The sequence below is a fragment of the Triticum urartu genome, chromosome 4A, assembly GCF_056163025.1.
Source record: "Triticum urartu cultivar PI428250 chromosome 4A, HENAU_Tu73, whole genome shotgun sequence".
NCBI classification, from domain to species: Eukaryota; Viridiplantae; Streptophyta; class Magnoliopsida; order Poales; family Poaceae; genus Triticum; species Triticum urartu.
Genome location: NC_141876.1, coordinates 385,622,811 through 385,694,899, shown reverse-complemented (window position 1 = coordinate 385,694,899; position 72,089 = coordinate 385,622,811). Strand labels below are relative to the sequence as shown.

The following is a 72,089-nucleotide window of genomic DNA, read 5'->3' as shown; positions in this document are numbered from 1 at the left end:
CCGGCTGCGCTTTTCTCTTTCACGCAGCGCCTATGCGGGAGGGCCACCGACCCCTTCTTCCTCGCTGCCATACGTAGTGTGGGCAGATCCGCCCTCCCGCTGCACGCCTTTCCACATCCTGATGACCCTAAGGTATAAGTTTCTTTGAAACCGTCATTGGTCTAGCTACATGTTGATCTTTTTCGATTTTTAGTCGAATCTAGGTCTTGGTTCAAAGAGGAAAGAAGGGTGCGGTGGGGTGGAGCATGAATCTAGGACGTGGTTCAATGAGGAAAGGAGGGAGGGAAAGTAGTATAGACTAGCTATCCAGCCACTTTGTTGGTCGAAAAGGGAAAAATGGGGTAACCCAGTACACACATCTGTAAGGAACCCAACTCTTTGTTGAAAAGGGAAAGAAACTGGGGTGTCGGCTAGTTTGTGCAGGACTAGATTTGCTGCCCTCACATTGAAAAAAGTTTCAAAGAGAACAAATATGGCACCAACACAGATATGCTGCTTGGCTACATACTCTGCATCACCCATTTATACATGTGGACGCACATGGTGCTGGCATGTCCCATGACCCATCCACATGATTGTGCAGTGTGTTTTGAGATGTTGTGCTACTTGTATTGGTACTGTTTTAAATAAATGCTGAATTGAAGCTATTGTATTTTAAGCAATGCCACTCTCAGAGTTAACTACTGAACTATTTTAAGAGAATTTCTCTATTAATATGAATCAATGCAACCATTTTAGAAATGCTACTGTCCTATACTTTGTTTTCCATCAAGATAAGGTAGATGTTTCTTTTTGTGGCCTCATGTTTCATCCTCCTTTATTGGCAGTAATTGTTTCCTTTTTTGCCTCTGTTAAATCAGGGATATCTATTCAACTTGTTGCTATAGCAAACTTAAATGTCTCACCGATGACTTTATTGATTTCAAAGTAACTGCACAAAACGAGATTGGATTTCCTATTCATGTTGGCAGATTTGTACGTGATCTTGTGTGCGTCATGACAGGTTGGTACTTGCCTTCATCCACATGATCATGCAGTGTGTTTTGAGATGCTGTGCTACTTGTATTGGTACTGTTTTAAATAAATGTTTAATTGAAGCTATTGTATTGCTGTCTTTTCCCATTAAGTAGTGAACAAAAATGGGACCAACCCAGACATTATGCTTGTTGCTTTGTTACAACAAACTCTTCATCACCCCCTTTATAAGTAGATGGAAGCACATGTTGTTGTTGCGCCCACTCTCCCCTGGAATTGTTTATGCTTTTTGTTAATCTAATTCCACTTGTAAAATTAAGCAATGCCACTCTCAGAATTTACTATTGAATCTTATTTCAAAACTGCAACACTTGTTAGGGATTGGGGGGATTACCATTTTTATGGCCGCATGTTTCATCCTCCTTTATTGGCCAGTAATTGATTCATTTTGCCTCTATTAAAACAGGGATATCTATTCAACTTGTTGCTATTGCGACATTTTGCTTCACTTAATTTTGGTGGAACTGCACAAAATGAGACCGGATTTCCATACATGTGTTGAGATCTCTTTTAGATCCACCTCAGGCGTTGTTTCAAATCTTGGTCTTGAAAGGTCAGTACCTACTTTCCTCAGAATTAACTACTGAATCTTAGTTCAAAACTGCAACACTTGTTATGGATCGGCAGGAGTACTATTTCTGTTAGGGATCGGCCGGAGTACATGTTTAAGAAATGTATTGTTCATATAATGTCTCTGTTATTATATATCAGTTACAGTGTTTTACAAATGGTACTATCTTGCTTTGTAGTTCTTTCTACATGTTTAACCAAGGTATTGTTAAGATAATGTCTCTGTTAAAATGAATCAGTCGCATTGTTTTAGGAATGATACTTTTCTGCTTTGTCGTTCTTTATACATGTTGACACAAGGCACTGTTAAGATAATGTCTTAGTTAATATGAATGAATCACACTGATTGAGAATTGCTACTCTCCTGTTTTGTTTCCCATTAAGATAAGGTAGATCAGTAGATGTTTTTCTTCTGGGAGTACAAGTCATCAACCATTATTTCTCAGTAATTGTTTCCCTTATACCTTTTGTTGCTTACATGGATATCAAAATTAAAGCTCGGTTTTATTCCGACTTTGATTTTAGTTGAACTGCACAAAAGGAGCCAATGTGTCTAAGGCAAACTGTTGCATTAGTGGGTCCAGTTGGTCTTACCACTTTGTAGAAAGAAGCAGTCACTCTTTGCGCTACATTACACAAGGAATGATCGAGAAGCTTTACAGAGTATTAGTAGACGCTGGTGACATGACTAGTCTGCAGAGATGGCTGCTTTACTTGTGGTTCGGAGGAACACTGGGCAAACAAGTGCCCAAACAAGTACCAAGAAGCCAGGACAGGACTCCAACGCTGTCAATGTCACTCTATGCAACAATGATGGGGCATCTGGCTATGGTAATCTATTTACCGTACCTTCAGTTTGGTAGTCCACCGATTGGTGGGGTGACACTGGGGCCAATATTCATGTGTGTGCTGATATGTCTTTCTTTCCTGGCAGCATATAAATACGAAATCCACAGGGATGCTCAGCTTGATTTTAGTGGAATTGCACAAAATGTTCAAATGGTTCGTGTCCTCCATAATAATATTTCATCATGCACAATACATCGAATGGTTCTCTAATCATTCGTCGTCACCTTGATCCACCGGACTATCAAATGACAAACTGATGACAAACCCTGCCCGTTCCACAATCATAGGCATTACATATTTTGAATGGGAAAAGCTTGTCAAAATTGACATTAGTTTAATATATTGGAATTGGAAAACCTTGTCAATTTTTGCTAATTGATGTTAGCCAGAATACATGCATATGGTATTTTTGAGTGGGATGCCCTTTGCTGTGAGCAACGCCGATCATTTTTTCCTATTCCTATCTTCTGTTCAGAAGTAAATATTTACTCTGCTGAGATGCATAGTCACATGAATGTTGACTTATGTAAGATATTTTAAGAGTTTGTTCTGAATATTGTCTTTGTAATGCCAGGCCTTGTGTTTGATTGCAAAGTTGTGCTTGGAATGTTGTGGCATGCGGCATCACGAGCTATTCACCATGCCTCCTGAGAATAATGCTTCATATTGTTTTGCATGTCGATCTAATGACAGTGATTTGCTTGTTAGGAAGATCATCCTCTTCTTTTGTTTCCATGCTTAAGAAGCTCATTGTCTTATGTTGCATTCATAGCCTATACGACAAGTCTGGTAGGTTAAATGTGAAACCATATGTTCTTCCGACCAACTCATCATCTTAGGCCGTGATTGGATCGTTGTTTTCCAACCAAAACCGCTTGTAAAACTGATACTTGTAAATAAAAGCAGATGGTCTCGGGCGAAGCGCTTGGTTGGTCGATTTCGACTAGTAAAATATACACCGGTCTCTCAAATTATACGCGTAACCCGCCGGTTTTACTTACAGACCTCGGGCCCTCGGTTTCATTACGCTTGTATTTTACGCGTTGTTTCCGATGATGAGTAAATTACACTTGTATCTTAATATAGTTGTGAAATAAACCAGAGCTCCCAAGCGCGGCCTTACCTTTTCATGTCGTCTCAGTCTCTCGAAGGTGCCCATAGGTGTCCGATGATCCTGGCTTCCTGAATGAGCAGCGGGCACTGTATCAGACCATCCGTAGGGCCCGCGAGGCCCTCTCCGTCGTCCTTCGAGTTGTTGCGCTCGCTGTGGCGCCGAGCATTATTAACATGGTCAATGAACATGAGCATTCATGAGATGACTTTATTTTGACTGGTTGACAGTAGGGACCCACTAGAGCCATAGCCGTACGTGCGCAAGTGCCTTCTTATTATGTACAACTATATTTTTTTTGCTTCCTCCTGGTTTCCTGACATCACGGTCCCACACCATTATCAACCTATGTAGTCAATAAACGAGAAAATTGCACAAGGTGCGGCCGACAGCTGGGACCAAGCAGCTCGAGCAGTATTTGTGTTTTTGAGGCGTGAGCACTGCAGAGTTTTTCTTGGCGATTTTTTCCTTGTTGTTTAGAGGAGAGCAGGGTATTAACTGGGTGGGCTGTGGCCCGTCTAGCCCAGGACAGATATCCAACCCAGATATTAATTTTTTTCAAGATGAAAATGGCTAGCCCAGCTATACATTTTTTTGAGGAATACCCAGGCAAGGTCAACTTATTATTCTCCGCCCCGTCGGGCTGCAAATCTTTTCTAGGAGGGATGCATTAGGCTTAATAGGAAAATGGGCTTTAAAAATAATAAATGGGATGTAATTATAAAAACTGGGCAGTAACTATAAAAAATGCACCAAGCATGGAATTATTTATAAAATATTATTTATGGATTTTGAAAATCTTAATTTTTAATTGTTGCGTGCGCAATGTTGTGTTAGATATTTACGTAATACAAATTTATATTTAACCTGACTAGAAATTTCGGGATAAAAATATTTCAAATCCCATCAAAATGTGGGAAATTTTATTGAGTTCTGTCTTGAACGGTTGGTTGAAATTATTAATCGTTGTCCTAGCTAGAAAATGGGTTGTACTGTTAACAAACCGTAAATGGGTTGTAGTAAATTCCATTAGAATTCAAAAATGGGGTGTACATTCTTACAAATCGCAAATGGGCTATAAGTTCCCTCCCACACACTTGTGGGCCTACTAAGTTTACGCGTCCCCTAAAAAAGAAGTTGACGCGTATGGAAGGCTTTGTGAAGTTATTATAGTCAACACACGGTTCTAGCAGCAGTGGCCTTTGGATGTCCATCCAATGGATGTCGTGTTTCTTCTTCAATCTCAGATATTCTAGCTTCACCCGCCCAAACAATGATTCCTCCCCCTGACATCTGGGGCACATCGTTTCGGAAGATGACCTGTGGGCCTACTAAGTTGACGGTACCAAGGGCTTTGTCAACTTAGTCAATATGAACGATTCTAGCTGCAGTGACCGTACGATGTCCATCCAACGACCGTAGTGCTTATTCAACCTCGGGTCTTCTTGCTCCAGCCACCCAAAGCAGCGCTGGTCGTGCCGCGTGCTCCTGCCTCCCGTGGCCGGCTGTGATGCCGCTGAGGCCTCACCGCCCCCTACTACTCCCACCGCTGGCCAGGCCATCCCTCTACTCACCCAAACCCCCTGTTATTCCACGGCGATGGCAGCCGAACCAGTGAACCCTCGTACTCCTCTCCGCACGGGCTTCCACTGCCACGTCTTCCCCGGCTCCGCGTCGTCCCCTTCCTAGGCCTCGCCGTTGTCCACCGCCCTGGTGCTCTCGGCGCGGCGTGGTCAATGTCGTCAAGGAACGGCTTCCATCAGACGTGGACTATACATGGAGAGGCTGACAGCTGGGTCCACGACGGCAGCAAGAAAGTTCCTCCTTATTACGCAGAAAATAATGATTCCTCCACCTGGCAGCAGGGACCCACCGGACGGGCCACTGTATTTCGCGAAAAATAGTTTGCCCCCTAACTGCTGGGACCCACCGAATGGGCCACCGTAATGCGCGAAAAAATGTTCCTCCCGCTGTCAGCTTGGACCCACCGGAAGTGCCTCCTTATTACGCACAAAAAATGAATACACCCACTGCTGGTTTGGGACCCACCTCGGTGGGAGACTGACTTGTGGGCCTACTAAGTTGACGGGGACGGAGTGCTTTGTCAACTTAGTCAATATGAACGATTCTAGCTCCAGTGACCGTACGATGTCCATCCAATGGCCATAGTGCTTCTTCAACCTCTGGTCTTGTTGCTCTAGCCTCCCAAAGCAGCGTCAGTCATGCCGCATCCTCCTGCCTCCCGTGGCCGGCTGTGCTGCCGCGGAGGCCTCACCGCCCCTACTATTCCCACTGCTGGCTAGGCCCTGCGGCGACTGCAGCGTCACACCGCAGCCGAACCAGTGAACCCTCGTACTGCTCTCCGCGCAGGCTTCCACTGCCGCGTCTTCCCCGGCTCCGCGTCGTCCCCTTCCTAGGCCTCGCTGTCATCCACCGCCCTGGTGCTTTCGGTGCGGCGTGGTCAACGTGGTCAAGGAACGGCTTCCATCGGATGTGGACTATACGTGGAGAGGCTGACAGTTGGGTCCATGGCCGCAGCAAGGAAGTGCCTCCTTATTACACGCAAAATAATTACTCCTCCACCTGACAGCGGGGACCCACTAATACGTCTCCAACGTATCTATAAGTTTTGATTGCTCCATGCTATATTATCTACTGTTTTGGACATTATTGGGCTTTATTATCCACTTTTATATTATTTTTGGGACTAACCTATTTACCGGAGGCCAAGCCCAGAATTGCTGCTTTTTGCCTGTTTTAGGGTTTCAAAGAAAAGGAATATCAAACGGAGTCCAAACGGAATGAAACCTTCGGGAATGTGATTTTCTCAACGAACAAGACCCGGGAGACTTGGACCCTACGTCAAGAAAGAAAAGAGGAGGCCACGAGGTAGGGGGCGCGCCTACGCCCCCCCCCCCCAGGCGCGCCCTCCACCCTCGTGGGCCCCCTATTGCTCCACCGACGTACTCCTTCCTCCTATATATACCTACGTACCACCAAACGATCAGATACGGAGCCAAAAACCTAATTCCACTGCCGCAACTTTCTGTATCCTAGATGGCTTCTTCTCTATTTTTGGATCTCAATACAATGTTCTCACCCTCTCTTGTGGAGATTTATTCGACGTAATCTTCTTTTTGCGGTGTGTTTGTTGAGGCCGAAGAATTGTGGGTTTATGATCAAGTCTATCTATGAATAATATTTGAATCTTCTCTAAATTCTTTTATGTATGATTGGTTATCTTTGCAAGTCTCTTTGAATTATCAGTTTGGTTTGGCCTAATAGATTGATCTTTCTTGCAATGGGAGAAGTGCTTAGCTTTGGGTTCAATCTTGCGGTGTCCTTTCCCAGTGACAGTAGGGGCAGCAAGGCATATATTGTATTGTTGCCATCGAGGATAACAAGATGGGGTTCTCTTCATATTGCATGAGTCTATCCCTCTACATCATGTCATCTTGCTTAAGGCGTTACTCTGTTTTTAACTTAATACTCTAGATGCATGCTGGATAGCGGTCGATGAGTGGAGTAATAGTAGTAGATGCAGGCAGGAGTCGGTCTACTTGTCTCGGACGTGATGCCTATATACATGATCATACCTAGATATTCTCATAACTATGCTCAATTCTGTCAATTGCTCAACAATAATTTGTTCACCCACCATAGAATACTTATGCTGTGGAGAGAAGCCACTAGTGAAACTTATGCCCCCCGGGTCTATCTTTATCATATTAATCTCCTACTACTTAGTTATTTGCTTTGCTATTTACTTTTCCTTTATTTTACATTGCATCTTTATCATAAAAATACCAAAAATATCATCTTATCATATCTATCGGAAATCACTCTCGTAAGTGGCCTTATAGGGATTGACAACCCCTATTTGCGTTGGTTGCGAGGATTTATTTGTTTTGTGCAGGTACGACGGACTCGCGTGTAGCCTCCTACTGGATTCATACCTTGGTTCTCAAAAACTGAGGGAAATACTTACGCTACTTTGATGCATCATCCCTTCCTCTTCGGGGAAAACCAATGCAGTGCTCAAGAGGTAGCAAGAAGGATTTCTGGCGCCGTTGCCGGGGAGGTCTACACAAAAGTCAACATACCAAGTACCCATCACATACCCTTATCTCCTACATTAGATTATTTGCCATTTTCCTCTCGTTTTCCTCTCCCCCCAACTTCACCCTTGCCGTTTTATTTGCTCTCTCTCTCTCTATCCTCCCCCTCTTTCTCTATTTGCCCACTTGCTTTTTGTTTGCTTGTGTGTTAGTTTGCTTGCTCGTCACGATGGCTCAAGATAATACTAAATTGTGTGACTTCACCAATACCAACAACAATGATTTTATTAGCACTCCGATTGTTCCTCTTACCGATGCTGAATCTTGTGAAATTAAGACTGCTTTGCTGAATCTTGTCATGAAAGATCCGTTTTCCGGTCTTCCTAGTGAAGATGCCGCTACCCATATAAATAGCTTTGTTGATTTGTGTGACATGCAAAAGAAGAAAGATGTGGACAATGATATTGTTAAATTGAAGCTATTTCCTTTTTCGCGTAGAGATCGTGCTAAAGCTTGGTTTTCGTCTTTGCCTAAAAATAGTATTGATTCATGGAACAAGTGCAAAGATGCTTTTATCTCAAAGTATTTTCCTCCCACTAAGATCATCTCTCTTAGAAACAATATTACGAATTTTAAGCAACTTGATCATGAACATGTTGCACAAGCTTGGGAGAGAATGAAATTAATGATACGTAATTGCCCTACTCATGTTTTAATTCTGTGGATGATTATACAAAATTTTTATGCCGGATTGAATTTTGCTTCTAGAAATCTTTGAGATTCGGCCGCGGGAGGCACTTCTATGGAAATCACTTTAGGTGAAGCTACTAAACTCCTACATAATATTATGGTTAATTATTCTCAATGGCACACTGAAAGATCTACTAATAAAAAGGTGCATGTGATAGAAGAAATTAATGTTTTGAGTGGAAAGATGGATGAACTTATGAAATTATTTGCTAATAAGAATGTTTCTTCTGATCCTGATGATATGCCCTTGTCTGCTTTGATTTAGAATAATAATGAATCTATGGATGTGAATTTTGTTGGTAGGAACAATTTTGGTAACAACGCGTATAGAGGAAATTTTAATCCTAGGCCTTATCCTAGTAATCCCTCTAATAATTATGGTAATTGCTACAATAATTATTATGGAAATTGTAATAAGACTCCCTCTGATTTTGAATCTAATATTAAAGAATTTATTACTTTGCAAAAGAATTTTAATGCTATGATTGAAGAAAAATTGCTTAAGATTGATGATTTGGCTAGGAACGTTGATAGAATTGCTCTTGATGTTGATTCTTTGAAACTTAGATCTATTCCACCTAAGCATGATATCAATGAGTCTCTCAAAGCCATGAGAATTTCCATTGATGAGTGCAAAGAAAGAACCGCTAGGACGCGTGCTAAGAAAGATGCCTTTATAAGAGCGTGTTCTTCTAGTTCCTATGAAAATAAAGATGAAGATCTAAAAGTTATTAATGTGTCCCCTATTAAATCTTTGTTTTGCAATATGAATCTTGATAATGATGGGACTGAATATGATCCACCTTTATCTAGAAGGTGTTCCATGAATTCAGAATTTGTTGATCTTGATGCTAAATTTGATAAAAGTAGGATTGAAGAAATTAAAACCCTAGATGTTGCTAAACCCACTATTATGGATTTCGAGGAATTTAACTATGAAAATTGCTCTTTGATTGATTGTATTTCCTTGTTGCAATCCGTGCTAAATTCTCCTCATGCTTATAGTCAAAATAAAGCGTTTACTAAACATATCGTTGATGCCTTGATGCAATCTTATGAAGAAAAACTTGAATTGGAAGTTTCTATCCCTAGAAAACTTTATGATGAGTGGGAACCAACTGTTAAAATTAAAATTAAAGATCATGAATGCTATGCTTTATGTGATTTGGGTGCTAGTTTTTCCACGATTCCAAAGACTTTGTGTGATTTGTTAGGTTTCCGTGATTTTGATGATTGCTCTCTAAACTTGCACCTTGCGGGTTCCACTATTAAGAAACCTATGGGAAGAATTAATGATGTTATTATTTTTGTAAATAGGAATTATGTGCCCGTAGATTTTATTGTTCTTGACATAGATTGCAATCCTTCATGTCCTATTATTCTTGGTAGACCTTTCCTTAGAACGATTGGTGCAATTATTGATATGAAGGAAGGAAATATTAGATTCCAATTTCCATTAAGAAAAGACATGGAACACTTTCCTAGAAAGAAAATTAGATTACCTTATGAACCTATTATGAGAGCCACTTATGGATTGCCTACCAAAGATGGAAATACCTAGATCTATTCTTGTTTGTTATGCCTAGCTAGGGGCATTAAAACGATAGCGCTTGTTGGGAGGCAACCCAATTTTATTTTTATTACTTGCTTTTTGCTCCTGTTTAGTAATAAATAATTTATCTATACTCTGTTTTGTTTGTGTTTTTTATGTTTAATTAGTGTTTGTGCCAAGTAGAACCGTTGGGAAGACTTGGGAAAAGTCTTGTTGAACTTGCTGTAAAAAACAGAAACTTTAGCGCTCACCAGAACTGCTGTCATTTTTATTTGGAAAGTGCTATTTAGTTAATCCTTTTTGAAGATGATTAATATATAAATTCCTCACGTCCAGAAATTTATTTTAGAATTTTTGGGGTTCCAGATCTTGCGCTAGCTACAGATTACTACAGACTGTTCTGTTTTTGACAGATTCTGCTTTTCGTGTGTTGTTTGCTTACTTTGATGATTCTATGGCTAGTAAAATAGTTTATAAACCATAGAGAAGTTGGAATACAGTAGGTATAACACCAATATAAATAAAGAATGAGTTAATTACAGTACCTTATAGTGGTCTTTTATTTTCTTTCGCTAACGGGGCTCACGAGATTTTCTACTTTAAGTTTTGTGTTGTGAAGTTTTCAAGTTTTGGGTAAAGATTTGATGCATTATGGAACAAGGAGTGGCAAGAGCATAAGCTTGGGGATTCCCATGGCACCCCCAAGATAATCTAACGACACCTAAAAGCCAAATCTTGGGGATGCCCCGGAAGGCATCCCCTCTTTCGTCTACTTCTATCGGTAACTTTACTTGGAGCTATATTTTTATTCGCCACATGATATTGTTTTGCTTGGAGCGTCTTGTATTATTTGAGTATTTGCTTGTTACTTTACCACAATCATCCTTGCTGTACACACCTTTTGAGAGAGCCATACATGATTTGGAATTTGTTAGAATACTCTATGTGCTTCGCTTATATCTTTTGAGTTATATAGTTTTGCTCTAGTACTTCACTTATATCTTTTAGAGCACGGTGGTGGATTTGTTTTATAGAAACTATTCATCTCTCATGCTTAACTTAGATTATTTTGAGAGTCTTAATAGCATGGTAATTTCCTTAAAATCCTAATATGCTTGGTATACAAGATTAATAATAAAACTTTCTTATGAGTGTGTTGAATACTATGATAAGTTTGATCTTGATAATTGTTTGAGATATAAAGATGATGATATTAAAGTTGTGCTAGTTGAGTAGTTGTGAATTTGAGAAATACTTGTGTTGAAGTTTGTGATTCCCGTAGCATGCACGTATGGTGAACCGTTATGTGATGAAGTCGGAGCATGATTTATTTTTTGATTGTCTTCCTTATGAGTGGCGGTCAGGGACGAGCGATGGTCTTTTCCTACCAATCTACCCCCCTAGGAGCATGCACGTAATACTTTCCTTTGATAACTTGTAGATTTTTGCAATAAGTATATGAGTTCTTTATGACTAATGTTGAGTCCATGGATTATACGCACTCTCACTCTGCCACCTTTGCTAGCCTCTTTAATACCGCGCACCTTTCGCCTGTATCATACACCCACCATATACCTTCCTCAAAACAGCCACCATACCTACCTATTATGGCATTTCCATAGCCATTCCGAGATATATTGCCATGCAACTTTCCACCGTTCCGTTTATTATGACACACTCCATCATTGTCGTATTGCTTAGCATGATCATGTAGTTGACATCGTATTTGTGGCAAAGCCACCATTCATAATTCTTTCATACATGTCACTCATGCATCATTGCATATCCCGGTACACCGCCGAGGCATTCACATAGAGTCATATTTTATTCTAAGTATCGAGTTGTAATTGTTGATTTGTAAGAAAAATAAAAGTGTGATGATCGTCATTATTAGAGCATTGTCCCAGTGAGGAAAGGATGATGGAGACTATGATTCCCCCACAAGTCGGGATGAGACTCCGGATGAAAAATAAATAAAAGAGGCCAAAGAAGCCCAAATAAAAAAAGAAAATAGGCCATAAAAAGGCCAAAAAAATGAGAGAAAAAGAGAGAAGGGACAATGTTACTATCCTTTTACCACACTTGTGGTTCAAAGTAGCACCATGATCTTCATATAGAGAGTCTCTCATGTTATCACTTTCATATACTAGTGGGAATCTTTCATTATAGAACTTGGCTTGTATATTACAATGATGGGTTTCCACAAATTGCCCTAGGTCTTCATGAGCAAGCAAGTTGGATGCACACCCACTTAGTTTCTTTTTGAGCTTTCATATACTTATAGCTCTAGTGCATCCATTGCATGGCAATCCCTACTCACTCACATTGATATCTATTGATGGGCATCTCCATAGCCCGTTGATACGCCTAGTTGATGTGAGACTATCTTCTCCTTTTTGTCTTCTCCACAACCACCACTCTATTCCACCTATAGTGCTATATCCATGGCTCACGCTCATGTATTTCGTGAAGATTGAAAAAGTTTTGAGAATGTCAAAAGTACGAAACAATTGCTTGGCTTGTCATCAGGGTTGTGCATGATTTAAATATTTTGTGTGGTGAAGATAGAGCATAGCCAGACTATATGATTTTGTAGGGATAACTTTCTTTAGCCATGTTATTTTGAGAAGACATAATTGCTTTGTTAGTATGCTTGAAGTATTATTATTTTTTATGTCAATATGAACTTTTGTCTTGAATCTTTCGGATCTGAATATTCATACCACAATTAAGAAGAATTAAATTAAAATTATGCCAAGTAGCATTCCGCATCAAAAATTCTGTTTTTATCATTTACCTACTCAAGGACGACCAGGAATTAAGCTTGGGGATGCTTGATACGTCTCCAACGTATCTATAACTTTTCATTGATCCATGCTATATTATCTACTGTTTTGGACATTATTGGGCTTTATTATCCACTTATATATTATTTTGGGACTAACCTATTAACCGGAGGCCCAACCCATAATTGCTGTTTTTTGGCCTATTTTAGGGTTTCGAAGAAAAGGAATATCAAACGGAGTCCAAACGGAATGAAACCTTCGGGAACGTGATTTTCTCAACAAACAAGACCCGGGTGTAACGCCCGGGTAATCAAGCTACAGTAAAACACTCCTAATTATGCCATGTCATCTGCGATTACTGTTACTAATCTCGGGTTAATTCGAAACCGCTTCCAATTCAAATTCAAATTAATGTCAAACGGCACAGGTTTCAAAATATTAAACTAAAATGTTCGGAGTGTGCAGTTCAATGCCAGGGTAGTTATAGTAAAGCTAACACATTTAAATAAAATGCCTAAATACTTTTAAATGAATTAAACTGAAAAGAAATAATAAAAGAAAATACAAAAGGGGGAAAACAAAAAAACAAAGAAAAGGAAAAGTGCCCCTGGCCCGACTGGGCCAACCGGCCCAGCTGGCCACTTCCGCCGGCCCGGTCGAACCGGCCCAACCGGCCACCCCTTATCCCCACGACCGAACCCTAACCCCACCCCGTCGCCCCACTCGCACCCCCCCACTCCTCTCCCCCTCTCCCGATCCGATCTGGGGGCGGGATCGAACCCCCCCAGCGCCCGAGGCCGCTGCCACTGACGCCGCCCCGACGGCCGCGCCCCGCCACCCGGTGCTGCCCGACGCCGCTTGCCGTTGCCCGCCGACGCCGTTGCTCGTCGCCTCCCCGACCCCGTCGCTGGTGCCGTCCCAGGCCGCCGTCACCGCTCCCCGGAACCACCGCGCGCCACGACTCCATCGTCGCCCGTCATCCCCGGCTCCTCCTTGACCCCCAGTGCCCCAGACCCTGCTCCGCGTTGTGAGCCCCCCCTTCTCCTTCCCTCCCCTGCTCGACGCGCCACCGCGCGAGCTCATGCGCCCCAGCACCCACGCTCACCATGGCCCCCGCGCCCGCTAGCCGCGTCAGGTGCCCCCCAGCGCCTCGCGCCCCGGTCCTCCTCCTCCCCGTGCCCGCGCGCCGCGCTCGCCCGCAGCTCTGCTGCATTTGCTTCTGCTGCCACACGAGCTCCCGCTGACGGCCACCATGGCCCTTGCCGCCCCCAGCCGCGCCTGTACCCCTCCTCGACGCTGTTCAAGCCGCCCCGGTCGCCGCCGTCGACCGCCGTCACGCGCCTGGCCCCAGGCCGCGCCACGCCCGTGCCCCCTGCTGGCATCTCCGAGGCCACGGCCTTGCCCCACCGTGCCGGGCTACGGCCTCGCCGACGCCCCTGTTGCCCCGTGCCCTCGCACGAGCGCACGCCCGTTAACCGCGCCCGATAGGCCCCCTGGGCCTATGACAACGGGCCCCGCCCCAGAACAAAAAAAATGCTGAATAAAAATAAAAATAATAATAAATAATTAAAATAATTAATTATTTAATTAATTAATGAAGTTAATTAATCCTGTTAATTAATCTAATCAATTAGTTAGGTTAATTAAACCCTAATTAACATAAACAGTATATGACAGGTGGGTCCCACTGGACCCACTGGTCAGGTTGACCAAGTCAACTCTGTTGACTGCTGATGTCAGCATGACATCATGCTGATGTCATTAATCTGTTTTTCGAATTAATTTAAATAATTAATTAAATTCCAGAATTAATAAAATCTTTAGAAAATCATATCTTTTAATCCGTAATTCGGATTAAAATATTTTCAACATGAAAGTTGCTCAGAACGACGAGACGAATTCGGATATGCAGCCCGTTCGCCCGCCACGCGTCCCTAGCATAGTGAACCTGCAACATTTCACCTCCGGTTCATCTGTTCGAAAACGCGAAACACCGGGGATACTTTCCGGATGTTATCCCCCTTCACCGGTATCACCTAATACCGCGTTAGGGCACCTCTAACGTCGTTACTTGTCATGTCATGCATCACTATGCATATGCTTGCTTATATATTTATTGTTCATCCCCCCTCTTCTCTTGATAGACGCCGAGACCGACGCCGCTGCTACCCAGTACGACTACGGAGTTGACGATCCCTCTCTCTTGCCAGAGCAACCAGGCAAGCCCCCCCCTTTGATCACCAGATATCGCCTACTCTTCTCTATACTGCTTGCATTAGAGTAGTGTAGCATGTTACTGCTTCCCGTTAATCCTATACTGATGCATAGCCTGTCCTTGCTACTAAAGTTGTTACCCTTACCTGCAATCCTAATGCTTAGTATAGGATGCCAGTTTATCATCTGTGGCCCTACATTCTTGTCCGTCTGCCATGCTATATTATCGGGCCGTGATCACTCGGGAGGTGATCACGGGTATATACTATATACTTTATACAGGATACATGCGGTGGCTAAAGACGGGTCGGCTTGAGGAGCACCCGCGAGTGGATCTTTGAGGCGGAGCGACAGGGCATGTTCCGACCACCTAGGAGAGAGGTGGGCCTGGCCCTGGTCGGCGTTCGCGGATACTTAACACGCTTAACGAGATCTGGGTATTTGATCTGAGTCCGGCCATTTGGCCTATACGCACTAACCATCTACGCGGGAGTAGTTATGGGTATCCCGGCGTCGTGGTATCAGCCGAAGCCTTCGTGACGTCAGCGACTGAGTGGCGCGCGCCGGATTGGACTGGAACGCCACTAGGCTAGGTCTGCTTTCGGCCGCGTACGCAACGTGCAGGTGTGCTAAGGGCGATGGGCCCAGACCCCTGTGCGCATAGGTTTAGACCGACGTGCTGACCTCTCTGTTGTGCCTAGGTGGGGCTGCGACGTGTTGATCTTCCGAGGCCGGGCATGACCCAGGAAAGTGTGTCCGGCCAAATGGGATTGACCGTGTTGGGGAATGTGGTGCACCCCTGCAGGGAAGTTAATCTATTCGAATAGCCGTGATCTTCGGTAACAGGACGACTTGGAGTTGTACCTTGACCTTATGACAACTAGAACCGGATACTTAATAAAACACACCCTTCCAAGTGCCAGATACAACCGGTGGTCGCTCTCTCACAGGGCGACGAGGGGAGGATCATCGGTTAGGATTATGCTATGCGATGATACTTGGAGGACTTTAGTCTACTCTCTTCTACATGCTGCAAGACGGAGGCTGCCAGAAGCGTAGTCTTCGAAAGGACTAGCTATCCCCCTCTTATTCCGGCTTTCTGTAGTCCAGTCCACATATAATAGCCTTATTCCAGTTGATACCAATGCATATATATGTAGTGTAGCTCCTTGCTTGCGAGTACTTTGGATGAGTACTCACGGTTGCTTTCTCCCTCGTTTCCCCCTTTTCCTTCTTCCTGGTTGTCGCAACCAGATGTTGGAGCCCAGGAGCCAGACGCCACCATCGACGATGACTCTTACTACACCGGAGGTGCCTACTACTACGTGCTACCCGTTGACGACGACCAGGAGTAGTTAGGAGGATCCCAGGCAGGAGGCCTGCGCCTCTTTCGATCTGTCCCAGTTTGTGCTAGCCTTCTTAAGGCAAACTTGTTTAACTTATGTCTGTGCTCAGATATTGTTGCTTCCGCTGACTCGTCTATGATCGAGCTCTTGTATTCGAGCCCTCGAGGCCCCTAGCTTGTAATATGATGCTTGTATGACTTATTTTATTTGTAGAGTTGTGTTGTGATATCTTCCCGTGAGTCCCTGATCTTGATCGTACACGTTTGCGTGTATGATTAGTGTACGATTGAATCGGGGACGTCACAAGTTGGTATCAGAGCCGACTGCCTGTAGGAATTCCCCTTCCACACTCCTTGGCCGAAGTCGAGTCTAGACATTGCAAAAACTTTTACTAACTTGGCTATGTGCCTTACGGGCCCACGTCGCCATCGGGTGGTACTAGGATCTTTTACTCCTCGACCTTTACTCTGGGACTCTGAACTCTCTCCTACTTGGGTTAAACGATTTTACTAACTCTAACACTAGGATCCCGTGACCACGTTCACCCCAAAGTTGGATAAGCCCTAGTTATTCTTTAGAGTAGTACTTGAACATTATCCACATTGTCATTTGACTCCTGTGAAAACATCTTTGTTTTCAGATGGAACCCACGAGGCAGGTCGTGCGCCACACGACGGCCATTGGTGCCTCAGGATCACCTGCTGTGTTGGTTGAGATGATGACCTATCTGGGTTATCGCTGGCACCCTGAGTACACCGTCTATGAGGAGTATCAGGACTTCAACCAGGAGCAGTACCGTGCCATCGTCCACCTCTACTCTCGGCAGTATGACTCCACTACCGTGCTGCACACTGCTCATGGTGTTGGAGTGACTATCGATATGGCGGTCCACGATGCTGCTTATGCTGCTCTGACACGTCTCCGTGGAGAGTATCAGGAGTTGGATACCTCCCCTTCAGGCACATTGCTATCGCATCCGATGTTGGTGCGGAGGGTTACTACACTGCTGCCTACTCCACTGTCACCCGAGAGCCCTTCTACCATCAGAACCTGGTTCTGCATGCTGATGGGCTGGATCGAGCTAACCGAGCTCTTCGCCACGAGTTGTACACCACTCGTCAGCACCTCTACCATGCTCTGACGATGTTGCACCCCTTCGTCGGATCTGGGGAGCTATCGCGTTCTGCTATCTACCTAGCTAGGACCGTGATGCCCCAGGGTGTCGGTTGGCCAGAGGTGGGAGGCTACTCTCCCGCCCTTGGTCCTCTCCTGCCACTTGAGCGTCAGGTTCTGCACCAGAGTACCCGCGGACCGCAGGTTGCCGACGTGGTGTACCCGATGCCACACTACCAGCTTTCAGGCTACAGCTACCTCCACAGTACCGCGTGGGACTGATATAGACTTGCTTGTTAGTGTTAGATGCATTCGTCGCGAGCCTGCGTGCCGCCTATGATGTCTTAGTCTATGTACCAAACTCTGTGTAACGAACTCCATGCATGATCTCTTTTGTAAGATATGCCGACTACTATGTAGTATCTATCGTGCTGCTTTCGTTGTGCATGTTTCATCATGAATGATTCTCGTCTTTGCAAATTTCTCAATACTGAACTACCCCTGTTATATATTAGCAGGATGGTTAGACCAGGTGGTCGTGGTCATGGTCGTGGTGGCAACGCCCCACCACCGCCTGAGTACATGACTGGTATGATCCAACAGCTTGAGATGAATCGCCAGTTCATGGAGAATATGATGGCTCAGTTTTCTCGCCCCAATATGAACCAGCAGCCAACCCCAGTAACTCTGCAGGATTTCATGCGCCTGAACCCAACTGTGTACCGTAGCTTAACTCAGCCTCTGGATGCTGATGACTGGCTCCGTGACATCACCTATGAGATGGAGTCTGCTGATGTAGCCCCTGCCAACTATGTCACCTTTGCTTCCTTCTTCCTGAAAGGACCCGCAGCTCAATGGTGGGATAGCCACAGGCGTACTCTGCCAGCTGGAACAATCATCACCTGGCCAGACTTCCAAGCTGCCTTCCGTGCTCGCTTCATTCCTCAGGGAGTTATGGACCGGAAGAAGCGTGAGTTCCGCAACCTCACCCAAGGCAACAGAACTGTGGAAGCTTATCAGCGGGAGTTTCTGGACTTGTCCCGCTATGCTGAAGAGGACATTGCAACTGATGCACGCAGACATGAGAAGTTCCGGGATGGCCTTCAAGCTGACATCAAGCTCGCACTTCTAGTGCATGACTTTGCTGATTTCGCCACTCTGGTGAACAAAGCCATCAATGTCGAAACTAGTCTGCAGGAATACCAGAGCTCTCACAAGCGCAGCCGTGACACGGGCTCATCTTCGGGCCCGTCCTTACAGAAGCGCAAGATATGGATTCCCAATAGCATGTACCAGCCGAATGCACCTGCCCCAAGGTAGTCCTATGCTGCACCTCGTCTGCCTACGGCTCCAACTAGGCAGCCAAGGCTTCCAGCTCCACCACCCCAAGCTCCTGTTCCTACTCCCGAGAATGGTTTGTGCTTCAGGTGTGGACTACCAGGGCACCGTGCTAGGGAATGCAACCAGAAACAGAATCAACTGGCCCTTCCAGCAACTGGCCGTGGAAACAACCAGCCCCGCAACATCAATGCCAAGTCTTATGGTCACGTTCATGCCAACCATGTTGATCTGAACGAAGCCCAAGACCAGCCTGCTACCGTGATGGGTACACTCCTCGTAAACTCAGTACCTGCATCTGTTTTATTCGATTCAGGAGCATCGCATTCATTCATGTCAGAAGATTTTGCATACAAGCATGACGTTAAATGTGAGGAGATGAACACTTCGGTATTGGTAAAAACCCCCGTGGGACAATGTCAAACCTCACTGGTTGGCATCGATGTCCCTGTGGAAATCGAAGGGCTGGAATTCTATGCCTCTCCCATTATCCTGAAGTTGTCTAACATTGACCTCATTCTGGGAATGGATTGGTTGAAAGCGCATACTGCTTCTATAGTTTGCGCCACTAAGGTCGTCCATCTGCTACACCCTTCTGACGAAATAATAGCTTACCAAGTTCATCTAGTTCAGAACACCGAGGCACGACTTTATGCCTTGAATGCATTGAATGCTGCACCACTCAAGGGCATTGAAAACATTCCCGCCGTTCGTGAATTCCAAGATGTCTTCCTAGAAGAACTTCCAGGGATTCCCCCTGCTAGAGCTGTCGAATTCATCATCGACTTGAAACCCGGCACCACCCCTATAGCTAAACGACCCTACAAGATACCGCCGCATGAGCTCATTGAGCTTAAGGAGGAAATCGACAAATCTCTTGTCAATGGTTTCATTCGCCCAAGTTGCTCTCCTTGGGGAGCACCTTCTCTCTTTGTTAAGAAAAAGGATGGGACAAACCGATTAGTCCAAGATTACCGTCCTATAAACCAAGCTACCATTCAGAACAAAAATCCGCTTCCTCGGATCAATGATCTTTATGATCAACTCGCTGGCTCATCAGTGTTCTCCAAACTCGACTTGAGGTTGGGTTACCACCAGATCCGTGTTCGTGAAGAGGACATCCCAAAACCCGCCTTCGTGACTCGGTATGGGTCATATGAGTACACCGTCATGTCATTCGGCTTAACGAATGCTCCCGCCACCTTCTCTCGTCTGATGAATTATATATTCATGGATTACCTCGACAAGTTCGTCGTGGTTTATCTGGACGATATCCTTGTATTTTCCAAGAACGAGGAAGAACATGCTGGACATCTGCGTCTTGTGCTAGAGAAGCTTCGAGAACATCAACTGTATGCTAAGTATTCCAAGTGTGAATTCTGGCTCCCCGAAGTAACCTATCTTGGGCATGTCATCTCCAAGGATGGTATTACCGTCAACCCTGAACGAGTTCAAGCTATTCTCGATTGGACTCCTCCGAAGAACGTCAAGCAAGTCCGAAGTTTTCTCGGTCTCGCCAGCTATTGCCGTCGATTCGTCGAGAACTTCTCCAAGATTGCCAGGCCCCTGACTAATCTGTTGCATAAGGGTGTCAAGTTCGACTGGACAGACAAGTGTCAGGAAAGTTTCCAGGCGCTCAAAGACAAGTTGACTTCTGCCCCCGTACTTGCTCCACCTGATACTAAGAAGGACTTCGTCATTTACTGCGACGCTTCCCGTCAAGGATTAGGCTGTGTCCTAATGCAAGAGCGCAGAGTGATTGCTTATGCCTCTCATCAACTTGCCCTCACGAAGAAAACTACCCGGTTCACGACCTCGAGCTTGCTGCTGTCATTCATGCACTGAAGCAGTGGCGACATTACCTTCTCGGTAATCGTTGCGAGAACTTCACCGACCATCAAAGTCTGAAGTATCTGTTTACTCAGCCAGATTTGAACCTACGCCAGCAAAGATGGATGGAGACTATTGCAGACTTTGACATGGGTATATCCTATACCCCCGGCAAGGCTAATGTAATGGCTAATGCCTTGAGCCGCAAGTCTTACTGTAACCACCTCCAGGTTCACAAAGTTCACCCATCGCTTGTTGAAGAATTTAGAGGGCTGAACCTCCATATTGTTCCTCCGGGATCACTCGCTCCCCCTCCCGAAGATTTCCCCAAACGGAACCTCCATGTTGTTTCCAAGGGTTCTCTCAATACCCTGGTTGCGAAACCAGATCTTGTGGACACCATCAAATGGATACAGAAATGTGACGATGAAGTCCTCAAGATTAAGCGCGACCTAAAAAAAGGAAAGCCCTCATTCTTCAAGATCGCCGACGATGGCGCCTTGTATTTCAAAGGCCGCCTAGTGGTACCATGTTCGAAGAAAAACCTGGATAAGACTAAAAGGGTTATGCAAGAAGCTCATGATACGCCTCTGTCCATCCATCCTGGTAGTACAAAGATGTACCAGGATATTCGTCAAAGATTCTGGTGGTCTAATATGAAGCAGGACATTGCTCGTTATGTTGCTGAGTGTGACGTTTGTCGCCGAATCAAAGCAGAGCATCAAAGGCCTGCTGGAACTCTGCAACCTATCTCTATTCCTGAATGGAAATGGGACCATGTTGAAATGGACTTCGTCACTGGATTTCCCAAATCGCAGAAAGGTAATGATGCTATTCTTGTCGTCATTGACCGGCTTTCCAAAGTTGCCCATTTCCTGGCGGTCAAAGAGACAATCACTGCTAGTCAGCTTGCTACTCTCTACATGGCTAGAATTGTTTCACTTCACGGTATCCCACTGGTTATCAGTTCAGACCGTGGCAGCTTATTCACTTCAAGGTTTTGGGCAAGTTTCCAAGAAGCTATGGGGACTCATCTGTCGTTCAGTACTGCGTTCCATCCTGAGTCGCAAGGACAGGTTGAACGTGTCAACCAAGTTCTCGAAGACATGCTTCGAGCTTGTGTAATCTCATTCGACAAGAAATGGGAGGAATCTCTTCCATATGCTTAGTTCTCTTATAATAATAGCTATCAAGCTAGTCTGAAGATGTCCCCCTTCGAAGTGCTATATGGACGAAAGTGTCGAACCCCTCTGAACTGGTCAGAAACTGGGGAGCGTCCACTCTTCGGTCCGGATATTATCCAACAGGCCGAAGAACAAGTTCGCATTATTCGCGAGAATCTCAAGACTGCTCAGTCACGTCAGAAAAGTCAGTATGACCGTCATCACCAAGACATGGTCTATCAACCTAACGAAAAGGCTTATCTTCGAGTTACACCAATGAAGGGTGCTCACCGCTTCGGGATCAAGGGCAAGCTAGCTCCTCGCTATATCGGTCCATTCACTATTCTCGAAAGGCATGGAAAAGTGGCATATCAAGTGGAGCTTCCGCCGAACCTTTCTCAGGTTCACGATGTGTTCCATGCGTCACAACTCCACCGTTGCTTCAAGGATCCAATCCGAGCGGTGGATCATGAAGTGCTCGAATTGCAACAGGACCTCTCTTATAAAGAGCATCCGGTCCGCATTCTTGACCAAGCTGAACGCCGCACACGTCAGAAGGTGATCAAATTCCTCAAAGTCCAGTGGTCGAATCACTCTGAAGACGAAGCCACTTGGGAACGCGAGGACCGCCTGCGCGATGAATACCCCACACTGTTTCTTTCTACCTCCTAAATCTCGAGACGAGATTTCTTGTAGTGGAGGAGTTTTGTAACGCCCGGGTAATCAAGCTACAGTAAAACTCTCCTAATGATGCCATGTCATCTGCGATTACTGTTACTAATCTCGGGTTAATTCGAAACCGCGTCAAATTCAAATTCAAACTAATGTCAAACGGCAAAGGTTTCGAAATATTAAACTAAAATGTTCGGAGTGTGCAGTTAAATGCCAGGGTAGTTATAGTAAAGCTAACACATTTTTATAAAATGCCTAAATACTTTTAAATGAATTAAACAGAAAAGAAATAATAAAAGAAAATACAAAAGGGGGAAAACAAAAAAACAAAGAAAAGGAAAAGTGCCCCTGGCCTGACTGGGCCAACCGGCCCAGCTGGCCACTTCCGCCGGCCCGGTCGAACCGGCCCAACCGGCCACCCCTTATCACCACGACCGAACCCTAACCCCACCCCGTCGCCCCACTAGCACCCCCACTCCTCTCCCCCTCTCCCGATCCGATCTGGGGGCGGGATCGAACCCCCCCAGCGCCCGAGGCCGCTGCCACTGACGCCGCCCCGACGGCCGCGCCCCGCCACCCGGTGCTGCCCGACGCCGCTTGCCGTTGCCCGCCGACGCCGTTGCTCGTCGCCTCCCCGACCCCGTCGCTGGTGCCGTCCCAGGCCGCCGTCACGTCTCGCCGGAACCACCGCGCGCCACGACTCCGTCGTCGCCCGTCATCCCCGACTCCTCCTCGACCCCCACTGCCCCAGACCCTACTCCGCGCCGTGAGCCCCCCCTTCTCCTTCCCTCCCCTGCTCGACGCGCCACCGCGCGAGCTCGTGCTCCCCAGCACCCACGCTCACCATGGCCCCCGCGCCCGCTGGCCGTGTCAGGCGCCCCCCAGCGCCTCGCGCCCCGGTCCTCCTCCTCCCCGTGCCCACGCGCCGCGCTCGCCCGCGGCTCTGCTGCATCTGCTTCTGCCGCCGCACGAGCTCCCGCTCACGGCCACCATGGCCCTTGCCGCCCCCAGCCGCGCCTGTACCCCTCCTCGACGCCGTTCAAGCCGCCCCGGTCGCCGCCGTCGACCGCCGTCGCGCGCCTGGCCCCAGGCCGCGCCGCGCCCGTGCGCCCTGCTGGCCTCTCCGAGGCCACGGCCTTGCACCACCGTGCCGGGCTACAGCCTCGCCAACGCCCCTGTTGCCCCGTGCCCTCGCACGGGCGCACGCCCGTTAACCGCGCCCGATAGGCCCCCTAGGCCTATGACAACGGGCCCCGCCCCAGAACAAAAAAAATGCTGAATAAAAATAAAAATAATAATAAATAATTAAAATAATTAATTATTTATTTAATTAATTAAGTTAATTAATCCTGTTAATTAATCTAATCAATTAGTTAGGTTAATTAAACCCTAATTAACATAAACAGTATATGACAGGTGGGTCCCACTGGACCCACTGGTCAGGTTGACCAAGTCAACTCTGTTGACTGCTGATGTCAGCATGACATCATGCTGATGTCATTAATCTGTTTTTCGAATTAATTTAAATAATTAATTAAATTCCAGAAATTAATAAAATCTTTAGAAAATCATATCTTTTAATCCGTAATTCGGATTAAAATATTTTCAACATGAAAGTTGCTCAGAACGACGAGACGAATTCGGATACGCAGCCCGTTCGCCCGCCACGCGTCCCTAGCATAGTGAACCTGCAACATTTCACCTCCGGTTCATCTGTCCGAAAACGCGAAACACCGGGGATACTTTCCGGATGTTATCCCCCTTCACCGGTATCACCTAATACCGCGTTAGGGCACCTCTAACGTCGTTACTTGTCATGTCATGCATCACTATGCATATGCTTGCTTATATATTTATTGTTTCTCCCCCCTCTTTTCTCGATAGACGCCGAGACCGACGCCGCTGCTACCCAGTACGACTACGGAGTTGACGATCCCTCTCTCTTGCCAGAGCAACCAGGCAAGCCCCCGCCCCTTTGATCACCAGATATCGCCTACTCTTCTCTATACTGCTTGCATTACAGTAGTGTAGCATGTTACTGCTTCCCGTTAATCCTATACTGATGCATAGCCTGTCCTTGCTACTACCGTTGTTACCCTTACCTGCAATCCTAATGCTTAGTATAGGATGCCAGTTTATCATCTGTGGCCCTACATTCTTGTCCGTCTGCCATGCTATATTATCGGGCCGTGATCACTCGGGAGGTGATCATGGGTATATACTATATACTTTATACAGGATACATGTGGTGGCTAAAGACGGGTCGGCTTGAGGAGCACCCGCGAGTGGATCTTTGAGGCGGAGCGACAGGGCAGGTTCCGACCACCTAGGAGAGAGGTGGGCCTGGCCCTGGTCGGCGTTCGCGGAAACTTAACACGCTTAACGAGATCTGGGTATTTGATCTGAGTCCGGCCATTTGGCCTATACGCACTAACCATCTACGCGGGAGTAGTTATGGGTATCCCGGCGTCGTGGTATCAGCCGAAGCCTTCGTGACGTCAGCGACTGAGTGGCGCGCGCCGGATTGGACTGGAACGCCACTAGGCTAGGTCTGCTTTCGGCCGCGTACGCAACGTGCAGGTGTGCTAAGGGCGATGGGCCCAGACCCGTGTGCGCATAGGTTTAGACCGGCGTCCTGACCTCTCTATTGTGCCTAGGTGGGGCTGCGATGTGTTGATCTTCCGAGGCCGGGCATGACCCAGGAAAGTGTGTCTGGCCAAATGGGATCGAGCGTGTTGGGGAATGTGGTGCACCCCTGCAGAGAAGTTAATCTATTCGAATAGCCGTGATCTTCGGTAAAAGGACGACTTGGAGTTGTACCTTGACCTTATGACAACTAGAACCGGATACTTAATAAAACACACCCTTCCAAGTGCCAGATACAACCGGTGGTTGCTCTCTCACAGGGCGACGAGGGGAGGATCATCGGTTAGGATTATGCTATGCGATGATACTTGGAGGACTTCAGTCTACTCTCTTCTACATGCTGCAAGACGGAGGCTGCCAGAAGCGTAGTCTTTGAAAGGACTAGCTATCCCCCTCTTATTCCGGCTTTCTGTAGTCCAGTCCACATATAATAGCCTTATTCCAGTTGATACCAATGCATACATATGTAGTGTAGCTCCTTGCTTGCGAGTACTTTGGATGAGTACTCACGGTTGCTTTCTCCCTCCTTTCCCCCTTTTCCTTCTTCCTGGTTGTCGCAACCAGATGTTGGAGCCCAGGAGCCAGAAGCCACCATCGACGATGACTCCTACTACACCGGAGGTGCCTACTACTACGTGCTGCCTGCTGACGACGACCAGGAGTAGTTAGGAGGATCCCAGGCAGGAGACCTGCGCCTCTTTCGATCTGTATCCCAGTTTGTGCTAGCCTTCTTAAGGCAAACTTGTTTAACTTATGTCTGTGCTCAGATATTGTTGCTTCCGCTGACTCGTCTATGATCGAGCTCTTGTATTCGAGCCCTCGAGGCCCCTAGCTTGTAATATGATGCTTGTATGACTTATTTTATTTGTAGAGTTGTGTTGTGATATCTTCCCGTGAGTCCCTGATCTTTATCGTACGCGTTTGCGTGTATGATTAGTGTATGATTGAATCGGGGACGTCACACCGGGAGACTTGGCCCCTACGTCAAGAAAGAAAAGAGGAGGCCACGAGGTAGGGGGCGCGCCTACCCCCCACCCCCATGCGCGCCCTCCACCCTCGTGGGCCCCCTGTTGCTCCACCGACGTACTCCTTCCTCCTATATATACCTACGTACCCCCAAACGATCAGATACGGAGCCAAAAACCTAATTCCACCGCCGCAACTTTCTGTATCCACGAGATCCCATCTTGGGGCTTGTTCCAGAGCTCCGCCGGAGGGGGCATCGATCACGGAGGGCTTCTACATCAACACCACAGCCCCTCCGATGAAGTGTGAGTAGTTTACCTCAGACCTACGGGTCCATAGTTAGTAGCTAGATGGCTTCTTCTCTCTTTTTGGATCTCAATACAATGTTCTCCCCCTCTCTTGTGGAGATCTATTCGATGTAATCTTCTTTTTGCAGTGTGTTTGTTGAGACCGATGAATTGTGGGTTTATGATCAAGTCTATCTATGAATAATATTTGAATCTTCTCTGAATTCTTTTATGTATGATTGGTTATCTTTGCAAGTCTCTTCGAATTATCAGTTTGGTTTGGCGTACTAGATTGATCTTTCTTGCAATGGGAGAAGTGCTTAGCTTTGGGTTCAATCTTGCGGTGTCCTTTCCCAGTGACAGTAGGGCCAGCAAGGCACATATTGTATTGTTTCCATCGAGGATAACAAGATGGGGTTTTCTTCATACTGCATGAGTCTATCACTCTACATCATGTTATCTTGCTAAAGGCGTTACTCTATTTTTAACTTAATACTCTAGATGCATGCTGGATAGCGGTTGATGAGTGGAGTAATAGTAGTAGATGCAGGCAGGAGTCGGTCTACTTGTCTCGGACGTGATGCCTATATACATGATCATACCTAGATATTCTCATAACTATGCTCAATTCTGTCAATTGCTCAACAGTAATTTGTTCACCCACTGTAGAATACTTATGCTCTCGAGAGAAGCCACTAGTGAAACCTATGGCCCCCGGGTCTATCTTTATCATATTAATCTCCTACTACTTAGTTATTTCCTTTGCTATTTATTTTGCCTTTATTTTACTTTGCATCTTTATCATAAAAATACCAAAAATGTTATCTTATCATATCTAGCAGATCTCACTCTCGTAAGTGGCCTTATAGGGATTGACAACTCCTATTTGCGTTAGTTGCGAGGATTTATTTGTTTTGTGCAGGTACGAGGGACTCGCGCGTAGCCTTCTACTGAATTGATACCTTGGTTCTCAAAAACTGAGGGAAATACTTACGCTACTTTGCTGCATCATCCCTTCCTCTTCGGGGAAAACCAACGCAGTGCTCAAGAGGTAGCACCCACCAGAGGGGCCATCGTATTTCGTGAAAAAAACGTTTCCCCCTGACTTCTTGGAACCACCAGCTACATCTTCGCACGCAAGGAAGTGCCTGACAGTCGGGACCCACCTGGTCGGAGCATATGTAGCGTTGTCATTCTGGTCGCGAACGTGTATGTACATAGTGGTCGATGTAGAGGCGCACATGTGTCGTAGTAGAGGCACGCACGTAGCATGTACACGTATGCACAACGGCCAGTGTGCAAGCAAGAAAATACGACCACGTACGTACATACGGGCAGTGTCTCGAACACCTACTCGCGCATACATATGGCCAGAGCTCGTGTACATGGCTGGGTCAGAATGGAGAAACAGTGTTCATAGGAAGGGCTTGGACAGAACATCCAATGGAAATGAGGCCTGGCGTACCGCAGAACGGAGGAAACGGCCTTGTGTTCGATCAGCCACATTCGAAACGGGATCCTGTTCATCGGGAGGGGTCTGGCGTACCACAAAATGGAGGAAACGGACCTCCTACGGTCGAAACGGGGGTCCTGTTGATCGGGATTGGTGTGGCGTACCGCAAAACGAAGGAAACAGACTTGTGTTGGAGCGCTACGGTCGAAACGGGGGTCCTGTTCATCGGGTGGGGTGTGGTGTACCGCAAAACGGGACTCCACGGGATACTGTCCATCTCCACCGTCGACCCCCTCCAGCCTCCACGGGCTACTGTTCATCCACCGTCGACCTCCTCCAGCCTCCACCTGCGACTGTTCATCAACAGGCTCCTGTTCATCCAGCCTCCACCGCGCGCTACTCCACCGGCTACTGTTCAACCAGCCCTCTCCATGGGCTCCTGTTCAACCACCCCTCCACGAGCTACTATTCATCCAGCCCTCCACCGTCTACTGTTCATCCTGCCCTCCATGGGGTGGTCCTGTTCATCCTGCCCTCCACGGGGTCCTTTTCATCCAGCCCCAACCGGCTCGATCGATCGGGGTCCTGTTCATCTAGAGGAAACACCACAGGGTCCTGTTCATCCACCCCCACCGGGAACTGTTCATCCAAAACCCCCTGCAACGCTCACTGTTCATCCAGAGGCAGCATCGATCGGCTTCAATTAGCAGCAGTAGCGAAGGAATCGCTCGATCAGGTTTAGTTAACAGCCATCGATCGATCGCTCGGGTTCAGTAACGCGTAGCCTACAGTGCAATCGCTCGGGTTTAGTTAGAGCACAACACCTCGCTCGGGTTCAGTTAGAGCCCAATGCCTCGCACCCACACGCGTGCGTGTACGAGAGAAACGCGCATCGCTCGGCCTCGACCACCCACCGTAACCGGGAACACCCCAATATTTTCCTCGCCGTCGCTTCTACCATGGTTTTTTCCGTCATGGAAGGCCCAAAGAATGTCATGCAGCTGCGTCTCCAGCCCGCCCAGGAGGAAAAGTCCATTTTCTGTCATGATTTTTTGTCATAGAAGTAGGAGCACACCACATCTATGATGATACCGGGTTTTGTCACAATTATCGTCATAGAAGTGTCATAAGTATGATAAAAAAATCGTTCGGCCCAAAATGTCACATATGTGTCTTTTTTTGTAGTGGCAACTGAGGGAGTCCTGGACTAAGGGGTCCTCGGGTGTTCGGCATGTTAGCCATGGGCCGGACTGATGGGCTATGAAGATACGAAGACCGAGTACTGCACCCGTGTCCGGACGGGACTCTCCTTGGCGTGGAAGGCAAGCTTGGCGATCAAATAAGTAGATACCTTTCTTCGTAACCGACCTTGTGTAACCCTAGATCCTCCCGGTGTCTATATAAACTAGAGGACTTAGTCCGAAGAGGAGAGATTGATTACCATAGTCATACAGGCTAGGCTTCTAGGGTTTAGCCATCTCGATCTTGTGGTAGATCCACTCTTGTAATACTCATTTCATCAAGATCAATCAAGCATGAAGTAGGGTATTACCTCCATAGAGAGGGCCCGAACCTGGGTAAACATTGTGTCCCCCGTCTCCTATTACCATCAATCCTAGACGCACAATTTGGGACGCCATACCTGAGATCCGTCGGTTTTGACACCGACAACCACCTATACTAGCGCTAAGTTAGCCAAGATATACATGACCAGGATCGTATGTCTTCATGGAGTTCTGAGGAGTATTTTGTCAGATAGATGAAAACAATTTACCTCAAAATTTTGGAATCAGTTGCATGAAACTTTCTGTACAAGGCTGGAGTTCAGTACAACTTTTCATCCACAGACAGATGGACAGACCGAGAGAGTAAACCGGATTCTGGAGGACATGTTGAGAGCCTGTGCGCTGGAGTATGGGTCTAGCTGGGCTGAGAATCTGACATACGCAGAATTCTTGTACAACAACAGCTATCATACCAGCTTGAAGATGGCCCCTTTCAAAGCTCTATACGGAAGGAGGTGCAGAACACCATTGTTGTGGGATGGTGTTGGAGACCGAAAACTTTTTGGTCCCGATCTTATCAGATATTCTGAAGAGAAGGTCAAGCTGATTCGAGACAGACTTAAGATAGCCCAGTCGAGACAGAAGAGTTATGCCGACAGTGAACACAAGGAGATAATGTATGAAGTTAGAGAACGAGCATATCTCCGTGTGTCTCCACTTGGAGGAATCAAGAGGTTCGGTGTTAAAGGAAAGTTAGCACCCCGCTTCTTAGGCCCCTACAAAATTCTCGAACGCAGAGGAGAAGTTGCTTACAAGATGGAATTGCTGGAAGGATTGTCAGGAGTTCATGTTGTCTTCCATGTTTCCCAACTGAAGAAATGCCATGCTGAGATGGCCGATATTCCTTTGAGAGACACAGTGCCCCTAGAGGCCATACAACTTGATAGTGATCTGACTTATGAGGAGATACCCGTCAGAATTCTCAAGACCGGGAACAGAACTACCCATAGCAAGATCATGAAGTTCTGCAAGGTTCTGCGGAGCCACCACTCCAAGGAGGAAGCCACCTGGGAGCGAGAAGAAGACCTCCATCGAGACCACCCGCACCTATTGGCTAGCCAACACGAATCTCGAGGGCAACATTCATCTTAAGGTGGGTAGGTTTGTAACATCCCAAAATTTCAATTTGGAATGCTTTACAATTATTAGCTAAGCATCTATGAATTTTTTGAATTGAGTGGCATTTAGAAATTTTAGAGGCATTTGAATTTTTCTGACTTTGAATTCAAATTGGCATTTTAAATTTATTTCAAAAAAAATCCCTGACGAATACTTTGTTCAAAAGTATGAGAGGAGCTAACAAGACATTCCAAAAATGTCAAATGAAAACAATGCCAGAACTTTGAATTCAAATATGGTTTTATTTGGAATTTTCAAAAAAATGTTTTAATAAAGTTTTTATTTTTCCTCTGAAAAAATAGTTCATCTTATAGGTTATGTTTTTCCGAGATTTTTGATATATACATGTCCTATATAGAAGTATATTTTATTCCTATATATTTCTTTCTTTATTCTCTCTGTCTAATTTCAAAAAAAAGACCTCAGGCACCAGCCAGGCTAGCCGGCACAGCGAGCAGCGCCCAGCGCCCAGGAGCCAGCCAACCCATCCAGCCGACCGCACCTTGGCCTGCTCCAACCATGCCGTGCCCGAACCTCACGATCGCCCGCCTGCTTCTCTCCCTCTCTCTCTCACTGACCTGCGGGGCTCACGCCATCCCCAACCTCCCGATCCTCTCACGCCAGGATCTCGCTCACGCCCGACGCACTCGACGTCCGCGCTCTCCCAAAACCCTACCCCGAGCCTTCCCCTCGCAAGAAACCTGTCCTATAAAACCCCTACCTCTCCTGTCCCGAACCCCCTAAAACTCTACCCCAAAAACCCACAGCAGCTCGCGCCCTCGCCGTCCCGATCTCGCTGCTCCCGCCGGAGTTCGCCGCCTGTTCCGATGCCGGTGAGCACCTCCTCGACCCCTATTTCCACCCACGTACTTCCCTCGCTATTGCCCACCTTTTTGACAAGTTCTGCCGCCCTCTTATACACAACAGCGTCATCACTGAGCATCTACGCCCGTCGCCGGAGCACGTCGGGCACACGAGCTTGACGAACTCGTTCCGCTCGTCTCCGCCGTCTTCAACCACCACCAAGATACCCCCGAGCTCTGCAAGCTCCGCCGCATCGCCCCGACACCACCGCCGTCCTCCTTGACGATCAGAGCCGCCGCACAGTCATCGCCCGAGCCGTCGTCGTCATCTTCGTCCGTCGCCGCCGCCGCATCGTCATCCCTCGAGCCGTCGCCGTCATCTTCGTCCGCTGCCGCCGCCGCAGTAAGCCGCCACCCCCCTCCACCGTCTGATCTTTGATCTACGTCATAGATTAGATCAGTGTAACATTTCGTTTTTTATTAGATCGGTTTAATTCTCAGTTAGTAATCGGTTTATTTCCAGTTTTATCATTTAGATCTAGTCAGTTTTATAGATCGGTTTTCCTTTATTAGCTCGTATATGTTTCAGTTAAAGTTCGCTCGCACGTTAGATAGTTACAGATCACACCCAATTCAGCCTGGTAACGCCTGTTTATATTTTTAGTTTTATTTTCATTCTATTTTAAAAACATAAAAGTTCCAATCTTGAAAAATTTATATCTCTTAGGTTATTTAGAGTTTTTGATTGATTCTTTTTTCCTAGTTTGCAAATTTCCTGAAGTTTCCGTATAAAATAGTTTCGTCCATGTTTTATTTGTTAAAAACTGTTTTGTATGAGTTTTAGTCAGATTAGTATTTCCGCTATAAAATGAGTTGGATTTAATATTTTTAGGCGATTATTTTTGCCACTGCTTTGTTTTGACCTTGCCTAGCAGTAGGATTAATTTGGGTATTTTTATATTTATTTAAAAGTAGTTTTACTTGAAAACAACCTTGTTTTAGTTTTTTTCACTTTGTTGCTGTTTTCTGTTGTTTTAATTATTTTAAAAATTATTTCCACCTCTGTTATATTTTATTTCAGATTCGTTTTTATAGTTTTAGACGGTGAACTTTTATTTACAGAAAAAGAAAAAGTTTTTTTCTTGCTAGTTGTTGGCTTGGAGTTCAATTGGTTTTCTTTGGTTTTGGTTGATTGTCTATGTGTAAAGTATGATAGCTTGTTGTTATGTTACTATGTTGGTATAGCTGTATGATTATGTATTTATTGTTTGCTTCAAACAGAATTTCCCGAGTGGGAAGCTTGCTATCACGAGTCACTAGCATTCGAAGACCGTCAGCCAGGCAATTCTTGATCATGAATTTTAATTCCTATGTTTTATTGCATTAGTAGTTTTTCCTCCCCACCATGCATGCAGTAGGAGAAATTGAGTAAGTCTTGAGTAGTATCATGTGGTAGGTTGACCCAAAATCACTTTGTTACCATTGCCCAGGACGATGTAGTTTATTCTTCTATGCTCGTAGACGGGGTTGGTTGAGTGATTCATAAGGGAGATGTGAGAGTCAAGTTGATGACAACCCCATGACTTCAAGCTCAAGGTGGACTTCAAATTCGCTACTGGGTGGAGGACAGTTGACGGGCACCCTGGAGCAACCAACGGATGGCCGGGATGCATGGAGAAGCGCCATGACATCTTGCGGAAAGCTTTTCCAAGCCACGAAGAGACGGATAGATACCCCTTGACCGGAAGCTTACCTGTGCAGCCGCAAGCCATTATGGGCTCTGGCTTGGTCGACCCTAGGCATGACTCTGGCTGGACGGTGTTACGAGATGTAGAAGAACGGTAGGATTGGATGGGCACCGGCCGTGGCCCAGAGGAACTCTACGAAAGACCCTATTTCGTTCGTCCCATCTTCAAACACCAGGTAGTCCAAGGACATAAAGGAGGGAACGATTCTTGCGGGTAAAGTGTATAAGAATCTGTAGAGTAGAAACCTAATTGATTAGCCGTGTCCCCGGTTACGGACAAATGAGCCTCTGGAATTGGAGTATTTCGGAAATCTCAACACCGAACATAATTAATTAATTGATGGGTTATTAATGATTTCGAGTATGAGACACCTGGTTGGCGAAACCATCTCATTAACAACAAACATTTTGTAGTAATTGCAAGCAAGTCCTTTGTTGTAGGAAATTTTTTTCTTTTTCGCAAAAACATAAAACTTAGAGCCCCACAGCCAAATTGCATATAGTGTTAGCATTATTATTGTTTTTCTCTCTATGACTTGCCAGCATATTCAAAATGCTGACCTACGCGGCTGCAATGTCTCATGTTATAGAGGAGTTTTCCGACCAGGAGTGAGGCTACGATCTACGCTCGGTTATTGCCCTATGGACTCGGATGGACTTGCTTATCATCTATGCTTCCGCATCATTTATTTTTTTCTCATGAGTTGGCCTTCGGCTGAATTTATTCTATATGAGAATCATGTAATAAATCAAGTGTGATTGAACTTTGAATTTTTCATCAATGTACTATGTGTGCCATCATGATCTTGGGATGGTACAGATACACAGAAACTTGGCCGATTTTTGGTCAGGTCACTACAGAAATCATCACTGATGGGTTCCCTAGTTTACTCCGTGTGTGATGTGCTTTGCTCTGTCTACAGAAGAACAATGTATAACCAAAATAAATATCCAATTATGTAAGTAACTATACAAAACATTTGCACATACCTCAATAAACAATTACATGCATTCTATACTAGGAGAAAAGGTCATCTAATCATCTACTTCCTGTGATGCTACTGCCACTGCTCTGTGTCTCGATGCCTCGTCCGGGGTAGGACAAAGACACTTCCTCATGTCAACGATCCGCCTGTGCATCTCATAGCTTGTGTACACATCCTTTGCCATGTACTCGACGTGTTCTTCATCATGTCTCTGCTCCCAGATACTGTGCCAGGCAATCTTGTCCTTCTTGCTCTCATACTTCACCTTCATGTAGCAGGGGTCGATGATGGTAAGGCGAAGTCAACAAGGGAGTCCCGATTGTTATTCGTGCTACCCTAGACTATGTACTGGTCACAGATGTCGACAAGATTCCGGCAGGGTAAGACCGAAATCTTGAGCGCTTTTAGATTGTTGTTTGCGTCCATTGTAGCAAAACTGTAGTTGAGGTTGTTGATAAACCCGGCGAAACGCTTGCAAGGCCTTGTGGCCAGGTGGTAGTGGTAGATGAGGACGTCATGGTGCATGCACAACTGGGCGACGAGAACCTTCTGATCATACCTGGCACGACCGCCGGTGAACTCAAGGTCGAAGCAGACCACTTGGTACTTGTCCTCAGCAAGCAATTGCTCCATAGTGTCGATGGAGCTGTCCATCGAGACCGGCTCATTCGTGTACACCACCGAGAGGTCCTTCCCACTCATGTGGGTGTCCACTATGTGAGGCGTGATAAACTGCCGCCCGTTGTCGTCGTCAGTCGCTGGGACCGCCATTGGAGCCTTGGGGAGTGCCATTGGAGCCACTGGACATCCTCTCTGTATTTGTCGTCGTGGATGTGCTTATTGTGTCATGGGGCACGAGAGATTAAGGTAAATGACTGCGTGAATAAATGGGGGCTAGGTGGCCTGGATTCTCAGCATGTTCGCACAACAATTTTTACAACAGGTAATTGCATCGTGCTGCCGTGCTCGGCGCAACTGGATGCATAATGGCAGCACGAATGTACATGATCGCGTGCCGGCCCCAAATGTTGGCAGAGCGCACAGTGGGAGGCGAGCAGAGCGCGCTGCGGCCGCCTCAACCGTGAGCAACCACGCACATAGAGCAGTTGAACGCGCAGGGAGTGGCCGTCTATTAGCCGGACGACAATTGCGAGCCGGCGGCATGATATGGAACTACGTCGCGTTCCACATCTCATGGTCGGCGAACAATCGTTCGTGACGCTGCATACAGAGCGGCTGTGTGCTAAGTAATTAAATCGCAAACGTTTTTATTAGCCGTATGTGTACGTGTCATTTCGTCCTCATCTCGCACGTTTTGTCAACACGCTGCCGCAGAAGGCTTCGGGTGCAAGCTTGAGCACCGCACATGTGTTCTTTTGGCAAACAGTGGCTCGAAGAGGCGCCAATAATTGTCGGTGAGCCCTTTCCTGCACAACAGCGTAGGTTCCCACACACAACCACACAAACTTCCTGCCTGACTCGATGAAATCCCGCCAAACCCCTATGCTTACCGGCCTGCTATACAAACCCTCACGGCGGGCGAGTCCCGCATCGCATTTTTTCCTCCCTCTGCGTAGCATATCTCGCCCGCTTCTCCCATAATTGACAATGGCGCCGGCCCATCGTCGTCGCTCAGCCACTCCGTTGTCCTCAGAGGACAGCTCTAGCTGGGAGGCTACACCGCGGCGGCGTCGCAATCCACGACATCGTGTACTACACGTGGCGTCCCTGTTGGGTGTGTGCATGATGTCTGCTAGAACTACATCGGTATTTCCCCAAAGAGGAAGGGAGGATGTAGCACACCGACGGTAGGTATTTCCCTCAGTGATGAGACCAAAGTTATCAAACCAATAGGAGAACCAAGCAACACTACGCAAACAACACCTGCACACAAATAACAAATACTCTCAACCCAACATGTAAAAGGGGTTGTCAATCCCTTTCAGGTAACGACGCCAGAAATTGGCAAGCAGACGTGATAAAAATATGATAGACATGATAAATAGATCTCAGATAAAATAAACTGCAGCAAGTATTTTTGTATTTTTGGGTCTAATAGATCTGAAAATAAAAGCGAAGGAAAATAGATCACAAAGGAAAATAGATCGCAAAGGAAAATATAATAAAGAAGAGACTCGGGGGCCGTAGTTTTCACTAGTGGCTTCTCTCGAGAAAAATAGCGAGCGGTGGGTGAACGAATTATTGTTAGGCAATTGATAGAACTTCAAATAATCATGACGATATCCAGGCAATGATCGTTATATAGGCATCACATCCAAAATTAGTAGACCGACTCCTGCCTGCTTCTACTACTATTACTCCACACATCGACCGCTATCCAGCATGCATCTAGTGTATTAAGTTCGTGGAGAAACGAAGTAATGCAATAAGAACAGTGACATAATGTAGACAAGATCTATTTATGTATAAATAGAACCCATCTTGTTATCCTTAATAGCAATGATACATACGTGTCGGTTCCCCTTCGGTCACTGGGATCAAGCACCGTAAGATCGAACCCATCACAAAGTACCTCTTCCCATTGCAAGATAAATAGATCAAGTTGGCCAAACAAAACCCAAATATCCGAGAAGAAATACGAGGCTATAAGCAATCATGCATATAAGAGATCAAAGAAGACTCAAATAAATTTCATGGATAAAAACATAGATCTGATCATAAACTCAAAGTTCATCGGATCCCAACAAACACACCACAAAAGAATTACATCATATGGATCTACAAGAGACCATTGTATTGAGAATCAAACGAGAGAGAGGAAGCCATCTAGCTACTAACTACGGACCCGAAGGTCTACAAAAGACTACTCACACATCATTAGAGAGGCACCAATGGACATGATGAACCCCTCCGTGATGTTGTCTAGATTGGATCTGGTGTTTCTGGACTCTGCGGCTGGAATTGATTTTCGTCGACTCCCCTAGGGTTTCTGGAATATTGGGGTATTTATAGAGCAAAGAGTCGGTTGGGGAGGCACCCGAGGTGGGCACAACCCACCAGGAAGCACCTGGAGGCCCAGGCGCGCCCTGATAGGTTGTGCTCCCCTCAGAGAACCCCCCAGGCGCTTCTCCGACCCATTGGATGTCTTCTGGTCCAAAAAAATCCACAAAAAGTTCCGCTACGTTTGTACTCCGTTTGGTATTGATTTCCTGTGATGAAAAAAACATGCAGAAAACAACAAGTGGCACTTGGCAATATGTCAAGAGGTTAGTACGAAAAAATGATATAAAGTGACTATAAAATGATTATAAAACATCCAAGAATGTTAATATAATAGCATGGAACAAACAAAAATTATACTCCCTCCATCTAGGTGAATAAGTCATGTTAGGTTGTGCACTGTGACGAGGGAGGAGGGGAAAACGAGAGAACGTAATGATTATTTGCTAATTAATAGCATTGCATGCAATGAACTAACCACTGCATGTCGTGTTTGGTAATGTGAATTCATTAAAAGCATGCACACCCCACATCTCTTATTAGTTGATAAGTCAAGAAACAAGAAATGATGTAGAAGTTAATGCACCAGGCCTAAGTGTTTCGGGATTATTTGGCTTTCTTAAGATGACTTACACACCTAGACGGAGGGAGTAGATACGTTGGAGACGTATCAGCATCCCCAAGCTTAATTCATGCTCGTCCTCGAGTTGGTAAATGATAAAAACATAATTTTTGATGTGGAATGCTGCCTAACATGTCATCTCATTTTCTTTATAGCACGGACATTTGGACTCTTATATGATTCAAAGCAATAGTTTAGTTTTGACATGAGACTTAAATACTCAAGCATATCAACAAGCAACCATGTCTTTCAAAATATCAATACTAAAATAAGTTATCCCTAGCCCATCATGCTCAATCATTGATCCATTCATGAAACACACTCGCATATTAGCAACACCCAATGCTCAAGTACGATTATAGTGACCCCTAGTTGGTGCCTTATAAGAGAAAATGGAGACTCAAATTAAAAATAAAAATTGCATAAAGTAAAAGAAAGGCCCTTCGCGGAGGGAAGTAGGGATTTGAAGAGGTGCCAGAGCTCAAAGCGAAAATTGAGAGATGAAAATATTTTGAGAGGCATACTTGTCCCACCAACAAAAATGACTTAGAGCTCCCAACACATTCCATGCTAGATATATCATAGGCGGTTCCCAAACAGAAAATAAAGTTTATTCATTTTTACACCATACTTTCACTTTCCATGGCTAACCGTATCCACATGTGCCCTCCATATCAACACTTTCCAAGGAATTTATTATTTGACAACATAAAGTAAATTCATTTTTCAATGCGGGACTGGGCATCCCTAATACCTTTGCTTACTCTCATGCAATGACAAGTGAATAAACACTCATCGTGAGAGTAACACATCTAGCATGGAAAATACCGGCCACCCCTCACCGCCTCGCGAGTGATCACCCACAAGTATAGGGGATCTCAACAGTTTTCGAGGGTAGAGTATTCAACCCAAATTTATTGATTCGACACAAGGGGAGCCAAAGAATATTCTCAAGTATTAGCAGCTGAGTTGTCAATTCAACCACACCTAGAAACTTAATATCTGCAGCAAAGTGTTTAGTAGCAAAGTAATATGATAGTAGTGGTAACGGTAGCAAAAGGTAACGATAGCAAAAGTAATGTTTTTGGCATTTTGTAGGGATGATAGCAATTGCAACGGAAAAGTAAATGAGCGAAGAACAATATATGGAAAGCTCGTAGGGAATGGATCGGTGATAGAGAATTATGTCGGGTGCGGTTCATCATGTAACAGTCATAACATAGGGTGACATAGAACTAGCTCCAATTCATCAATGTAATGTAGGCATGTATTCCGAATATAGTCATACGTGCTTATGGAAAAGAACTTGCATGACATGTTTTGTCCTACCCTCCCGTGGCAGCGGGGTCCTAGCGGAAACTAAAGGATATTAAGGCCTCCTTTTAATAGAGTACCAGACCAAAGCATTAACACATAATGAATACATGAACTCCTTAAACTACGGTCATCACCGGTAAGTATCCCGATTATTGTCACTTCAGGGTTAATGGATCATAACACATAATAGGTGACTATAGACTTGCAAGATAGGGTCAAGAACTCTCATATATTGATGAAAACATAATAGGTTCAGATCTGAAATCATGGCACTCGGGCCCTAGTGACAAGCATTAAGCATAGCAAAGTCATAGCAACATCAATCTCAGAACATAGTGGATACTAGGGATCAAACCCTAACAAAACTAACTCGATTACATGATAAATCTCATCCAACCCATCACCGTCCAGCAAGCCTATGATGGAATTACTCACGCAAGGCAGTGGGCATCATGAAATTGGTGATGGAGGAAGGTTGATGATGATGATGGCGACGGATTCCCCTCTCCAGAGCCCCGAACGGACTCTAGATTAGCCCTCCCGAGAAGTTTTAGGGCTTGGTGGCGGCTCCGTATCGTAAAACACGATGAATCCTTCTCTCTAATTTTTTTCTCCCCAAAAGCAAATATATATAGTTGGGGTTGAGGTCGGAGAAGCTCCAGGGGGCCCACGATGTAGGGGGCGCGCCCTGGGGGGCAGGCGCGCCCCCACCCTCGTGGCTAGGGTGTGCCCCCCATGGTCTTCATCTTTTGCAAGGTTTTTTTATTATTTCTGAAAAGATGTTCCGTGAAGTTTCAGGTCATTCCGAGAACTTCTGTTTCTGCACATAAATAACACCATGGTAATTCTGCTGAAAACAGCGTCAGTCCGGGTTAGTTCCATTCAAATCATGCAAGTTAGAGTACAAAACAAGGGAAAAAGTGTTTGGAAAAGTAGATACGATGGAGACGTATCAACTCCCCCAAACTTAAACCTTTGCTTGTCCTCAAGCAATTCAGTTGACAAACTGAAAGTGATAAAGAAAAACTTCTACAAACTCTGTTTGCTCTTGTTGTTGTAAATATGTAAAGCCAGCATTCAAGTTTCCAGCAAAGATTATAAACTAACCATATTCACAATAACGCTTAGGTATCATGTTTACTCATATCAGTGGCATAATCAACTAGAGAGCAATAATAATAAATCTCGGATGACAACACTTTCTCAAAACAATCATAATATGATATAACAAGATGGTATCTCGCTAGCCCTTTTTGAGACTACAAAACATAAATGCAGAGAACCTTCAAAGATCAAGGACTGACTAGACATTGCAATTCATGGTAAAAGAGATCCGGTCAAGTCATACTCAATGTAAACTAACAGTAATGAATGCAAATGACAGTGGTGCTCTCCAACTGGTGATTTTTAACAAGAGGATGATGACTCAACATGAACGTAAATAGATAGGCCCTTCGCAGAGGGAAGGAGGGATTTGTAGAGGTGCCAGAGCTCGGTTTTGAAATAGAGGTGAATTATTTTTTGAGCGGTATACTTTCATTGTCAACATAACAGCCAAGAGATGGCGATATCTTCCATGCTACACACATTATAGGCGGTTCCCAAACAGAATGGTAAAGTTTATACTCCCCCACACCAACAAGCATTCCATGGCTTGCTCGAAACAACGAGTGCCTCCAACTAACAAGAGTCCCTGGGGGAGTTTTGTTTGCAATTATTTGGATTTGATTTGCATAAACCATGGGACTTGGCATCCCGGTGACCAGCCATTTTCTCGTGAGTGAGGAGCGGAGTCCACTCCTCTTGAGAATAACCCGCCTAACATGGAAGATACGGACAGCCCTAGTTGATACATGAGCTATTCGAGCATACAAAACAGGATATTTATTTGAAAGTTTAGAGTTTGGCACATACAAATTTACTTGGAATGGCAGGTAGATACCGTATATAGGTAGGTATGGTGGACTCATATGGAATAACTTTGGGGTTTATGGAGTTGGATGCACAAGCAGTATTCCCGCTTAGTACAGGTGAAGGCTAGCAAAAGGCTAGGAAGCGACCAGCTAGAGAGCGACAACAGTCATGAACATGCATTAAAATTAATCAACACCGAATGCAAGCATGAGTAGGATATCATCCACCATGAACATAAATATCGTGAAGGCTATGTTGATTTTGTTTCAACTACATGCGTGAACATGTGCCAAGTCAAGTCACTTAAATCATTCAGACGAGTATACCACCCTATCATACCACATCACAACCATTTTAATAGCATGTTGGCACTCAACGTAAACCATTATAAGCTCCTAGCTAATCAAGCATGGCACAAGAAACTATGATCTCTAGTTGTCATTGCAAACATGTTTATTCATAATAGGCTGAATCAGGAACGATGAACTAATCATATTTACAAAAATAAGTGAGGTCGAGTTCATACCAGCTTTTCTCATCTCAATCAGTCCATCATATATCATCATAATTGCCTTTCACTTGCACGACCGAACGATGTGGATAATAATAATAGTGCACGTGCATTGGACTAAGCTAGAATGTGCAAGCATTCAATAAATAGGAGAAGACAAGGTAGTATGGGCTCTTTTGTCAGATCAACAATAATGCATATAAGAGCCACTTCAACAATTTAATCATGATCTTCTCCTATCGACCCCCAAAAGAAAAGAAATAAAACTATTTACACGGGAAAGCTCCCAATAAGCAAAATAAGAACATGAAATATTTTTGGGTTTTCTTTTTAATTACTACTACAAGCATGGAAAGTAAACTAATTAAAAGCAACATCTATTTTTTTGGTTTTTCTTAAGGTTTATTAAACACACAAGAAGAAAGCTTAAAAAGGAAAGTAAGCTAGCATGGATGATACAATGAAAAAGTATGAGCACCAACATCTAGCAATGAGTGTGTGAACATGAATATAATGTCGGTGAGAAATACGTACTCCCCCAAGCTTAGGCTTTTGGCCTAAGTTGGTCTATGGCCACGGCTGGCCTAGCGGATATCCATAGTAATAGTTAGGGTCGTACTGACAAGAAGAACACTCTGATTGCCACTGGTTGGCAATCATCTCCGGATCCCAATGGCAATTAGACGGTCATGGAGTATCAACTTGTGGTTCTGGCTATGGCTCTGTGGCTGATGTACGGTTCCGGTAGGCGTGAATAGCCTCTAACGGAACAAGGTACTTGCGTGCAGATAAATCAAACAAGGAAGGAGCAGGCAGGGTAATAGTCTCAGGATGATGTTTATCAAAGAACAATTTGTATTTAAGCTCCCCTTCCCTATTCTTAACAACAAAATCATGTGCCACCATACTCTTATAATCTAAATAAACACGGGGCAGCAATTTTTTCTTCCTTCTCATAATGTCTAATAGGTATGTTAAAATGTGCAGCTAGGCGTGAAGCATAGATGCCTCCAAAGATGGGGCGCTTTGTACAGTTCAGACTTAACCGTTTAGCAATAATACCGCCCATACTAACAGAGTTATCACAGAATAAACTGTGGAACAAAATAATAATATCAAGAACACTAAGGTTTGCATAGTTTCCGCGACCAATTAAGCAACGACTAGCAAATATTGCAAAGTAGCGTAAAACAGGAAAATGCATGCTAGTGATTCGTGCATCGGAAACCTTCCTCGTTTCCCCTACAGTGATCGTATCAATAAACCCATCCACATCGCCGTGATGTGGTTCCTCTATTCTGCCCTCGAAAGGGATCAAATAAATCCGACAAAAATCATAAAGTGACATCTCCTTATGCTCATCATATAAATAAAACTCCACCGTAGGTGGTGAGCTCCTAGCATGGAAATGAAAGTTTTGCACAAAGATATTGGTGACTGAGAGATACTGTTCATGTTGGTCGTGGAGGAAGGCGGTGAGGCCTGCATTCTCAGCCAATTCATAAAAATCATCATAAATCCTGGCTGCTCTGAAGAAATCATCAGAACGCCATTCACACGGCCGAACCTCCGTGGTGCGAGGCAGATTATATTTGGGCTTATTTGCTTCTTCATTTTGCTTTTCCTTCGAGCCTCGGCTCGATGAGCCCCTAAAAAATCTCTTCATTATTTTCTGAAAAATGCTGAAATTTTTAGTAACTTCAAAATAAAAGTGAACCAAACTCAATAATATTGATAGCAACAACTCCTACAAGTGCCTAGAGCCTATATCATGCATCAAAACTACTTTTGACCATATAAATTTGACATGCAAGCTCAAGAACATGGTCACCTAGGGAGCACAAATTTGCAATGAATAAAGCACTAGAACAAAAACTAATTGGACCAATGGAGGAGTCACATACCAAGGAACAATCTCCCCAAGCAGTTTTGTGAGAGGTGCTTTGAGCAAGGAGATCGAAAATCGCAGCAAAATGAGCTAGCCATACAAAAAAATACACTTCCGTGATGATACGTGTTTGTCACATTAGGTCGCTTTTTTTGTCATGCATGTACATCCATGACAAATTTACGACAGAATCAAGATAGTCATACCTGTGCTGTCGTAGAAGTGTTCCATGACATTACCAAAATTATCATCACGGAAGTGTCCACTTCCATGACGATAAATCGCGCATCACAGAACTGCTTTCGTCAAGGGTGACCGACACGTGGCATCCACCGTAACGGAATGCCGTTAAGCTATCGGGTCGGGTTTTGGATCCGATAACCTGTTAACAGCCCCAACCAATGGGGATTTTCCACGTGTAAAATCATCATTGGCTAGAGGAAACACGTGTTGGCTCATCGTCGGGACAGATGTCATCCACTCACTGGACAGAAGGCACCTATGATACGTCGACACGTGGCACAGCCCAACAAGTTTAAATGGGCCGGCCCAACTAAAGGCCCACAAGATTTTGCGGACCATAATGGGCCGGCCTAGCTAAAGGCCCACGAGATTTTGCGAACCATAATGGGCTGGCCCAGCTAAAAGCCCACAAGATTTTGCGGGCCATAATGGGCCGGCCCAGGTAAAGGCCCACAAGTTTTTTGTGTGCCATAATGGGCCGGCCCAGGTAAAGGCCTACAAGATTCTTGCGGGTCATAATGGGTCGGCCCAGCTAAAGGCCCACGAGATTTCGCTGACATTAATGGGCCGGCCCAGCTGTATGCCCACAAAATTTTGAGGACCCTAGTAGGCCGGCCCATTAATTGGCTACCATGTTTTGGGCTAAATGCCGGCCCATATTTGATCTGGTCCATTAATGGCCTGCCACGCTCCGGGCCTAATAGTGGCCCATATGAGATCCGACCCGTTAAAAGCCTACCATGTTCTGGGCCAAATTATGGGCCAGATCAGGTCCAGCCCTTTAAGAGGCTTTGGGCTCAATTATGACCCATATCAGATCCGGCCCGTCAATTGGACACTATGCTTTTGGGCCCACTTGCTAAAGGCCCACTTAGTAATTCGGCCTGATATTAGTTTTGGCCTGTTAAGGGCCCGTTTAACATTTCGGCCCTATATTAATTTCGGCCTGTTGAAATCCCGTCATATAGTTGGGCCTAACTACGGCCCGGTTTGCATCCGGCCTGCTCGCAGCCGATATCTGATTGGGCCAAACAAGGACCCAGACAATTTTGGCCTGTTAAAAGCCCGTGATTTGATTCACACAATCATGGGCCGGGGTTCATTTCGGGCTGCTGCGTAACTAGTAGGAATTAAGAACAAACCTACTCTATACAATAAAGAAATTACGGCATAGTAACTAAGAATAAACCTACACTACACAATAAAGGATTTAAGGTATATTACATCCACTGGGCATCGAAGTTTGCCACCAGTGATCATAAAGCGCAACGAAGAAGCAGATTACAAAAACTAGGCACCATTGTAGCGTAACAAAATAATACTGAACCAAGACCACTTCCAAGACAGTTCAAGAAAGGTTAGCCTTGCGAGGGAACTTCTGTGCAAGCTGCTGAGCAAGGCTGTGAGACCAGCCTAGCATGTCGGTCATAGCTTCCAGGTGTAGCTGTTTAGCGATGAGGTTCTCATTGGTGTTCTCCGCAATCTTTCTTAGAGATAGGACTTCAAATCAAAGTTGAGTTGCAGAATGCCTTTCTGCTAGAACATGGGACTGAAGAAGTCGAACTGATTCAGACAACGAATTCTGTGAGCTTGTCTGACTGTTAGTCTCAAGTAACTTGAACACTGCATCAAGACAAGACTATGGTGTTGTCTCGCTATCTTCAAGATGTTTTGCCTTCTTTGCTGCAATATATGTTGGGTTTGTCTCATAGCCTTCAGCAGACTTGTGCATGCCATCAGGCATATCACCCTGAAACAAAGCAGAGAGATGACAAGTTTTGCACGTGTATAAACAAAGATGATAAATGTTCTGTCAATTCTATCCAATTTCAAATTAGAAAATAAAGAGTATGTTCAAAATATCAATATCATAATTTGGCATTGTTCATAATGCGGGGAGCTTCACCACACTACTGGATTACCATGTCAACATAACAAGCATAGATGAAGGGCAAAGAAAATCATTGTATCTATTTTGGATAATGTGCATGGCATGTTGTTCATATCGTCAGCCACATCAGTAAGATAAAACATGAGATGACAAGGTGCAAACGTGGGCTGCTTCACCACACATTGGATTATAGATCCACAAAAACAAGCATACATATAGGGAGTATTAAGTAATGTGCATGGTATGAATAAGGAATTTGGTTTTACAAGTAAAACTTAGAACTTACGATTCTTACGAACACGCATTTTGGTAGAAATAGCAAACTAAATAGCAGTAAACGATAGGGAGTATGAGAAAATTAAACAGCAGTTGAGGATAAAGGCTTTAGAAGGACTAACTTACATTAACAGTTAACACCGGCTTTATAATGCCCTTCTCCATGGCAAGGGAAGGATAACTCAAGAATTTCAGCACAGAATCTTCTTCATAAGCATTGCCTGTACTCTACATTTTGTAGAGATTAATAATAGATATGATAATACTGGAAGGGATAGAGGATAATGAAGATAAGATGCAGATTGATGCTACATAATCAACTACCAATCCCTGGAAGTACAAGCATTACAGGACAAAATGTACTGACAAGAGAAATGGGCTACACTTCTGCACTGGCATTGTCTATGTATTCTACTTGTTGGTAAGATTAAATATAGATATGATCTTTTTTAGTAAATGGTGGGCGAGGGAGATAAGATGCAGAATGCTACAAAATGAACCAATCCCTCTTCCCATAATACAAGAGTGTTTTGAACACTGGTGTACTGTACAAAACGTTCTTATATTATGGGACGGAGGGAGTAGCTATTAATGTAAGTACAGTGATAGACCACATTCAGTCCTTACAAGAGGACTGCCGAGCTAAACCTCTTCAAAAGCATTGGGTTGATTCTAAATTTATGTAAGAGTCCATACGGATCTTATAATGTCCACCAAATGGACGATTACGAGGCTTACATGTGTAGTGATGCTACATAATCAAATAGCTATGAAAGTAAGTATGGTCATACAGGACAAGAGGTACTCACAAGAGCAATGCAGTGTGCAGTATAGTTGCGAGATTCTGTGGTCCCTTGAGAACGAATGTTCTTCTGCTAACAGTTTTCGTACAAGTGAGACATTATGTAACACCCCATATGTAACTTGCCATAATTGTATTCCAACTCTTGCCATTTTCGGCACTAAGTTATTTTATTTCTTTGTTGTTGGGTTTTGTCTTCGTGTTGTTTTGTCTGTGTCATACATCTCTTTTCATGTCACCATGTGCATTGCGTTTGCATACGTGTTTGTCTCATGCATCCGAGCTTTTCCCCCGTTGTCCGTTTTGCATTCTGGCGCTCCTATGTCCTCCGGTGTCCCTTTCTACCTCTTTTCATGTGCGGGTGTTAAACGTTTTCGGATTGGACCAAGACTTGTCATGTGGCCTTGGTTTACTACCGGTAGACCGCCTGTCAAGTTTCGTGTCATTTGGACTTCGTTTGATACTCCAACGGTTAACCGAGGGACCGAAAAGGCCTCATGTGTGTTGCAGCCCAACACCCTTCCAAAGTGGCCCAAAACCCACCTAAACCTCTTCCATCACCTAGGCCGTTCGATCACGATCGCGTGGCCGCAAACCGTGCTCAATTTGGAGCCTCCTAGCTCCCTCTACCTCTATATATAGGTCTTTCCCCGAAAATCCCGGGTCTCTTCCCCCCTAACCCTAGCAAACTTCCCCCGTTGCGAGCCGGACATGTCCGCCGTGCCGAACACCGCAGCCGCTGCCGCCCTGCGCCAATAGGGTGCTGCCACGTGGCGACGCTGGCCGTCCCCGCATCGAGGCCCGCCGACCCCGACTCGGGCCCCCGCGGCCCGAACCGTCTTCGCCGCCACGCAGATCCATCGCCGCCCGCGCCTCCCACACTGCTCCGCCGCAGAGCCGCCTTCCGCCCTCATCGGCGGCGAGCTCCACCACCCGCAGACCCGCCGGACTGCAGCGACGCGCCTCCTCGCCTCTCCACCGCACCGACGCCATCCCCCGGCGCCGCCTCGACGTCGACTCCCACATGTCCGGCGACCTCAAGTCCCCTCTCCGACGAACTCCGGCGCAACTCCAGCCGGCCATCCTCGAATCCGCCGCCGCTACAGTACCCGCCGATCGGATCTGGATCTGAAACCCTAGATTTGGGTTGACTTCTTCCCCTCTCCCAGATATTTTTTGCATACTTTGACTTGCCATAACTCTTCAACCGTTGCTCCGATTCGTGCGTATAGCATATCGAAATATTCGTCTCGACGAGTACTTCATTTCATCTCATTGCATCATGTTCATTTGAGCTCATCTTGGTGCCCAAAATGCTGTTGGAAGAGGGCTATGTGATGTTAGTTTCAGATTCTTATCAGCAAATGCACTTTTGTCATTTTGACATATTTAATGTGTGCATGCTATGATCTTGAGCTCTACATGAGTTTTGAAGTATGCCATGCCATCTTTACAGGGGTGTATGCCATGTATTTTTGTGATATCTATGGTGACTAGCAAAAGCATGGAAAGTAGTCCTCTTAATGTTGCTGATTTCAGGGACTTAGAAATATTCTAAGTCTTTGCCCTGTCACTATTTTTATGCCATGTGTTCATGTTGCTACCAAGTGATCCGTGCCTCTTTTGAGCATGATCAGTAAGGATGTTTTGTAGATATTGTGGTGCTCTATCCATCCATGTCTTTGTTTGCATTTATGGAGCACCCTAGATTGAGACAATCAAGCTCTACTTTTGCTATAAAATGTTCCTGACAGATTGTTAACATGTTTAGCAATTTTGCCGAGCTTGTTGTAGTTGATCCATTCATGCTATGTTGTTGTTCTTGCCAGGTTTAGCTTCCATGCCATGTCTACTTGCTGGGTGTATGCTTAGTTTGTCATGTCTTGCCTGCTGGTGAGTACATCGAGCTCGTAAACATGCCTACTTGATATCTGTTTTGCCATGTTCCAGTTTTTCACAAGTCTGAATCTGTTAACGATAATTGCAATGTTCACGTGGTTGCAATTGTATTTTCTGATCCCTTTTGGCTTATGATCAGTAAGGGACTTTTGTTGTATGCTTTGAGTAACTTCATACCATGCCTTGATTTGCCATGATATGTTCCTTTAGCATGTGGTTACCTTGCTCTAAACATTGCTTCCTGATGTTAAAATCCTAACATGTCGTTATTTTCCCCAAGTCTGTAACCTGTTATCTTTTGCACTTTTGCCATGCTTGTTTAAACTTGCTATTGGGTGAATTAACCGTAGCTCAGTGTACATCTTTTGTCAAGCATCTTGAATGGATCCCTGCCATGTATTTTGTTGTCATGTTGGAGTGCTGTAGCATGTTGTTTATGATGCATTTAGGTGGTCTTGTGCTGTTAATCGCAGCCCGTGCCATATTTGTTTGGCTTGTCATTTCCAAACCGTGCATCCGATTCCGGTGATCTTTATATCGATTTCAACCGAAATCAACTCCTCTTTCCAGTGGCACTCTTGCTTTTCCAAGTTGAGGCCAGGTTCAATCTTTCCTTTCCAAATCATGCATATGCATCGCATACCGCATCCCGCATATCATGACATGTTTCGCATCATGTTGTTTGTGCATTGCACGTGGTTGATTGTTCTCTTTTTGCTTGTGTTTCTTTCTTTGGGTAGAGCCGGGAGACGAGTACGTGATCGAGGAGCCCGTTGAGTACGCTTACGAGGATCAAGTCAACTAAGAGAACTTTGCAGGCAAGATGGCCATACCCTCGAAATCACTTCTATCTTTGCTTGCTAGATGCTCGCTCTTTTGCTATTCCTATGCTACGATACCTACCACTCGCTTATCATGCCTCCCATATTGCCATGTAAAACCTCTAACCCACCTTGTCCTAGCAACCCGTTGTTTGGCCATGTTACCGATGTGCTCAGCCCCTCTTATAGTGTTGCTAGTTGCAGGTGAAGATTGGAGTTTGTTCCTTGTTGGAACATGTTTATTATTGGGATATCATTATCTTATCTTGTCTATTTTAATGCACCAATATACTTGGTAAAGGGTGGAAGGCTCGGCCTTATGCCTGGTGTTTTGTTCCACTCTTGCCGCCCTAGTTTCCGTCATACCGGTGTTATGTTCCTTGATTTTGCGTTCCTTATACGGTTGGGTTATAATGGGAACCCCTTGGCAGTTCGCCTTGAATAAAACTCCTCCAGCGATGCCCAACATTGCTTTTACTGTTTGCCACCTAGCCTCTTTTCCCTTGGGTTTGCGGAGCCCAAGGGTCATCTTTATTAAACACCCGGGCCAGTGCTCCTCTAGTGTTGGTCCAAACTAGAGCCCCTTGCAGCGCCACCTCGGGGAAACTCGAGGGCTGGTTTTAGTTGTACGGATTGCTTATCCGGTGTGCCCTGAGAACGAGATATGTGCAGCTCCTATCGGGATTTGTCGGCACATTCGGGTGGTGTGGCTGGACTTGTTTTACCATTGTCGAGATGTCTTGTAACCAGGATTCCGAGTCTGATTGGATTGTCTTGGGAGAAGGAATATCCTTCGTTGACCGTGAGAGCTTGTGATGGGCTAAGTTGGGACTCCCCTGCAGGTATTTGAACTTTCGAAAGCCGTACCCATGGTTATGGGCGGATGGGAATTTGTTAATGTCCGATTGTAGAAAACCTAAAGATTTCCTTAATTAAAATGAATAAACAGAGTGTGTGGCCGTGATGGTCTCTTTTCGGCGGAGTCCGGGAAGAGAACACGGCCTCGTGTTATGATTGAATGTAGGTTGTTCTAGGATCACTTCTTGATCATAGTTCATCGATCATGCCTTTGCCTCCTCTTCTCGCTCTCATTTGCGTATGTTAGCCACCATATATGCTAGTCGCTTGCTGCAGCTCCACATCATACCTTTTACCCTTCCTATAAGCTTAAATAGTCTTGATCACGAGGGTGTGAGATTCATGAGTCCCCGTGACTTACAGATTACTTCCAAAACCAGATGCAGGGACCGATGATACCACTCCAGGTGATTCAACTGAGCTCAAGTGGGAGTTCGATGAGGACTCAGGATGATACTATGTTTCCTTTCCAGACGATCAGTAGTGGTGCCCAGTTGGGGCGATCGGGGACATTGTTGCTTTTGGGGTTTATCTTCATTTTGGTTCCGTAGTCGGACCTTGAGTGTAACTGAATGAATGTAATGATATTTATGCTATTTGTGTAACGTGGAGAGTGTAAGCCAACTATGTATCTTTTCCCTTATTTATTACATGGGTTGTTGTGAAGAATACCTCACTTGCGACATTGCTTTCAATGCGGTTATGCCTCTAAGTTGTGCTTCGACACGTGGGAGATATAGCCGCATCGAGGGCTTTACAAGTTGGTAATCAGAGCCTTCCCCGACCTTAGGAGCCCCCTGCTTGATCGAATCGTTGGCGTTGTTGAGTCTAGAAAAATGTTTTGAGTCATTTAGGATTATATCGGAGAGTAGGATTATTTTTACTCCTCAGTCCCTTCGTCGCTCTGGTGAGGCATCCTGACGTAGAGTTTTGACTCTTCTCTTCTCAAATTTCACTAAAAAATTAGGATCACGCGGGTATCTTGGAATCGTTCCGATGGTTTTGTGACGAGAACATTGTTCTTGGAGCCTCCTGACATTTACGGGATGTGGCATTGTGCCAGGGAGTTGATCTCCGAGGTGTTGTCGTCACAATTTTATCGTTGCAATTCTGGAATACCGAAGTTTCGCCGACACCAGAAATCTCTTTTATGCAGTTGTTGGTGAGATAAGCTCGACGCCACCCAGTACTGGGGCGGGAGTTCGGGAGTATCGCCATAACTCATATAACGGATGCTTTTCGAAGGTTGAAGTAAATGATTTCCAAAGGTTTCTTGGTTATGTGTTGAAGGATGGATACAGCTGGATGTAGGATTTTTCTAGCTTTGGGTGAGATATTATGCTTCCCCTGTATCCCCAACACTTGATTGCATAACCGGGAGAATTTCGGGAGTTTCATAGGTGGGAATTCTTGTAGCTCTAGTATTTCCTCCGCGGATATTTGGTTTGTGATTGGGTAATCCTCACCATGTAGTTGTTCATGTCCGAACCTTGTTGTTTTATTTCTTCTACCTCTATCTAAGTGGCTTCTCAATTTATGGAAGTGTGACCATTTCAATTGGAATGCATTCGTTCATTTTGTTCGGATGTGTAGACTATATGTTGCAATTTCTATCCATTTGATTCAGCTTGAATATATGTCTGTCAAGATGCTAATGGATGTCGCCCTCTTCAGGATGGCTCCTCCAATGCGCACGACTCCGAATCCGGATCCACGACCACCACCTCCACCTCCGAAGGCATGGCAAGCTGTGATGGCTGCTACCAATGCAAACACGCAGCTGATCATGCAATTTCTGCAAGAGCGCAACCAAGGGAACCAAGGCGATGGCAACAATCAGAATCAGTTTGCTACACTCAACCAGTTCCTCGCTAACCAGCCAAAGACCTTCAGCAACTGTGTCAAGGCAACAGGCGCTGATGATTGGCTCATGGATATCTACAAGCATTTCGAGTGCAGCAACGTCAGGCCTGAGGACTTTGTCAAGTTTGCCTCGTTCCAACTCAAAGACCAAGCTGCAGAATGGTTTCAGCAATACAAAGATTCCAGAGGAGGCCGTGTGATTACCTAGGATGAATTCCGTCAAGACTTCAAAGCTCACCACATTCCTCAGAGTGTTGTTGAGAGCAAGCGTGATGAATTCTGCAACCTGAAGCAAGGCATCTTGTCTGTTTACCAGTATAACATCATGTTCCAGAAGCTCGCTCGTTTCGCCAAGCAGGACGTCCCTGATGAGAAGAGCATGATATATCAGTTCAGAGGTGTCCTCAGAGAAGATCTCCAACTTGCTCTCGTGCTTTTCGAGCCTCAGAAGTACGATGAGTTTTACAACATGGCACTGAAACAAGAGACTGCTCAACTCAAGTGTGATGCTTCCAAGAAGCGAGTCAGAGATGCAACTCCTTCTTCCTCAACTCAAGTGGCTACTAAGCAGCAAAAGTATTGGTTGCCTCCTCCTCCTCCGTTCCGTCAGCTTTATCAGCAGAAGAGCAAAGGTGGCAATGGATCTTCCCACCCACCCAACCCAGGCTTCCAGAACAAGACTTCGTCTCATGCTCCAAGGCCAAGTGCTCCGTATCACCGTCCGCTCTTGGAGGTCACGTGCAACAAGTGTCAGCAGAAGGGTCACTATGCCAACAAATGCTTCAATCAGAGGCGTCTTCCTCCTCCTCATCCTATGAGATCTGCCAGCACCGTAGTGGTCAAGCATAATCCCAAGCACACCAAGGTCAACATGATGAACGCAGCTCAGGCGGAGGAATCGTCAGATGTCATCATGGGTAACCTTCCTGTTAACGATATTCCTGCAAAAGTTCTTTTTGACACTGGTGCATCGCATTGTTTCATCTCGAGACCTTTTGCATCTAAGCATGAATTGGTTACTCAAGTTTTGCCGAGACCTTTGGCTATTGTTTCTCCGGCCCGTCAAATGACTTCTCGAGTTTTCTTCTGGATGTTTCTATCATGTTGGGCGACTATAAGTTCTTATCTTCTTCTAATGTCCTTGGTGACTCGGATATTGATCTTATTCTCGGAATGGACTGGCTTTCTAAGAACAAGGCTCAGCTTGATTGTGCTGCCAGGCAGATTCAATTGAAACATTCGTCTGAAGATGTAATCGTATTTGCCGCTCGGGATGATACCATTCGATTGTTTTCTCTCAATGAGTAGGGTGAGCTGGATGCCATCTCTCACATTCCAGTCATTTGCGAATATCAAGACATTTTCTAGAAGAGCTTCCAGGAATGCCGCCGCACCGGCCAGTTGAATTCGTCATCGATCTTGAGCCTGGCACGGAAACTGTGTGCAAACGTCCTTACAAGCTTGGACCTGAAGAGTTGAAGGAGCTGAAGAAGCAACTCGATATTCAAGAGCGTATGGGTATCATCCGTCCAAGTTCTTCTCCATGGGGTTGTGGAGTTCTTTTCGTCAAGAAGAAGGATGGAACGGACCGACTTTGTGTCGACTACCATCCATTGAACAAGAAGACCATAAAGAACAAGTACCCCCTTCCCAACATCAACGAGCTGTTTGAACAACTCAAAGGTGCCCAAGTATTCTCCAAGCTTGATCTCCGTATGGGCTATCATCAGATTCGCATTCGTGAAGAAGATATCCCAAAGAAAGCATTCAGAACAAGCTATGGTTCATATGAATACACTGTCATTTCTTTCGGTCTTGTCAACGCTCCGCCAACATTCTCTCGCCTGATGAATTTCATCTTCAACGCCTACACAAATGACTTCGTCTTAGTCTACCTCGATGACATTTTGGTCTTTTCCAAGAACAAGAAGGATCATGCCAAGCACTTGAGATTGGTGTTGGATAAACTCAGAGAACATCAGTTCTATGCGAAGTTTTCAAAGTGCGAGTTTTGGCTCGATGAGATTCTCTACCTTGGGCATATCATCTCTGCCAAGGGCATAGCGGTTAATCCTGAAAACGTGTCTGCATTTGTGAATTGGGAACCACCTCAAAATGTGAAGCAACTCCGCAGCCTCCTTCGGCTCGCAAGTTATTGTCGAAGGTTCGTTGAGAACTTCTCAAAGGTCGCGAAGCCTCTTTCCAACCTACTCCAGAAGCATGTGAAGTACGTCTGGTCGCCTGAATGTGACATCGCTTTCAACACCCTGAAAGAGAAGTTAGTCACTTCTCCAGTTCTGACTCCTCCTGATGAATCCAAACCGTTCGAGGTCTTCTGTGATGCTTCCCTTCAAGGTCTTGGTGTAGTGCTGATGCAAGAGAAGGAAGTTGTGGCCTATACCTCTCGCCAATTGAAGCCCAATGAAAATAACTACCCCGCTCATGACCTTGAGTTGGCGGCAGTTGTCCATGCTCTTTTAACTTGGAGACATCTCTTGTTGGGACGAAAAGTGGACAACTTCACTGATCACAAGAGTCTCAAGTACATCTTCACTCAGCCAAATCTCAACCTCAGGCACACTCGATGGGTCGAAATGATTCAAGAGTATATTCCGAGTATCGAATATACTCCAGGCAAGGCCAATGTAATTGCCGACGCATTGAGCAGGAAGGCTTACTGCAACAGTTTGATTCTCAAGCCTTACCAACCGGAGCTTTGTGAAGCTTTCCGCAAACTCAATCTGCAAGTTGTTCCTCAAGGATTTCTTGCCAACCTCCAAGTCTCTCCTACTTTGGAAGATCAGATTCGCGAGGCTCAACTTCTTGACGCTATGGTGAAGAAGGTCAAGATTGGGATTGCCAAGAGTCAACCCAAGTACAAGCGTTATCGCCTTGATGACAAGGATACTATATTCTTCGAGGATCGCATTGTTGTTCCTAAAGGTGACCTTCGTCAAGTCATTATGAACGAGGCTCACAATTCACTCCTCTCTATCCACCCTGGAAGTACAAAGATGTACCAGGACCTCAAGCAGTCGTATTGGTGGACTCGAATGAAGCGCGAGATTGCTCAGTTCGTGAATGAATCTGATGTCTGCAAAAGAGTGAAAGCAGAACACCAACGACCAGCTGGTCTCCTCCAACCTCTTGCCATTCCAGAATGGAAGTTTGACCACATTGAGATGGACTTCGTGACGGGATTTCCAAAGTCCAAGCGTGGCAATGATGCTATCTTTGTTGTCCTCGACAAACTCACTAAAGTGGCTCATTTTCTTCCTATCAAAGAATCTATCACGGCAGCTCAGTTGGTAGAGCTATATACCTCCAGGATTGTCTCTCTGCACGGCATTCCGCGGCAGCATCTTTACCTCCAAGTTCTGGGATTCTTTTCAGAAGGCCATGGGCACCAACATTCGCTTCAGCACAACTTTTCATCCTCAAACTAGTGGCCAAGTCGAGCGAGTAGATCAAATTCTTGAAGATATGCTCAGGGCTTGCGTCATCTCCTTCGGTATGAAGTGGGAAGATTGTCTTCCATATGTCGAGTTCTCCTAGAAAAACATCTTCCAAGCGAGTTCAGGAAAGGCCCCCATTCGAGATTATCTATGGCAGGAAGTGTCGTACTCATCTTAAGTGGTCAGAGACGGGTGAATGTCAACTTCTTGGAAATGACTTGATCACAGAGGCAGAAGAAATGTGCAAAGTCATTCATGAAAATCTGAAAGCCGCGCAATCGCGCCAGAAGAGTTACTATGATAGCAAGCATCGTGACTTGGCTTTCGAGATCGGAGACCATGTCTACCTCCGCATCTATCCAATTAAAGGTACTCATCGCTTCGGTATCAAAGGGAAGCTTGACCCTAGATACGTGGGTCCTTTCAAGATCATCAGCAAGAGAGGTGATCTCGCCTATCAACTTGAGCTTCCCTCCAACTTTGCAAATGTGCACGACGTGTTTCACGTGTCTCAACTCCGCAAGTGTTTCAAGACTCCTGATCGCACCATCAACTTTGAAGAGATTGTTCTCCAAGAAGACCTGTCTTATCATGAGCACCCCGTTGCTATTCTTCAAGAAACTGAGCGCAAGACTCGCAACAAGTCTATCAAATTCCTGAAAGTCAAGTGGTCACATCATTCCGACTATGAAGCCACTCGGGAACGCGAGGATCACCTCCGTTCTGAGTACCCGGAGTTTTTCCTGTACTAGATCTTGGGACGAGATCCTTTCGTAGTGCCCCGTATGTAACTTGCCATAATTGTATTCCAACTCTTGCCATTTCTGGCACTAAGTTATTTTATTTTTTCGTTATTGGGTTTTTGTCTTCATGTTGTTTTGTCTTTGTCATGCATCTCTTTTCATGTCATCATGTGCAGTGCATTTCATACGTGTTCGTCTCATGCATCCGAGCTTTTTCCCTGTTGTCCGTTTTGCATTCCGGCGCTCCTATGTCCTCAAGTGTCCCTTTCTACCTCTTTTCGTGTGCGGGTGTTAAACGTTTTCGGATTGGACCGAGACTTGTCATGCGACCTTGGTTTACAACCGGTAGACCGCCTGTCAAGTTTCGTGTCATTTGGACTTTGTTTGATACTCCAACGGTTACCCGAGGGACCGAAAAGGCCTCGTGTGTGTTGCAGCCCAACACCCTTCCAAAGTGGCCCAAAACCCACCTAAACCTCTTCCATCACCTAGGCCGTTCGATCACGATCGCATGGCCGCAAACCGTGCTCAATTTGGAGCCTCCTAGCTCCCTCTACCTCTATATATAGGTCTCTCCCCGAAAATCCCGGGTCTCTTCCCCCTAACCCTAGCAAACTTCCCCTGTCGCGAGCCGGACATGTCCGCCGCGCCGGACACTGCAGCCGCCACCGCCGCCTCGAGCCAATAGGGCGCTGCCACGTGGCGACGCCAGCCGTCCCCGCGCCGAGGCCCGCCGAGCCCGACTCGGCCCCCGCGGCCCGAACCGTCTTCGCTGCCGCCCAGATCCATCGCCACCCGCGCCTGCCGCGCTGCTCCGCCGCGGAGCCGCCTTCCGCCCTCGTCGCCGGCGAGCTCCGCCACCAGCCGACCCACCGGACCGCAGCGCCGCGCCTCCTCACCTCTCCACCGCACCGACACCATCCGCCAGCGCCGCCTCGATGTCGATGCCCGCAAGTCCGGCGGCCTGAAGTCCCCTCTCCGATGAACTCCGGCGCAACTTCGGTCGGGCATCCTCGAATCCGCCGCCGCTACAGTACTCGCCGATCGGATCTGGATCTAAAACCCTAGATCTGGGTTGACTTCTTCCCCTCTCCCAGATATTTTTTGCATACTTTGACTAGCCATAACTCTTCAACCGTTGCTCTGATTCGCGCGTATAGCATACCGAAATGTTCATCTCGACGAGTACTTCATTTCATCTCATTGTGTCATGTTCATTTAGCTCATCTTGATGCCCGAAATGTTGTTGGAAGAGGGCTATGTGATGTTAGTTTCACATTCTTATCAGCAAATGCACTTTTGTCATTTTTGCCATGTTTAATGTGTGCATGCTATGATCTTGAGCTCTATATGAGTTTTGAAGTATGCCATGCCATCTTTACAGGGGTGTATGCCATGTATTTTTGTGATCTCTGTGGTGACTAGCATAAGCATGCAAAGTAGCCCTCTCAATGTTGCTGATTTCAGGGACTTAGAAATATTCTAAGTCTTTGCCTTGTCATTATTTTTATGCCATGTGTTCATGTTGCTACCAAGTGATCTGTGCCTCTTTTGAGCATGATGAGTAAGGATGTTTTGTAGATATTGTGGTGCTCTATCCATCCATGTCTTTGTTTGCATTTATGGAGCACCCTAGATTGAGTCAATCGAGCTCTACTTTTGCTATAAAATGTTCCTGACAGATTGTTAACATGTTTAGCAATTTTGCCGAGCTTGTTGTAGTTGATCCATTCATGCTATGTTGTTGTTCTTGCCATGTTTAGCTTCCATGCCATGTCTACTTGCTAGGTGTATGCTTAGTTTGTCATGTCTTGCCTGCTGGTGAGTGCATCGAGCTCGTAAACATGCCTACTTAATATTTGTTTTGCCATGTTCTAGTTTTTCACAAGTCTGAATCTATTAACGATAATTGCAATGTTCACGTGGTTGCAATTGTATTTTCTGATCCCTTTTGGCTTATGGTCAGTAAGGGACTTTTGTTGTATGCTTTGAGTAACTTCATACCATGCCTTGCTTTGCCATGATATGTTCCTGTAGCATGTGGTTACCTTGCTCTAAACATTGCTTCCTGATGTTAAAATCCTCACATGTCGTTATTTTCCCCAAGTCTGTAACCTGTTATCTTTTGCACTTTTGCCATGCTTGTTTGAACTTGCTATTGGGTGAATTAGCCATAGCTCAGTGTACATCTTTTGTCAAGCATCTTGAGTGGATCCCTGCCATGTATTTTGTTGTCATGTTGGAGTGCTGTAGCAAGTTGTTTATGATGCATTTAGGTGGTCTTGTGCAGTTAATCGCACCCGTGCCATATATGTTTGGCTTGTCATTTCCAAACCGTGCATCCGATTCCGGTGATCTTTATATCGATTTCAATCGAAATCAACTCCTCTTTCCAGTGGCACTCTTGCTTTTCCATGTTGAGGCCAGGTTCAATCTTACCTTTCCAAATCATGCATATGTATCGCATACCACATCCCGCATATCATGACATGTTTCGCATCATGTTGTTTGTGCATTGCACGTGGTTGATTGTTCTCTTTTTGCTTGTGTTTCTTTCTATGGGTAGAGCCGGGAGACGAGTACGTGATCGAGGAGCCCGTTGAGTATGCTTAGGAGGATCAAGTCAACTCAGAGAACTTTGCAGGCAAGATGAGCATACCCTCGAAATCACTTCTATCTTTGCTTGCTAGATGCTCGCTCTTTTGCTATTCCTATCATACGATACCTACCACTCGCTTATCATGCCTCCCATATTGCCATGTAAAACCTCTAACCCACCTTGTCCTAGCAACCCGTTGTTTGGCCATGTTACTGATGTGCTCAGCCCCTCTTATAGCGTTGCTAGTTGCAGGTGATGATTGGAGTTTGTTCCTTGTTGGAACATGTTTATTATTGGGATATCATTATCTTATCTTGTCTATTTTAATGCACCTATATACTTGGTAAAGGGTGGAAGGCTCAGCCTTATACCTGGTGTTTTGTTCCACTCTTGCCGCCCTAGTTTCCGTCATACCGGTGTTATGTTCCTTGATTTTGCGTTCCTTACATGGTTGGGTTATAATGGGAACCCCTTGACAGTTTTCCTTGAATAAAACTCCTCCAGCAATGCCCAACATTGGTTTTACCGTTTGCCACCTAGCCTCTTTTCCCTTGGGTTTGCGGAGCCCAAGGGTCATCTTTATTAAACCCCCGGGCCAGTACTCATCTAGTGTTGGTCCAAACTAGAGCCCCTTGCAGCGCCACCTCGGGGAAACTCGAGGGCTGGTTTTAGTTGTACGGATTGCTTATCCGGTGTGCCCTGAGAGTGAGATATGTGCAGCTCCTATCGGGATTTGTCGGCACATTCGGGTGGTGTGGCTGGACTTGTTTTACCATTGTCGAGATGTCTTGTAACCAGGATTCCGAGTCTGATCGGATTGTCTAGGGAGAAGGAATATCCTTCGTTGACCGTGAGAGCTTGTGATGGGCTAAGTTGGGACTCCCCTGCAGGGATTTGAACTTTCGAAAGCCGTACCCATGGTTATGGGCAGATGGGAATTTGTTAATGTCCGATTATAGAAAACCTAAAGATTACCTTAATTAAAATGAATAAACAGAGTGTGTGGCCGTGATGGTCTCTTTTCGGCGGAGTCCGGGAAGAGAACACGGCCTCGTGTTATGATTGAATGTAGGTTGTTCTAGGATCACTTCTTGATCATAGTTCATCGATCATGCCTTTGCCTCCTCTTCTCGCTCTCATTTGCGTATGTTAGCCACCATATATGCTAGTCGCTTGCTGCAGCTCCACATCATACCTTTTACCCTTCCTATAAACTTAAATAGTCTTGATCGCAAGGGTGTGAGATTGATGAGTCCCCGTGACTTACAGATTACTTCCAAAACTAGATGCAGGGACCGATGATACCACTCCAGGTGATTCAACTGAGCTCAAGTGGGAGTTCGATGAGGACTCAGGACGATACTACGTTTCCTTTCCAGACGATCAGTAGTGGTGCCCAGTTGGGGCGATCGGGGACATTGTTGCTTTTGTGGTTTATCTTGATTTTGGTTCCGTAGTCGGACCTTGAGTGTAACTAAATGAATGTAATGATATTTATGCTATTTGTGTGACGTGGCGAGTGTAAGCCAACTATGTATCTTTTCCCTTGTTTATTACATGGGTTGTTGTGAAGATTACCTCACTTGCGACATTGCTTTCAATGCGGTTATGCCTCTAGGTCGTGCTTCGACACGTGGGAGATATAGCCTCATCGAGGGCATTACAAGTTGGTAATTAGAGCCTTCCCTGACCTTAGGAGCCCCTGCTTGATCGAATCGTTGGCGTTGTTGAGTCTAGAAAAATGTTTTGAGTCATTTAGGATTATATATATCGGAGAGTAGGATTATTTTTACTCCTCAGTCCCTTCGTCGCTCTGGTGAGGCATCCTGGCATAGAGTTTTGACTCTTCTCTTCTCAAATTTCACTAAAAAAAATTAGGATCACGCGGGTATCTTGGAATCGTTCCGATCGTTTTGTGACGAGAACATTGTTCTTGGTGCCTCCTGACATTTAGGGGTTGTGGCATTGTGCCGGGGAGTTGATCTCCAAGGTGTTGTCGTCACAATTTTATCGTTGCAATTCTGGAATACCTAAGTTTCGCTGACATCAGAAATCTCTTTTATGCAGTTGTTGGTGAGATAACCTCGACGCCACCCAGTACTGGGGCGGGAGTTCGGGAGTATCGCCCTAACTCATATATCGGATGCTTTTCGAAGGTTGAAGTAAATGATTTCCGAAGGTTTCTTGGATATGTGTTGAAGGATGGATACAGCTGGATGTAGGATTTTTCTAGCTTTGGGTGAGATATTATGCTTCCCCTGTATCCCCAACACCTAATTGCATAACCGGGAGAATTTCGGGAGTTTCATAGGTGGGAATTCTTGTAGCTCTAGTATTTCCTCCGCGGATATTTGGTTTGTGATTGGGTAATCCTCACCATGTATTTGTTCATGTACGTACCTTGTTGTTTTATTTCTTCTACCTCTATCTAAGTGGCTTCTCAATTTATGGAAGTGTGACCATTTCAATTGGAATGCATTCGTTCATTTTGTTCGGATGTGTAGACTATATGTTGCAATTTCTATCCATTTGATTCAGCTTGAATATATGTCTGTCAAGATGCTAATGGATGTCGCCCTCTTCAGGATGGCTCCTCCAATGCGCACGACTCCGAATCTGGATCCACGACCACCACCTCCACCTCCGAAGGCATGGCAAGCTGTGATGGCTGCTACCAATGCAAACACGCAGCTGATCATGCAATTTCTGCAAGAGCGCAACCAAGGGAACCAAGGCGATGGCAACAATCAGAATCAGTTTGCTACACTCAACCAGTTCCTCGCTAACCAGCCAAAGACCTTCAGCAACTGTGTCAAGGCAACAGGCGCTGATGATTGGCTCATGGATATCTACAAGCATTTCGAGTGCAGCAACGTCAGGCCTGAGGACTTTGTCAAGTTTGCCTCGTTCCAACTCAAAGACCAAGCTGCAGAATGGTTTCAGCAATACAAAGATTCCAGAGGAGGCCGTGTGATTACCTAGGATGAATTCCGTCAAGACTTCAAAGCTCACCACATTCCTCAGAGTGTTGTTGAGAGCAAGCATGAGGAATTCCGCAACCTGAAGCAAGGCATCTTGTCTGTTTACCAGTATAACATCATGTTCCAGAAGCTCGCTCGTTTCGCCAAGCAAGACATCCCTGATGAGAAGAGCATGATATATCAGTTCAGAGGTTTCCTCAGAGAAGATCTCCAACTTGCTCTCATGCTTTTCGAGCCACAGAAGTACGATGAGTTTTACAACATGGCACTGAAACAAGAGACTGCTCAACTCAAGTGTGATGCTTCCAAGAAGCGAGTTAGAGATGCAACTCCTTCTTCCTCAACTCAAGTGGCTACTAAGCAGCAAAAGTATTGGTTGCCTCCTCCTCCTCCGTTCCGTCAGCTTTATCAGTAGAAGAGCAAAGGTGGCAATGGATCTTCCCACCCACCCAACCCAGGCTTCCAGAACAAGACTTCGTCTCATGCTCCAAGGCCAAGTGCTCCGTATCACCGTCCGCTCTCGGAGGTCACGTGCAACAAGTGTCAGTAGAAGGGTCACTATGCCAACAAATGCTTCAATCAGAGGCGTCTTCCTCCTCCTGTGAGATCTGCCAGCACAGCTGTGGTCAAGCATAATCCCAAGCACACCAAGGTCAACATGATGAACGCAGCTCAGGCGGAGGACTCGTCAGATGTCATCATGGGTAACCTTCCTGTTAACAATATTCCTGCAAAAGTTCTTTTTGACACTGGTGCATCGCATTGTTTCATCTCGAGACCTTTTGCATCTAAGCATGAATTGGTTACTCAAGTTTTGCCGAGACCTTTGGCTATTGTTTCTCCGGCCCGTCAAATGACTTCTCGAGTTTTCTTCTGGATGTTTCTATCACGTTGGGCGACTATAAGTTCTTGTCTTCTTCTAATGTCCTTGGTGACTCGGATATTGATCTTATTCTCGGAATGGACTGGCTTTCTAAGCACAAGGCTCAGCTTGATTGTGCTGCCAGGCAGATTCAATTGAAACATTTGTCTGAGGATGTAATCGTATTTGCCGCTCGGGATGATACCATTCGATTGTTTTCTCTCAATGAGAAGGGTGAGCTGGATGCCATCTCTCAGATTCTAGTCGTTTGCGAATATCAAGACGTTTTACAGAAGAGCTTCCAGGAATGTCGCCGCACCGGCCAGTTGAATTCGTCATCGATCTTGAGCCTGGCATGGAAATTGTGTGCGAACGTCCTTACAAGCTTGGACCTGAAGAGTTGAAGGAGCTGAAGAAGCAACTCGATATTCAAGAGCGTATGGGTATCATCCGTCCAAGTTCTTCTCCATGGGGTTGTGGAGTTCTTTTCGTCAAGAAGAAGGATGGAACAGACCGACTTTGTGTCGACTACCGTCCATTGAACAAGAAGACCATAAAGAACAAGTACCCACTTCCCAACATCAACGAGCTGTTTGAACAACTCAAAGGTGCTCAAGTATTCTCCAAGCTTGATCTCCGTATGGGCTATCATCAGATTCGCATTCGTGAAGAAGATATCCCCAAGACAGCATTCAGAACAAGCTATGGTTCATATGAATACACTGTCATGTCTTTCGATCTTGTCAACGCTCCGCCAACATTCTCTTGCATGATGAATTTCATCTTCAACACCTACACAAATGACTTCGTCTTGGTCTAGCTCGATGACATTTTGGTCTTTTCCAAGAACAAGGAGGATCATGCCAAGCACTTGAGATTGGTGTTGGATAAACTCAGAGAACATCAGTTCTACACGAAGTTTTCAAAGTGCGAGTTTTGGCTCGATGAGGTTCTCTACCTTGGGCATATCATCTCTACCAAGGGCATAGCGGTTAATCCTGAGAAGGTGTCTGCATTTGTGAATTGGGAACCACCTCAAAATGTGAAGCAACTCCGCAGCTTCCTTCGGCTCGCAAGTTATTGTCGAAGGTTCGTTGAGAACTTCTCAAAGGTCACGAAGCCTCTTTCCAACCTACTCCAGAAGCATGTGAAGTACGTCTGGTCGCCTGAATGTGACATCGCTTTCAACACCCTGAAAGAGAAGTTAGTCATTGCTCCAGTTCTGACTCCTCCTGATGAATCCAAACTGTTCGAGGTCTTCTGTGATGCATCCCTTCAAGGTCTTGGTGTAGTGCTGATGCAAGAGAAGAAAGTTGTGGCCTATACCTCTCGCCAGTTGAAGCCCAATGAAAAGAACTACCCCGCTCATGACCTCGAGATGGTGGCAGTTGTCCATGCTCTTTTAACTTGGAGACATCTCTTGTTGGGACGAAAAGTGGACATCTTCACTGATCACAAGAGTCTCAAGTACATCTTCACTCAGCCAAATCTCAACCTCAGGCAGACTCGTTGGGTCGAAACGATTCAAGAGTATAATCCGAGTATCGAATATACTCCAGGTAAGGCCAATGTAATTGCTGATGCATTGAGCAGGAAGGCTTATTGCAACAGTTTGATTCTCAAGCCTTACCAACCGGAGCTTTGTGAAGCTTTCCGCAAACTCAATCTGCAAGTTGTTCCTCAAGGATTTCTTGCCAACCTCCAAGTCTCTCCTACTTTGGAAGATCAGATTCGCGATGCTCAACTTCTTGATGCTATGGTGAAGAAGGTCAAGATTGGGATTGCCAAGAGTCAACCCAAGTACAAGTGTTATCGCCTTGATGACAAGGCTACTATATTCTTTGAGGATCGCATTGTTGTGCCTAAAGGTGACCTTCGTAAAGTCATTATGAACGAGGCTCACAATTCACTCCTCTCTATCCACCCTGGAAGTACAAAGATGTACCAGGACCTCAAGCAGTCGTATTGGTGGACTCGAATGAAGCGCGAGATTGCTCAGTTCATGAATGAATGTGATGTCTCCAGAAGAGTGAAAGCAGAACACCAACGACCAGCTGGTCTCCTCCAACCTCTTGCCATTCCAGAATGGAAGTCTGACCACATTGAGATGGACTTCGTGACGGGATTTCCAAAGTCCAAGCGTGGCAATGATCCTATTTTTCTTGTCATCGACAAACTCACTAAAGTGGCTCATTTTCTTCCTATCAAAGAATCTATCACAGCAGCTCAGTTGGCAGAGCTATATACCTCCAGGATTGTCTCTCTGCACGGCATTTCGCGGTAGCATCTTTACCTCCAAGTTTTGGGATTCTTTTCAGAAGGCCATGGGCACCAACATTCGCTTCAGCACAGCTTTTCATCCTCAAACTAGTGGCCAAGTCGAGCGAGTAGATCAAATTCTTGAAGATATGCTCAGGGCTTGCGTCATCTCCTTCGGTATGAAGTGGGAAGATTGTCTTCCATATGTCGAGTTCTCCTAGAAAGACAGCTTCCAAGCGAGTTCGGGCAAGGCCCCCATTCGAGATTCTCTATGGCAGGAAGTGTCATACTCTTCTTAACTGGTCAGAGACGGGTGAACGTCAACTTCTTGGAAATGACTTGATCACAGAGGCAGAAGAAATGTGCAAAGTAATTCATGAAAATCTGAAAGCCGCGCAATCACGCCAGAAGAGTTACTATGATAGCAAGCATTGTGACTTGGCTTTCGAGATCGGAGACCATGTCTACCTCTGCGTCTCTCCAATGAAAGGTACTCGTCGCTTCGGTATCAAAGGGAAGCTTGCCCCTAGATACGTGGGTCCTTTCAAGATCATCAGCAAGAGAGGCGATCTCGCCTATCAACTTGAGCTTCCCTCCAACTTTGCAAACGTGCACGACATGTTTCACCTGTCTCAACTCCGCAAGTGTTTCAAGACTCCTGATCGCACCATCAACTTTGAAGAGATTGATCTCCAAGAAGACCTGTCTTATCATGAGCACCCCGTTGCTATTCTAGAAGAAACTGAGCGCAAGACTCGCAACAAGTCTATCAAATTCCTGAAAGTCAAGTGGTCACATCATTCCGACTGTGAAGCCACTCGGGAACGCGAGGATCACCTCCGTTCTGAGTACCCGGAGTTTTTCCAGTCCTAGATCTTGGGACGAGATCCTTTCGTAGTGCCCCGTGTGTAACTTGCCATAATTGTATTCCAACTCTTGCCATTTCCAGCACTAAGTTATTTTATTTTTTCGTTGTTGGGTTTTTGTCTTCATGTTGTTTTGTCTTTGTCATGCATCTCTTTTCATGTCATCATGTGCAGTGCATTTGCATACGTGTTCGTCTCATGCATCTGAGCTTTTTCCCCGTTGTCTGTTTTGCATTCCGGCTCTCCTATGTCCTCCGATGTCCCTTTCTACCTCTTTTCGTCTGCGGGTGTTAAACTTTTTCGGATTTAAGACTTGTCATGCGACCTTGGTTTACAAACGGTAGACCGCCTGTCAAGTTTCGTGTCATTTGGACTTCGTTTGATACTCCAACGGTTAACCGACGGACCGAAAAGGCCTCGTGTGTGTTGCAGCCCAACACCCTTCCAAAGTGGCCCAAAACCCACCTAAACCTCTTCCATCACCTAGTCCGTTCGATCACGATCGCGTGGCCGCAAACCGTGCTCAATTTGGAGCCTCCTAGCTCCCTCTGCCTCTATATATAGGTCTCTCCCCGAAAATCCCGGGTCTCTTCCCCCTAACCCTAGCAAACTTCCCCCGTCGCGAGCCGGACATGTCCGCCGCGCCGGACACCGCAGCCGACACCGCCGCCCCGAGCCAATAGGGCGCTGCCATGTGGCGACGCCAGACGTCCCCGCGCCGAGGCCCGTCGAGCCCGACTCGGGCCCCCGCGGCCCGAACCGTCTTCGCTGCCGCCCAGATCCATCGCCACCCGCGCCTCCCGCGCTGCTCCGCCACGGAGCCGCCTTCCGCCCTCGTCGTCGGCGAGCTCTGCCACCAGCCGACCCGTCGGACCGCCGCGCCGCGCCACCTCACTTCTCCACCGCACTGACGCCATCCGCTGGCGCCGCCTCGACGTCGACGCCCGCAAGTCCAGCGGCCTCAGGCCCCTCTCCGACGAACTTCGGTGCAACTCCTGCCGGCCATCCTCGAATCCGCCACCGCTACAGTACCCGCCGATCAGATCTGGATCTGAAACCCTAGATCTGGTTTGACTTCTTCCCCTCTCCTAGATATGTTTTGCATACTTTGACTTGCCATAACTCTTCAACCGTTGCTCCGATTCGTGCATATAGCATATCGAAATGTTCGTCTCGACGAGTACTTCATTTCATCTCATTCCGTCATGTTCATTTGAGCTCATCTTGATTCCCGAAATGCTATTTGAAGAGGGCTATGTGATGTTAGTTTCACATTCTTATCAGCAAATGCACCTTTGTCATTTTTGCCATGTTTAATGTGTGCATGCTATGATCTTGAGCTCTACATGAGTTTTGAAGTATGCCATGCCATCTTTACAGGGGTGTATGCCATGTATTTTTGTGATCTCTATGGTGAATAGAACAAGCATGCAAAGTAGCCCTCTCAATGTTGCTGATTTCAGGGACTTAGAAATATTCTAAGTCTTTGCCCTGTCATTATTTTTATGCCATGTGTTCATGTTGCTACCAAGTGATCTGTGCCTCTTTTGAGCATGATGAGTAAGGATGTTTTGTACATATTGTGGTGCTCTATCCATCCATATCTTTGTTTGCATTTATGGAGCACCCTAGATTGAGTCAATCAAGCTCTACTTTTGCTATAAAATATTCCTGGCAGATTGTTAACATGTTTAGCAATTTTGCCGAGCTTGTTGTAGTTGATCCATTCATGCTATGTTGTTGTTCTTGCCATGTTTAGCTTCCATGCCATGTCTACTTACTGGGTGTATGCTTAGTTTGTCATGTCTTGCCTGCTGGTGAGTGCATCGAGCTCGTAAACATGCCTACTTGATATCTGTTTTGCCATGTTCCAGTTTTTCACAAGTCTGAATCTGTTAATGATAATTGCAATGTTCACGTGGTTGCAATTGTATTTTATGATCCCTTTTGGCTTATGGTCAGTAAGGGACTTTTGTTGTATGCTTTGAGTAACTTCATACCATGCCTTGCTTTGCCATGATATGTTCCTGTAGCATGTGGTTACCTTGCTCTAAACATTGCTTCCTGATGTTAAAATCCTCACATGTCATTATTTTCCCCAAGTCTGTAACCTGTTATCTTTTGCACTTTTGCCATGCTTGTTTGAACTTGCTATTGGGTGAATTAGCCGTAGCTCAGTGTACATCTTTTGTCAAGCATCTTGAGTGGATCCCTGCCATGTATTTTGTTGTCATGTTGGAGTGCTGTAGCATGTTGTTTATGATGCATTTAGGTGGTCTTGTGCTGTTAATCGTAGCCCGTGCCATATTTGTTTGGCTTGTCATTTCCAAACCGTGCATCCGATTCCGGTGATCTTTATATCGATTTCAACCGAAACCAAGTCCTCTTTCGAGTGGCACTCTTGATTTTCCAAGTTGAGGCCAGGTTCAATCTTTCCTTTCCAAATCATGCATATGCATCACATCCCACATCCCGCATATCATGACATGTTTCGCATCATGTTGTTTGTGCATTGCACGTGGTTGATTGTTCTCCCTTTGCTTGTGTTTATTTCTTTGGGTAGAGCCGGGAGACGAGTACGTGATCGAGGAGCCCGTTGAGTACGCTTACGAGGATCAAGTCAACTCAGAGAACTTTGCAGGCAAGATGACCATACCCTCGAAATCACTTCTATCTTTGCTTGCTAGATGCTCGCTCTTTTGCTATTCCTATGCTACGATACCTACCACTCGCTTATCATGCCTCCCATATTGCCATGTAAAACCTCTAACCCACCTTGTCCTAGGAACCCATTGTTTGGCCATGTTACCAATGTGCTCAGCCCCTCTTATAGCGTTGCTAGTTGCAGGTGAAGATTGGAGTTTGTTCCTTGTTGGAACATGTTTATTATTGTGATATCATTATCTTATCTTGTCTATTCTAATGCACCTATATACTTGGTAAAGGGTGGAAGGCTCGTCCTTATGCCTGGTGTTTTGTTCCACTCTTGCCGCCCTAGTTTCCGTCATACCGGTGTTACGTTCCTTGATTTTGCGTTCCTTACATGGTTGGGTTAGAATGGGAACCCCTTGACAGTTCGCCTTGAATAAAACTCCTCCAGCAATGCCCAACATTGGTTTTACCATTTGCCACCTAGCCTCTTTTCCCTTGGGTTTGCGGAGCCCATGGGTCATCTTTATTAAACCCCCGGGCCTGTGCTCCTCTAGTGTTGGTCCAAACTAGAGCCCCTTGCAGCGCCACCTCGGGGAAACTCGAGGGCTGGTTTTAGTTGTACAGATTTCGTATCTGGTGTGCCCTGAGAACGAGATATGTGCAGCTCCTATCGGGATTTGTCGACACATTCGGGTGGTGTGGCTGGACTTGTTTTACCATTGTCGAGATGTCTTGTAACCAGGATTCCGAGTCTGATCGGATTGTCTTGGAAGAAGGAATATCCTTCGTTGACCGTGAGAGCTTGTGATGGGCTAAGTTGGGACTCCCCTGCAGGGATTTGAACTTTCGAAAGCCGTACCCATGGTTATGGGCAGATGGGAATTTGTTAATGTCCGATTGTAGAAAACGTAAAGATTACCTTAATTAAAATGAATAAACAGAGTGTGTGGCCGTGATGGTCTCTTTTCGACGGAGTCCGGGAAGAGAACACGACCTCGTGTTTTGATTGAACGTAGGTTGTTCTAGGGTCACTTCTTGATCATAGTTCATCGATCATGCCTTTGCCTCCTCTTCTCGCTCTCATTTGCGTATGTTAGCCACCGAATATGCTAGTGGCTTGCTGCAGCTCCACATCATACCTTTTACCCTTCCTATAAACTTAAATAGTCTTGATCGCAAGGGTGTGAGATTGATGAGTCCCCGTGACTTACAGATTACTTCCAAAACTAGATGCAGGGACCGATGATACCACTCCAGGTGATTCAACTGAGCTCAAGTGGGAGTTTGATGAGGACTCAGGACGATACTACGTTTCCTTTCCAGACGATCAGTAGTGGTGCCCAGTTGGGGCGATCGGGGACATTGTTGCTTTTGTGGTTTATCTTGATTTTGGTTCCGTAGTCGGACCTTGAGTGTAACTAAATGAATGTAATGATATTTATGCTATTTGTGTGACGTGGCGAGTGTAAGCCAACTATGTATCTTTTCCCTTGTTTATTACATGGGTTGTTGTGAAGATTACCTCACTTGCGACATTGCTTTCAATGCGGTTATGCCTCTAGGTCGTGCTTCGACACGTGGGAGATATAGCCTCATCGAGGGTGTTACACATTAAGGAAAATGTAGAAATGTAGTTCAAATTGTGATGTGATATCATAGACAGTACCTACGCTGCAGCCGAGACCAATGTGTAACAAGATTATTCCAGTCACCGTCGGTTAAATATAGCACCGAAGACTTTATAGAAATTTCGTTCAAAGGCTTGCCATCGAAGTGCGCTTGCCTCTGGTAGGAACGATACTTCTTCAATGAGTGCTTGAAAAGCGCAACCAACCATTGCTCATCATCACAATCCAGTTTGCGCCTCGCCTATTTAAAAGAATGAAATCTTGTGTCTTATGTCAGCAAAAACATATGCAGTAATGACCATGAATAACATTAGTACATTACTTACGCGTAAGTTGCGGAGGAAGACTGGAAATTGTTCTGTGTCTGCGGTATAATCTTTCTATGAAGGAAAGATGCGCACAAAGTTCCTGATAACAACATAAGCTTCGTCTTCTAAACTGGGAAGAAATGGAACAGGGGTCCTATTTGCTGCAATTGGGGCTCTCTCTGGTTCGAAAATGGATTTGGCAACTAGATTTGGTGTACTCTTTGCTGGAATGGGGGTTTTGCGTCGTACAACTGGTGCTATGTCAACTAGCATAATCATACTGTTTGCTGCAGTTGGGGTCTGCTGAGTTGGGGCATCATAAATGACCAGTGTAGTAGGGCTAGAATCTGCTAGAGTTGGGGTATTTTGTGGGTCAGGTGATATTGCAACTACACCTAATGGGCTATTTGATTTATCAGGTGCCACTACCTTTTCCAAATACTTTGCTTGTGCTCCTCCATGATCAGCAATTGCCGTCTTCCTTTTGAACGTCTGATACACAAGAACAACATTTGAATGGATAAATATTGTATGATGACAGATGGAATATGTACTGAAATTGGATAGGCATGGCGTATTCACATACACGATGTGTAAACTAAGCTAATGGCAGTTCAACAAAGTAGAAGCAATGCAAAGCATCGGTTGCAAGATATGTGCGAGCAATGTAACCTTGGAAAGTTAGAGCAAGTACCTTGATGGGTGAATAAGATAGGGCATCTTCCTCTGACTCCTCCACTAGGGAGCTACATTGACTTAGGTCTCCCTCTAGCTCAGAATCACTGTTAGGATCATATTCTGAGCATGAATCTGTAGGTGGAGAGTGTTTGCATTGCATTGCATCCAGACTTGATTTCAGTCCCTTAATGCCAAGTTTGACAGCCATGGCATTGTTCTGCTTTATTCTTTTCATGCGTGCAAGTTCATAATCATTATGATGCTGTTCAGAATATGAGATTCATGAAAACATAAAAAGTAGTCAGATTATCTATGGAATGCATTGCGGTTTCAACTCAGAGAGTGTCTCCCTATAAACCCCTGCATATGCAAAGTTCACCTCCCCAACCGTGCTGACCAGACCACACACAGAGATACACACTCGAGCGGTGAACATGCATTTTCGAAACTAATTTAGGAACATTTAGCTGACCAATTAAACAACTCTGTTTTAATAATATCAGATTCATATTTGAACAAGTAAGCTTGTTTAGCTTGATGGGTGGAGCAGTGTTATTATGACACAAAGCATGTATTCTGATGGTATAGTGATCATAAAAGGGGGAAACTCTAAGCATATATTTTTTAGCAAAAGAGAGTTTCCCCTCTGATTTCTATCAAAGAAACCACCACGGAACCAACATGATCAATTAAACCCTAAGCATGATCAATTAAACTGTATTATGGCTGTGCCATTGCAAATTTGAAGCTGCAAACCGGAGAAATGATATTTAGCATCCATTGTTTGCTTCGAACTAAGAACTAAATTCTAAGAGCTAAAAAGAAAGTAGAGTAACCAAGTTAAGATCTATTTTCTGGTTGAGATCAAAAAGTTGAGGAGATATGAAGTACCACCTCTCTTCCGGCGCCGTGTAGGCATCGGGGGTGCGATGGCTGTCGGTGGCGTTCAAGCAAATCTGCGACAGTAGACGGGTGCATCGTGGGATAAGTCCCGTTGCGGTGGACGAGAAGGTCATGTGAGCGGCCTCGGCAAATCGGACAACGACGCCGATGAAGCGAGAGGATGCGATGCAAGGCTATTGGTCCGTCGCCGTGGATGATAAACGCCCATCTCTAGTAGCGGACGATGCGGTCTTGGTAGGCGCTCCAGCATGGTGGAGGATGGTGGTGATGGATGTGGTGGAGGACGGCGGCGATGGATGGGGTGGCAGACGGAGGCTGGTGTGGGAATGG

At 45.6% G+C, this 72,089-nt stretch overlaps 1 protein-coding gene across 1 annotated transcript; it reads right to left on the bottom strand.

Annotated features, from left to right (window-relative positions):
- Positions 1-34,295: 34,295 nt before the first annotated feature.
- Positions 34,296-34,751, bottom strand: LOC147975919 (uncharacterized). Its single transcript, XM_087520648.1, has one exon. The coding sequence runs from the start codon at positions 34,749-34,751 to the stop codon at positions 34,296-34,298; it is 456 nt and encodes a 151-aa protein (XP_087376774.1).
- Positions 34,752-72,089: the final 37,338 nt, after the last annotated feature.

Excerpts from the sequence above, each read along its gene's own strand:
- LOC147975919 (XM_087520648.1), bottom strand. The coding sequence starts at position 34,751 with ATGGCACTCCCCAAGGCTCCAATGGCGGTCCCAGCGACTGACGACGAC.